The 71,786-nt window shown below is 39.2% G+C and overlaps 2 protein-coding genes across 5 annotated transcripts; one reads left to right on the forward strand and one right to left on the reverse strand.

Annotated features, from left to right (window-relative positions):
• Nucleotides 1-4,659: 4,659 nt before the first annotated feature.
• CCDC149 (coiled-coil domain containing 149) lies at nt 4,660-55,997 on the forward strand. Of its 4 annotated transcripts, none has more exons than XM_085059236.1 (14): nt 4,660-4,821; nt 12,814-12,975; nt 13,495-13,533; nt 24,390-24,497; nt 29,968-30,084; nt 31,461-31,633; nt 33,127-33,199; nt 34,514-34,598; nt 35,845-35,989; nt 42,168-42,244; nt 43,607-43,639; nt 47,306-47,413; nt 51,916-52,497; nt 53,114-55,997. In XM_085059236.1, exons 1-13 carry the CDS (start codon nt 4,774-4,776, stop codon nt 52,494-52,496), a joined length of 1,749 nt encoding a protein of 582 aa, XP_084915362.1. In that variant the 5' UTR covers nt 4,660-4,773; the 3' UTR covers nt 52,497; nt 53,114-55,997. The 4 variants fall into 4 exon arrangements, with proteins under 4 accessions (XP_084915362.1, XP_084915358.1, XP_084915359.1 ...); XM_085059232.1 differs by having other exon boundaries at nt 4,661-4,821; nt 51,919-52,497; XM_085059233.1 differs by lacking the exon at nt 43,607-43,639 and having other exon boundaries at nt 4,661-4,821.
• Nucleotides 55,998-56,679: 682 nt separating this feature from the next.
• SOD3 (superoxide dismutase 3) lies at nt 56,680-58,213 on the reverse strand. Its single transcript, XM_085059237.1, has 2 exons — nt 58,060-58,213; nt 56,680-57,603 (listed from the first exon to the last, which is right to left on the reverse strand). The coding sequence occupies exon 2, from the start codon at nt 57,585-57,587 to the stop codon at nt 56,862-56,864; it is 726 nt and encodes a 241-aa protein (XP_084915363.1). The 5' UTR covers nt 57,588-57,603; nt 58,060-58,213; the 3' UTR covers nt 56,680-56,861.
• Nucleotides 58,214-71,786: the final 13,573 nt, after the last annotated feature.

Raw genomic sequence — 71,786 nt, forward strand, 5'->3', positions numbered from 1 at the left:
AATTTTACGGATTCTTTTAGAGAACTTAGAGCCTTCTTGCCCAAGTTGGATTTGAACTGCCACCAGCATCTTGCAGAGCCCCATCTTCAGCCTGGTGTTTCTGGGGGACTTCACTGAAGACCATACTTGGTGTCAGGCTAAGTATGTCCACAAAAGAGAGTGTTTGAACTGAACAGTTCTGTATAATGGGTATTTGTAGCAATATCTAGGGGCTGGTTACCTGCTCTAACACCTGCACCCACCATCCAACCCATTTTTTTAGCATTTCAGCCCTAAGCAAGCTAGGAAGAAGGCAATCAGCTGTTTTGGTACTGCCTGAGGCCAGAGGTTTCTCTAGAAGTGTACCTAAGAGTTAGATGCTGCAACATCACAGGGCTTTGGAGAAACCAGGCTTTAAAATAAAATTACTCAAAGCACTTGCATATGAACTTATACATAATATATTACTCCTAGAAAATATATACAACAGAACAATTGACTTTGGATTTTCAATCACTCAAAAGATCTCAGAGTTAGGACAGTTCTCTTGGTTATATATGTGTTCATTCATTTCCGAAATTATTTTATTTTCAAACTTGCAGTCTCTCCTCTGCCCCACCATCTTACAGCTTTCCTCTTAATTCTTTCTATGAGCATCCCACCCACTACCTGCACTCACTGCTCTTAACTGCTGCTTTCCCATGGTTTTCCCCCCCTTGGTTTCCCCCCCTTCTCTGGTCAGACCTCACCACCAAGCTTCCTCCGAGAGTTGGTTTGTGCAGATCATAGTCTGTTCCTGTCTCTTCCCCAAAATTTTCTTTTTTCCACTCCCTCTCTAGAAGAGAGATGTACTCCACTCTGAACTCCAGTATCCAGTTGCGCCAACTAACCACCATAAGATAGTTTTAAACAAGGCAAAAAATAAGAAGAAATTCCAGATTTAATGTTACAGGAAGCATCTAATACAGAAAGGAAAGCAATATATTGAAGATCTGAAACCATTGAAGGGACAAGAGAAACACCATCACTTTAGTTATCTTTGTTGTTTGCCTATGATGTGTCCTTCACGGACTTGACTGGCCACAAAAGGATTCAACACAAATTAATAACTTCTAAACTGCTTCTGATCTGCAGATCATATTGTCCTGCTGACAGATCATGCATGTGAAGTAGAAGAGCTGATACAGGACAGTGAAACCAGCAATGAACCTGAGAAAATTGAGAAGGTGCAGCTGGAATATAAATGGACAAAAACCAGCCTTTAAAAAAAAAAGCAAGGCAAAAGCAAAGGAAAGAAAAGAAATAGAGGAACAGATAAAATCTAAAAGTAATGGTAACCCAAACGAACATAGTGTACTTCCTCCAAAATGTGTGCATGAGGTTTCGAGCATATGGGTATCATCAGATTAGCAAGAACATGAAATAGAATCATGCCAAGAGAAATTACCAAGAGTACTAAAATGACTGTTTTATCTTTGATAGGTTATATCCTCATTCAGAAGTATTTAAACCCTGATTAAATGGAACGCTGAAACATCCATGGAGACTCATATTGAATCATCCTTCAGGAGACAAGCACTACATGTTTTCATTACATTTCAGTTATGTAGCCTGTCCAGATCTTAAGGATTTACACTGGGTTTTTATTCATATATTTCCTTAGAATTGGACATAGATATAATGATGATGTTAGTGCAGCAGACAAATGTTAACAAAAAGAGGCAACAAAGTTTGAAGCATTCCATTCCTTGGCTTCCCTCTGGGTACAAACCCAGGCTATTTTCTGTCTTACTTTAAGACAAAGACACAGATTTCTGAAAGCTGTGGTTTAGAACTGTTGATTAAATCTACAAATGAAAACTATCATTTAAATCTCCTACATATGTTTACCTGAGTACTTGCATCAATGAGCCACAGTAGCTTACATCTGATTCTGAATGTGTAATTTGCCCAGGCAAAAAAAAAAAGTTTTTTAGAAAGTTTGGAGCCTTCTTAATGAAATGTGGAAAATGCTTAGAGAAGTAGAGGGTAATCTGGTGAAAAGACAGATGAAATCAAGATACTAAGGGAAAGATTGATCACAAAGCAGAATTGCAGAGAAGGAAGATGAAACACTAGAAGCAGATAAGTTTATCTAGTGAATGTATAGAGGAAGAAAGCAGAGAAGATAACAGATCTAGAGACAAAGACAACGGGATGGTAGCTGAAGAGTAAGGTTGAGAGATGACTTTTTGTCTCAGGCATCCACAGTGTTCTTCTGATACAGGCAAGGCGATGGTGCAGAAGTAGTTACTGCAGCAGGTAGGAAAAGAACCAAGACACTCTGTTAGTTCTGCAATTAAAATAGCAGACTAGTGTCCCTGAAACCTGTAACTTTGCTTTCTGGTTAAGTTTGAAACTTCGGTTTTCTTGGGCAAGGCAATCACTACTCTCTTCCGTTTCTTACTTATAAACTAAGGCGATAGTATTTATTTTCTGCCCTCTTCTTTTAACTTGGTTGTCTGAGTTACAACAGGCCCCCTATCTCAATATGTTCCTGCCTAGAGGCTGGCAAAGCAGTCTGGTTCTGACTGGGACGGTTCCATAGGGGTTTTGCAGTAACCACAGGTAAGTAAGGCAGAGGGGAACAGGAAAGCTGAAGAAACTGCCAGAAGTCTTGATATCAGGCACTAAAAGTGATTACTTAAAAATAGATATTTGGGTTCTTTTATTTTCTTCCTGATCCTATCAAATGTACTCAAGGCACATTTCAGCTTATTTTTTATTTATTCCCTTGAATCTTACTTTTACTTCAAAAGAAAGTGGCTATTCTCATACAAGAGCTTGGGCTTTATGAAAACCAGCTCTCAGCAGCCCTTTGATAAAATCAGAAGAACTGGAAACAATGAGAGTTCCTTTTGTTTTAATAACCCCTCATTCATTAATATTTACTTCTTATTTGAATACTTATCATCAATAAAAATTAAAACCTTACATTTGTGAGGAGTGGAGAATCTTTGGGATTAAAATGAGTGACATCCCTCAAAAATGAGGGTTTTTGAAGGGTTATCTTTCTCAAAGCAGAGCTCCTTCTGCAAGAGTATTCTGAGTCCAGCATGCTACACGAGCAAGAAAACAAAGGAGAGGAATTCTGCAAATGGGAGCAGAACTGGGAAAAAGATTCTGTTTGGTTCACCTGCACTAGCAGTTGTATAAATTTAACTAATAACAACACTAAGAAAATTATTGAGTTTCTAATATAATTAACAATTCTTTCAATCAGTGGTTTAAATTATAGTTCTTGTAAATTTAATTTTCATTATTTGCTATTTGCCTGTGCAAATAAGGTGCTGTTTTCAGAAACAGCTTGCTGAGAAGCCTGTGAGGAGATGCAGGATTGTGATATATCACACACATGGCAACATAAACCACAGAAAAATATTAACAAAGGGGAACGATAAATGTACCCTCTATAGCATTAAAGTTACACAGTGCCTAGAGATGAGGGACAGTTAATATAGGAGAAAATGGTATATAATTTGGAGAAAATGTCTACGTTTCATTTATAATTTGCAGGTGAAAGGAGGAACTTCATAATTATCCAGCTAAAGTTCCATACTAAAGTTGCTGCTGTCCTGGACTTTTTTTACTATGGAGATAACCACAGGTATTTATTAAAATTGATAATTTTCCATTCAAAGAGAGTTCCTGCTGAGTGTAGATATGGCCTATATTTCTTTCCATATCAGACATTAATTAAGCACCTGGAACAGAAATGTTGTCAGTGGCAAGGCCAAGGCATCACCTGTTCAATGGGATGTGAAGTTGTCAAAGGGGGCTCTCTAAGCCATTTTAGAGAACAGAAGGACATTGTGCCTAGACACCAAACCACAAACAAATCTTAACAACGGGCAAATTGTGATAAGGAACGAGGCATGCATATTTTATCATGTTGTCTTGTGCTGTTTGTGGCGTTATTTAAAACAAAGAGTACTTGTGGGTTAAACTGCTCAAATACTCCACAGAATTACGCTTGGACTCAGCCTGGAAAACACAAGTGGTGGGGGTGCTGTCCGTGTCAGGAGTACAATGAAGTATCAGATGGTGTGCCCCAGGGCGGCCCTGGTCCATGGGCTGTGTGCCTTGGGCGCTGCGGAGGGCATGGCTGGAGCAGAGCTGCTAGCAAGGGCGAGGAGCTGTGTGGGGGCCGTGCTTGGGTTTCAGGGCTCGTGGAGGAGTGTCTGTGCTGACACGGAAATAAAGAAGCCAGATCAAGTCCTGGGGCTTTACGTTATTTACATCTCCGTGAGCCGAGTGACACCGGAGATCCGTGCCCAAAGTGGGCAGTGTTCCCCTATGATGTTTTCTGAAAATGGTCGCCGACCTCCTCGTCCACCCGCTGTGTCTTACATTACACACACATCACGAGCGGGTACCTCATTTTATTACACAAATACAATCCTAAAGCTTTTCCGACGCCGGTGCGCTCAGTGACCAGTCCTGACGGAAGCCTGGCTGTCCAGAGCCTGGGATGGCAGCAGTGCCAAGCTGTTATGCAGGAGGCGCACGCAGGGAGAGGAGAAGAGCACGCTTCCCTGGGACAGCACCCCACACACTCCCGCACAGCCCTCGGCAGGTGCCGCTGGGCCTCACCGCTCTGCCCGCCGCCCTGCCGGCAGCTCGGCCGGTCCCGGCGGCGCTCGGGGCGCAGGGCGGGCCGGCAGAGGTGGCCGCAGTCCCCGCCTCTCCCGCGGGCTGCTCGGCGGAGGCCGGGCCCGGAGGAGCCGCTCACCGGCGCCGCGGCCCGCCGGAGCCATGACCTCCCACCGCAGCGAGAGCGACTGGCAGGGGCTGCTGAGCGAGGTGAGGCGGCGGGGGGGCAGCGGGGCAGAGCGGCGGGCGGGCCCGGCTGCTCCCCGTGCCTCGGGGAAACGCCGGGTAGAGGGGCAGAGCCGCCGGCAGGACACCCGGCCCGTGGCCGAGCGGGCGGTAGCGGCTGCAGCGGCGGGCGGGGGGCGCCGAGCCGTGCCGGTCACGGCTGAGCTGTGCGGCCACGTCTGCCGATGGCCCTGCCCTGCCCTGCCCGGGCTGCCGCCCCGGCCCTGCGCGCTGCGGAGCGCCGGCAGCGAGGGCCTGCGAGCCTCTCCGTGTATTAGCCGCCCTGGCGCTGCAGAGAGCAGCTTGTCGGCGCTGATGCTGCAGCTGCTTTGAAGCCGCCGAGGATTCCCTGAGCTGCGGGGACGGCCGAGGCCTCGGGCCCGCGCTGCTGGCAGCCCGGAGGAGCGCAGGCCGGCTGCGGCACCGGCCTGGCTGACCGGGCTGCCCCTGTGCCGTGTGCCTGGTGCTCTTGCTTCCCTGGAATCACATGTGAAAGGATTTTGAGACCCATGGGGACGTTTATACAGTGGGAGAAAAGAATGTAATAGCACGGTGCCCATGAGCCTCAACAGGTGGAGGATTTTCCCGTTCCAAGAATAGAAACTTCATTGTCCACCACGTCCCCGTTAAAAGATCCACAGTTTTTACAGGTAAACATTTTCATGTAGGGTGAATTACCAAACTCAAACCATGCCTTGAGGCCAGTATAATTTCGAGGCGTATTATTGAAGTCAAATCTCTTTGTGAGCCAAACTCATGAAGTAGGCTGGCATGCTGATTTTCACATTGCATTACTATAAAAATAGTATTTTTATGCTTACAGCTAGCAGACAAAAGTTCTGGACAGACAGCATGGGCCTGGATAAACCTGACTGAGTCTGGTGTCCTGCAGTATGATGCACACAGGTGAATTGCCCTGTTTTCAGGAAGGCTTTGCCTCCATTATGTTAACTGAAGGCTTGAGGCCCTGACCTGTCAAAAAGATGTTTGAGTTTAGGGTGTTGAACCTGTCGACCCTCCTGGTTATTTCCGTGGGAGTTCGCAGGGGCCCAGATCTGTGCTAGTACAGTACATCCAGAATTGGAGTCTGTCTATGCACACAGTACTTGCAAAGATACAGCATGATCCAGGAGAAAGTGAAAAGTGCACTTTTAGTAGTATCCTGTTTTGTGCGTGGAGTTTTATTTGGGGTGGGGGTGGTTTCACATGGGAGGGAAGGGTAAGAGATGAGAGACAAGTCACGAGGTGTGTTCAGAAGAAGTGTTGCTATTCTTTGCTTTAAAAAGTAATTTAGAATTGCTTTGGAACATTTTTAATTTCTATATAGTTTAACTTAAAAACTCAGTCCTGAAATCAAACTCTTACTTCAGTTTAGGGGCTTCTTCATTGTAGTAAAGCTTAATGACTGTGCTAAGCCACAGTCTTGTAGATACTTAAGCATACATGTAATTTCTTTTGTTCAGAAAAAATTAGAGGCCTAGTGACTTGCATTCCACCTTTGCTTCCTTTCTCAATGCTTCCACAGCAGGCTTACAGCCTGTTTTTCTGGGTGTAATCTGTAGTATGTGCTGTCGAGGTACAGGTTTTCCTCTTTTGTCTTCCTTTTCCTTTGGATGTTGTGATTTACTCCATGTGATTTACCCATTAACTCCAACATCCTAACGGGTCTGTGAGAAAGTGGCTCAAACTTCTGAAGTAACTTCTAATAAGGTTTTTGAATTTACCATATCCCTCAGTGGTACAGAGTTTCTCAAGCCCTCCTATCTTCAGTGTCTGCTAGGTAATGTTTTCCCCCTGTGCATTTCATAAACATTTTGAAATGCTTTCAAAATACAAGGTAACACAGATGAGAAAAGACATGGTAGCTCTAAACAAACACTCTCTCATTGCTGATGGTAGGCGGTTTAAAGATGGGGTTAAAAATCTTGGTGTAAAAGATCAGAAGCTGGTGTGTTCAGATCCGTGGTCACATTCCTTCTCGTTTGCATAAGCCCAACACTCCAAGTTTGAAAGGTAGGAGTAATTAAAATACTTGTCAAAGCAACTGTAATTTTTAAAACTCTGGTAACTGTAAGTGTTAAGAAGAGTGGTAGGATGTCTGGTCCTTATGCACAAACACTTGTACACACAGCATATATTTTTGTAGGTTGTCTTTTCATTGTTCATTAGATAAAAATAATATTTTTTGTCTGTTTCAGTCTTTTTCTATATTTACTCTTCTTCTTTCTTACTTTTGTTCTATTTCAGTGCCTTTTGCTCTTTACCCTTCCACATATCTTTCTCTGCTTTTATTATGCTCACCACTAACTTTTTGCTTTTTCTTTTGCCTCCATGTTTGTGTATTGTTCCACTTATTCTACAGCCACACATTGGCTGTAGAATTTCAGGCCTAGTGTGCACCTGGTACTGTGAACAATCCTTGCACCACATGTACCTTGAGCATTCTTTAAACTAACTGAATAGGATGACGTAGGTAGGAAAACTGGGACAACGCCAACTTAGCAAATACTGAAGGAGCATAAAGGAGTCATTATTTCCATTGATAATCTCACAAACTGGGTTTAAAAGAACTCACTTTGGTAGCAAAAATCCACATAAATTTTTCCTGTTATTTAGCCAAATTCATGTACTGGTGATGGATGGATGGATATAGATATCTATATGTAGCAAATTACTCTTTTGGGTTACCATGTAATTTTTCTGCTTGAACTCTTGGTTTTCTTCTAACATTTATGTCAATGACCCATGTTTAGGGTGTTTAAAAGCTGGTGTAAAGTTGTAGGGTGAAGACCTGATCAATAACTGCTTGTTTGACACAAGAGACTGAGCTGTAGCAAGAACTTTCTTGCTGGTGGCCCAAGTCCTCTGTAAACAAGTGATCTTCATAAATCTCAAAATACTATCCCGAGAGTACATTCCATTCTTGGAGTTGATCAAGGCCAGGTTGGATGGGAGTCTGAGCAACCTGGTCTAGTTGAAGGTGTCCCTGCCCATGGCAGTGGGGTTGGAACTGGATGATCTTCAAGGTCCCTCAAATTTGCCAACATCTAGATTTAAATCCAATGTCAAAATGCGTTTCTTTTGCTTGTCACCTCCCACATGTTAGAGTGTTTAGTGTATGCTATTTACAGCTACTCATATGTGACTGCACCTCCTAAAGTTAGTTTGAAGAGGTGTAGTTTCCATTTAATTTGTCATTCATAACAGGCCATTTCTTGGTTATTGACTGTATATGGTCTTCAGCAGCACAGAGGGAGGTGATATGTTTGTCTCCTGAGCTCCCTTGCCTAGTAATTTTCAACTTACCAAACTGTTGAGCAGTAGTTCTAGTTGAAATAGCTAAATGTTATAGTGAGTTCTGTAGAGTGAGACACCTAGCCTGCTTATAATTGGCAGAGCATACCTTTCCCACTGGTTGCACAATTTTTTATGTGGACGAGAGAGAAGAAGGAAAACTGGTGAGATTTGCATGTTCATAATATCTCTATGAAATTGTCATGTTTCCTCTTCAAACAAAGTGTAATGTAATTCACCAAACCTCTATGAGGGGGCCCAACAGGCCTTGGAGGCACTTGTTTCAGAGCTTTTTTTAATGTGGACAGATGCAGTGGCTGTAGGGGAGGACAAAGTGGAGCAGATACTCTAAGGTCCCTGGTTGGTTGGGTTGGCATTGTAATGACTCTGACATTTGGAAAAGGAAAGAGAAATGCTAAAAGAGCTGGCACTGTACTCAAAAATTCTCAGGAGCTATGGAAGAGTGCTATGAAGACCTGCATGCTGACTTTGGGCAGCAAAACAAGTGTTTGCTTTTCATAGTTTCCATGTGTCAGGGTGGACTAAGACACCTACCAGGGATGTTGTGAAACAGAGAGAAATTAATAATGTAATCTGATGCAGAGCATACAAAACTTCGAAGGACTGGGCCACATTGCACAGTAGTGTTAACTACTAAATTGTGGTAATTCCTAAATGGCCAGTGAACATGATGTGGTGTAGTATTGTCATCAAGACATAGTGTTCTGAGGAGCTGCTTATATCACTTCTGTCATCAGTGAATGATACCAGCCTGCTTTGTGTTTCAGCGGCCAGGAGGCAGCCAGGGAAGCAAGAGCTGGCCAGCAGGAAAAGCAGAGTTGATATGGTGGGATAAAACCAAGGTCACTGCATTGTTTCAGGTTTTATCAGAGATGAGGAAGTGAGATGGCAAGCAAATGGCCAGTAATTGTGTATTTCTCTGAGTCTGAGTGCTTGACTGCTTGACTTTTTCAGATAAGTTAACAGTTTAATCTGAAGTCAAGGGGAACAAAATTATTGAAACACAGCAGCAAACATCCCAGACAGGGAGATTGCAATGTGCTTTGGGACCTTTCTGTTTCTACAACAAAACTGTCTCCAAGAGTACAGTCAGGAGAAATTTGATAAAACTAAAGGCAGTTTAGTAGCAGTTGAATCTCTTGTTAAAAGATGGTACCTAGAGTTCATGGTTTCCCAGAGAGCATGGTGGATGATGGGTCTCGAGGCCCAATGTAAAGTAGTAACCCTTCGGCATTTGAGGACACAAGGCCCTGGAGTGTCAGGAGGACACAGAATATGATCAATAATGGTTCCAAAGCACAGTTTGGAGTTAGTATCTCTACTTCTAGTCTCAGAAAATTAGATGTTTTCCTTGACATTAATTGCCATTAAGTACCAAAATATAGGCCAGTAATTTGTACAAATTTAAAAAAAAAATTCTGTTAGGAATTCGGTGTGTTCATTGGTTTAAAAAAAGAAGTCTAAAACCTTGACCATGTCCCAGCTTCATCAGATTATTAGACCATGTCTACAGCGTCATTAATGAGATCTACCCAGATTTGTCACTAAAAATAGCAATGGACAAATAGTAAGTGTTCGATGTAGAGGGTCACCTTGGAGCAGTTACACTCTCCTGTAATGTCAGTCTCTTTTTACTCAATTTCACTAAAGTAGTCATCTGGCTGTAAAGCAGTTCAGACAGTAATGTAAGATGTCATATATATTCCTTTAATTATTATGATCTTCCTTGTAGCAATTATAATTTACTTTATTGCAGGTAACAGCACATTGGTAGATAAAAGTCACTAGACAGATATGAAATGTTGTACGTTGTAGCTTTTAGGTTGAATGTATAGCAGCTGGTTCTTGTTTAACCTTGTTTTTTAAATTCATAGATTATTTTGTACCAATAATTAAAAAGAAACAAAAGACAATAAGAATATTTCATAGTAACTGTAGTGCATAACAGGATTCACTTTTTTGTCTCACTGATAGACAGTACCTGAGATGTAGGCTTTCCTTCAGTTGCAGGGGAAGAAATCTCCACATGAGTGAATGCCAGAAGCATCTATTGAATACTTTTTCCGGACTGTTTGAGAAAATTTGCCTTATTGCTTTCATTGCTCCAAAAAGACTTGTCACACTTCTGTGTTCTTTTTGACAGCATACCAATTTTATTGCACTTATTTCTCCATATAAGGGAAATTGCTGATGGGACTCAGTTATTTCCCTGAGTAGAAGCCATTTCTGGTGTGCAGTTGTTAGGTCTGTTTATGGCCATTATTACTACGTTGTTTTTTAACATTCAGAAACACATATATTGAATGACCTCTTTGAGGTCTGTCTTTGTAAAATTTGGTTTTCCTTCAGTAATGATAATGGGAATTGCAAACATAACTCTGTTGAATAATCAGATTCCACAGAAATGCTCTGGCTTTATTGTTTCTTGTGCCATAAGCCTATGGAAAGAAATTATTGTGTTATTACCAGTTTTATTCTATTTCTTTGGGAAAGTCAATATGTGTAAAATGCAAAAATTACTTCAAAAAGTCTTTTATGTGGTCATTTTTATAGTAAAATCCAAACAATACATTGAGGAGAGATGCCAACATCATCAATATATAGTTCATCTAGTTAAAACAGGTTTTAAACAAGGAGGCTGTCCTTATTCCTTTTCATTTAGACCCTGAACATTACTGTCCCCACAATCTGTTTATGGTTCCTTATCCTCAGCCTAATAGGTAGTGGAGAATTCCCCAGTCCCTGTCAGTGCTGCTGTAAAAGGCGAAGCCTCCTTGTATGCTCTGAGTGTGTCTTTTGTTGAGAGCTGTGACTCATGGTAGAAGCAAGATTTGTTTGGTGCTGGGTCTGTATTTCCTGCTGGGTAACTACTGGGTTTTACAGTCTTTTCCACATGCTCTGGTTCACTTCTGATACACTCTCTCATCCAGCAGCACTTGAGACAAGGCTTGTAGGCACCTACAGGTGCTGTGGGTATCTAAGGCAAGATGTTTGGCTTCTTTGCACTCCCCTTGTGTGCATGGTGTAGCCTGCTCTGCTCCACATAGGTGTTGAATGGATGGGCCAGCTTCATTCTTCCTGGGGTTCTTCCTGTTAAAGGAACAGGACAGGCTACTGGGTTAAGGGCTTGAGGCTGTTGGAGGTTTTTTTTAAGTGATTGCAAGGTTTGCTTTTATTAATTTTTATTTGTAATTATCAGATTGTTAATATTTAAAAACAATTCAGCGAAGGCATATTTTAGAATTACTAAGACAGGGGATGAAACAGGGGAAAAAAGAGGAGAGACTGACAAATATTTCACTGTAAGGGAAAGAATTATTTTATCAAGTTTGAGGCAGTTTGCCATGTCACTATAATCACTTGCTGACAATATTAAAGTTTAGCTTCTCGAACCTTTCAGTCCTTTATCAGGGGATTTGACATTTGTGTAAGGTATCAGTAAGGACATAAGTACATAGGTACATTTACCTTTGTTGATGCCAAGGCATCATAATCCAGAAAATTTATGGCAGGATTTCAACTACAGTATTGCCAGAAATAAAATTAATCCAAGGTGGAAGTGTCCTTTTTGAGAGTTCAAATCCTTCTTGGAACTGCTTTTCTCATTCCCACTTTTTTTGCAACTAAGCATTTACCATGTTTGGAAAAGGTTGGCTGTACTAATATACCAAATTCACTTTTCCCTTTCTCATTGACATGAATGAGGTTAACAAAGTTAATTCCAAGCAAGTAGTACATACAAAGAATGATCTTTGTCCCAGAGAACAGCACTGAACAGTATGGAAGTGCTGATGTTCTTGCTTTGTGCAAGAGCCCATAATGACAAAGTATTCTTGTCAGAGGATATAATGGAACTATAAATTGTTTTCATGACTGCTGTGGTATTTGGTCTCTTGCAGAGCACATTCAGAAAGTATTTAGAGCCGCATCTTATGTCAGTAACATCAGAAGTAGAAATATATACTTTAGCATGAGTAGTGTCAAGTATTGGATAATAAGAATCTGCTGATCAAACATCATATTAAGTAAAAAAAGTTACTTGAAAGTTCTGATAGGTAACATTGAGGATGACATACATGTTACTCTTCCTTTCAATAGGTAAAGGCAATGAAGCAGATCAGACTAATGCAGAACAGCTAAGATCTGCAAGTTCTGCTTTGCTTAGTGCACGAGCCCTACACATGAAAGGTGGTGGCTGCAGGGGAAGGCATATCTCTGCCTTGCCTCCCCTTTTAGGTGTTTGCAGCATTCCTGCATTATTTCCCATTCTTTTGCCTCAAACAAGCATGTGCCTGTAGCATCACAGCATAATAAAGTTTGTTTTACCTGTGCCATTAGGGCATCACACTGTAATTGTTTCAGACTCAAGATGAATTTTTGTTACAATCATACTACCCCTTCTGCCCATTTCCCATGGTCCCATTTCCGTGTCCAGTTGGAAGGCTGAGCCCAGAGGCCATTGCTGGTAGAGGGGCGAGGGATGGCAGTGGGAAGTGAAGCAGGAACAACTGGTTGCCGCCTGGGAGCTAAGATGACTTGTCGCAGACTTTGACTTGTGCAGTCTTCCTCCAGCTTTTCAGAGAAGAACTTGAGCCTCTTTTATCCAGTACTGGCTTGAGCAGAAATGGCTTGTTACATGTATGTTTTTTTTCTCCTCTGCAGTATCTGGTGTGCAAAAGGAAGCTGGAAAGTAAAAAGGAGGCATTGCTAATCCTCTCCAAAGAGCTGGACACCTGTCAGCAAGAAAGAGACCAGTATCAACTTATGGCCAACCAGCTGCGGGAACGACACCAGTCTCTGAAAAAGAAGTATCGGGAGCTGATTGTAGGTTGTTCTTTATGAACACTGTATAACTGGGGGACAAGGGTGAACCTCAAAAAAAAAAAAAAAGCAAGAAAGAAAAAAAAGGAAAGAAATCCAAAATGGCTGCTGTAATACAGCCTTGATCATATTATTACTCATTTGTTCTGCATTGATGAGGCAGTGCTTGTTATATAGGACACAGAAAGACAGTGCATGCTCTGAGGAAATCAGTTTCAGTGATAATTCCATTTAAAAACTGACTGTGGAATTGTTATTCCACAACAACTTAATGTAGCAGTACGAAAATTAATGCAACACAAATTTGTAATGACCTGCTGTTCTAGAGAGGTAAACAAATCTTCAACTTCGGGTGTTTTTTTAAGTTGAAGTTAGTGTTACTGGTATTAATCAGTAGTATTAAAAAAAAAAAATTATAGCATTTTAGTTAAAATATGTGTTCCAAAATTAGGTTCATGGAATTAATATAGTTTCTGTTTTCAGAAATAATCTGCCAATAAAAATATATCTTTTTATTTGTAGGATGGGGATCCATCGCTTCCACCTGAAAAGAGGAAACAGGTAGGATTTATTTTTCAGTTGATGTTATTTATCTGCTACAAAAGTACTTTTTAAAAGAATAAAAGTATTAATTAAGAAATCTGGCAAAAAAGCAAGCATTTCTGAGTATTAAAAAGCTCAGTCTTTAAGCTGTGATTTCTGCTTTTGTCTACACATTTCACTCTGAAATATCTGAACTATCATTAATTAGAATATATGGCTATTGCTTTCATGTTCACCTGAGACTGAAATTGGTCAGTGTACAGAGACTTGAGATGGTTCTCCTTGTTTATCCTTCCATATTGAGTCCTAAAATGGATTTGTGACAGGACTTCTCATACTTAAAAGTAAGCTGGGAATGCATTGTCTGCATTCCATAATTGTTAATTTATTGTTGTGAGTGCTGTTTTCCATTAAGTGTTCTCCCAGGCCACTTGGACTCTATGAGTTATAAATGGTAAAACAATGATAATTGCATTTTATGGTTCCCATGAAAAACTTTTTGCCTGCTCACATGCATTTTTTGTTCCTGGATTTCCACATAGTGTGTCCCAGTTGTGGAATGTTGGTTGTCACATCTTAAAATTATCTTAATTTTCAGAGAAAAATGGCACCCAAAATGCAATGTGTGGAGCAGGGAAATGAAGACAATGTAAAAGAACAAAAATAGTTGCTGTAATTGCTAGTTTTGGAAGTCTTTTAACTATGTTTAAAACATGGTTATTACATTCTCTTAATGGATCAGAAGTTTTACTCATCACCCTTTCCCTGAGAGTTTGCATGCAGTTCTTGCTATTTGCTTAAAATTTTATGGCTTAGGGTTTTGGTTGCTTTAAACTAAGCTTCCAGAGGCAATATAATTACTCCTTCAGGCACTTAAACAAATAGCTGCCAAGAAGTCAGTGGCTCAGTGTAGAATCATTTAACTTCCTCATTATTTAGCATAATTTATTTGCAATTCTGTTATTTCAACAGAATTCTAATAAAAGTTTATGACCAGATACAAGTTTGTGCATTCTGAGTGCTGCTGAGGAATATCCAATTGAAAGAAAAAACCCCCGTGGCAGTATATGGATCATTACAGAGATAAGTAGGAAGGGAGATTTGCCATCCCATAGCTATTCCAATTCATCTTTCAAAACAAATAAAACTGCCACTTGTTTCTAAAATACTAGCCAAATTCAGTCTAAATTCAGAAGCTGTGATTATGTTAAGTTTTGGCAATTTGTCTTACCAGTGTGAGTGCCTGGAAAACCTTTAATAATTTACCTAGGAATCATCTTTTTTTTTTTTCTGAGGAAGTTATGTATTCATGATAGGTAGCAGTGAAAGAAAGAAAATCTTGTCTTCAAGTGAGGTCATTGATAGGTTCCCCCCAAGAACAGTATATACATTGGGTTGTACAGTAATAGACTGTTAGTGTACTTGAGTTTTCATTTCCTGAGAAATGTGTCCGTAGCATACAAGGTGGATAACCTAGAGTAGTTAGTGCAACCTTTCTGAAGAAGAGTATAGTTTTGCTTTGAGAAATGCATCAGAGAATAATAAAAGAAAGTTATGAATATTTTTCCATTATTACCATACATACATTTCTTAGCATTTTCTCACCTAAGAAGGAGTGAAGTTTTCTCTCCCTTTTGTACTTCTTCCATTCCCTTTTTTCCTGGAACCCTATCTGCCTGCTGGGAGAAGTTTGTGACCTCAGTCACTTTATGAAAAGAGACTCTGGTCCTCCAATGAATTCTACATGACACAAAAGTGCATGTTGTTTTCATGGTCAGAAATGAGATGAAAACATGATATGCTTAGCAATTTGCTATCTGTTGTGTTGATTTTCCACAACTAAGAAATTATTGCTTATTACTGAAATTTCAATCTAGAACCGTAAATGTAATAGGCTGGTTGGAATTGCTGCTGTTTTCTCCTTCTTGTCTTTGTTTTTCCCCTGTTTTATCAATTATATTTCGTGACTGCTTAAAATATCTTCTACCATGCCTTCTCATCCTCTTTTGCTGCAAGGAATTTTCATGTTTTTTATGGAAATATCATGTAACCAGGCATTTTCTGTCACCAAGTCGCTAACTCAAAATTTGTTTTTGTAAAATTGTTACTTAAAGGTATCTTAACATGCAGTGCTCTGTACTGTTTTCCCTCTCAAAGCTGTTTGCATTTCAGATCTTTTCCAAATTATACAATTCTATGATACTATGATGTTTCTATCCAAAGATTGCTCTGTGTGTATTGCCTTCTGCCAACCAGCAAAGGCAGGAAATTAGATACTCTGCTACTGAAATTTCTTTTTCTACTGTAGATTTTTCACCATTAGTGTTGTTATCATAGCTTGTGAGCTGTCAGTTCTTTCCTGGCCTCTTGTGCCTAACACTCTCAGATGGTGTGTTTGAACATAGTTTTATAATGTCTTATGGTGTCAGGTATAGAGTAATTTTTGGGTAAGTAATGGAGGGGCAAAATATTTCAGGACAATAGGAATTAGGACGAGTGTGTTTTATGTTAAAATTAATTCAGACATGGTTGTAGTGGTTTAGTCCCAGCCAGCAGCCAAGGCCCCCACAGCCACTTGCTCACTGCTTACCAGCGTGATCAGAGAGAGAACTGGAGGGTAAACACTAGGGAACTTGTGGGTTGAGATAAAAGACAGTTTAATAGGAAAAGCAAAAGCTGCTCACACAAGCAAAGCAAAACAAGGAATTCACTCACCACTTCCATGGGCAGGCAGGGGTTCAGCCCTCCCCAGGAGACCAGGGCCCCTTCACATGTAACAGTGACTTGGAATGATGAACACCATCTCTCCAAATGCCCCACCATTCCTCCTTCTTCCCCCACTTTATATACCAAGCATGATGTCACATGGTCTGGAATATCCATTTGGTCAGTTTGGGTCATCTGTCCTGGCTGCCTCTCCTCCCAAACTCCCATGACCACCCAACTTCCTTGCCAGCGTGGCAGTAAAAAAAGCAGAAAAAGCCTTAGCTCTGTGTAAGCACTTCTGAGCAATAACAGAAACATCTCTATATTATCAACCCTGTGTTTAGCTCAAATCCGAAGTGTAGCTTCATATCTGTGAAGAAAATTAACTCTACCCCAGCTGAAACCAGCACAATGGTAAACAGTAGACACTCCCCATTTTGAGACATGTTAAAATATTTCTCTGTCTACATAGCCTCTGCTGAGCATCCTATATGCATAGAAATTCTACCATTCTACAGTTCTGCAATGATACATATTTATATGGATTAACAGTGATACAGGACATTTTAATGGAAGTTTACTAGGTATCTGTTCACCAGTGTTGCTGCACTGGGAAACTTAAAACCATAGGATTTCTAACTCGATGTATACTGCCTATTAGTTTCATCTGCATTGCCTAAATTTTCAGTATAGCTTCAATTTGGGAGAGGCTTTGCCATTAAAATAACAAATCAGTCAATCCTTTGACCTTCTATATTAAATGGAAGTTCTTTCAGTGCAGATGAGATCCTTTGAATAAACAAAGATGAAGTAAAACGCGTGGTTCGGAAAACAGCTGTGCTGGGCCATAGACCTAAATATGCTTTGCTTAATTTGATCTCAGTGAGACCACTCAGTTGGAGATAATGGGTTTGTACTGGGGCTGTGTGTCAAGAATAAAGCTGCAATGCATATGTCACTGGTGAGGCCTTAGATTTGTATTTTAAATGTATAAGGAATCAAATGGAACTGAATGTCAGAAGACCACAGAACAGTTGAGGTGGGAAGACAGCTCTTGAGGTCAACTAGTCCAATCTTCTTGCTCAAACAGGGGCAGCAAGAGCAGGTTTCCCAGGACCATTTTCAGTACGGTCTTGATTATCTGCACCTCCACAGCCTCTCTGGGCAACTTGTTCCAGTGTTTGAGCACTCTCACAGAAAAAAAGGTGAGGGGGCTAGACCCTTCCTCACCTTCTTGCTGTCCTTTCTAAGGAGCCTGTATCTCTTCATCACAGCACTCCTGTTGTGTGATATATCCCACAATTTCTCTATGATCCCAAAGAAATTGTAACCCTGTAACTTCACAGTCTTCAAACTTCTCCTGTTTATTCCCCCTGCTGGGTGTGTAAGAGACCTCAGAGGGTAATCCAAGTGTGCTGGTTCTGTGGTACAGGCTTGAGAGCTTTCCTGCAAGGCTGTTCTATGGGGACCTCCTTCTGTACATACCTATGGTCAAAGGAATTTCACTTTAGCTCAGTTGCTTCATGAATTGCTATGTCCTTTCTCTTACCATCATCCCAGCCTCTTGGCTTGCCTACCTTGTCCTAAGCTTCCTTATTCCCTCCCACATAATTTTCAGGGTAAAGCTCTCCTTTTGAAGTTCTCCAGCCTAGTGGCAAAGATGCTTTTGCCTCATGTAGTCAAGTGGATCCTGTGTCTTCCAAGCAGCTGTTGAGCTTAGAGAAGATCCCATGGTCATAGAATCATCTTTGAGGCTCCCAATACTGGGTCCCATAATGTAATGATGACATAGTCCTAGTGCAGAGCACAGCTTGATGGTTAATCTTCCTACCAGCCAAAAAGTCTCACCAGAGAACCTGAAGGTCACGGCCCTTGAAGCTGTTTCATTTATCTGTAGGTGTCCCAAGGTGATTCATTCAAACCAAGATTCTGACTGCTTCAAGGGTCATTGGTATCACAGCAGCATGGTACCTGCTCACTGAGATGTTGGTCAGACGGCTTGTCTCCTGCTAATGAATATGTCCATGAGCATGACTTTTTGGGGCAAGCATAACATCACAAGAACCAGAGATTGCAGACAGGAGTATGCTATGACATACCACAAATGGACCCATTTTGATCTCTTCTCCTTCCAGCTTCTAGTTCAATGTACTCAGCCATCACAATTCACTTCTGAAACAAACTTCAGGGATTACCTTATGACTGTTCTTGACATCATCATAAAAATTACTAATGTGACTATTTCTTGTTAATTAATGAATTCATGAAGTTTTGCTAGCCTTGTGCTAAGGCGCAAAAGCTGCTTTCAGAGTCATATGAGATAAAATCTGCGGATAAAATACAGTACAGGGTAGGCAATAATTTTGTATTTATCTCACAGTGGTGCTGTGAAGATTAATGTGATTTTCTCTTTTCTTCAGAGGGTTTGAAGATGAAAAACATTACACATGTGCCAAACATAGACCGGTGTGCTTTGCTTTGGCTTGTAGGTGCATGTGTTTGACTCCTGTAGTGTGAGGTAGCAGTTGGAAAACAGTGACATTGTTTGCCCTTGCAACATGTCAAAAGCAATATTGCCATGGATTTCAACATGTGCCTGCTCCAAGAGCATAGCCATTAGAGAGATTTTTGTTTCTGGTCACTGAAATCTTCTATTCCATTGGTCAGAGCAGGTAGTAGTATGTAAAACCACGAACTTGTTAGCCACACTAGGAGTCATGCTTTGTGAAATGACACTGTTGTTTCTTCAACAAATAGGGTTTGTGCTAACAGAATCAGAATCATTTAGATTGCAAAAGATCTCTAAGAACATTGAGTCCAACCATTAACCTAATGCTGCCAAGTCCACCACTGAAGTCTAGGAGGGAAGAAATGCTCATTCTAATAGATGTGATAGTCCTTCAGGCCTGATGTGTACAACAGCTTCTTTGGTTGCTGTGTCTTACCTTAACGGAATAGAGAGACACTTGTGCACACCACTGCACCTGAGAACTCTCGATAAATATTCTGTCAATTAATCACAACACTCAAAATTTTTAAGGGATTTTGATTCTTTTTATGCATTATCTCAAAGTTTAACATGTCTTTAGGAACTCAAAATAGTTAGGAGAGGATTTTTTTCTTCTCTTGTTTTGTATCAAGGGACTTCTTGGCAAGGCTTTGATTTTTGGTGTTGTTTTTCTGCGTGAAAATGCAACACATATTAAGTGTATTTTGTTTTGTATACCCAGAATCTGTAATTTTAAAAGTCTTCTCTAGTTTTTCAACTTAAAGAGAAAAATACAATAATTTTTGGATTTTCTTTCAAGGAAGCTAGTTCTAAGGGAGGTCACCAGTTCCTCTGTCTTGGAGTGAACAGTGGTAGCTGGTAAGTAAAACAGGGTTTTCTGTATTGATTCAGCCATTGCAGTCATATGAATGTATTGGAGGAGAAACTGCACTTAGAATGTGATCAGTCACACCCATCGAGTGTGCGTAATGTTTCGTCAAACTTTTTCTGTCAACTCTATAATTCAGTGTTCCTCTTTGTTTGAAGGTGTGGCTGGAACAAACATAAAAGACTGTAAATTGCAATATAGGAATGTTTGTATTTAAAAATACTTTTAAACTGTAAAGGTATGTTGGAAGTTTCCCCCTCCTCCCCCTTCCCAAATTACTTTTTCAGGTAGTACCCTAAAGGCAAAAAGTTCTTTTAATTTTTTTTTTACATGTCAGATAAGATTTATGTGCAAGAGAATTGAGAGCTATATTAAAGACTGTTACTATCCATCATTTTTAAAGTGGGGTGAAGAAAAATAACTCTGTGTGTATGTGTAGCTAGATTTGCAAAATTGTTAAAGGAGCCAAATTCAAGCGTAGTGTATAATGCCAGGAATGACTATTCAGAGTTAAATTTTTTTCTTTTCTCATCAGGTCATTGGTCACTAGTGAGCAAAGATCTGTTGCTGCCTTACAAGTATCTACAGGCTCATATTAATAAGTATTTATAGATATTTTTGTCAGTATTTTTTGATGTTCATCTGTAGCTAAAAGTGAACTCCTTTTTCACCTTCTCTCCCAAAAAATGTTCTTGCAAATTTTAACAAAGCCTAGCTGGAAAAGAAGGAGGTCTGTGATCCCATCCTGTTGAATCTTTCACTCTCTGGTCTGTTCTGATCTATCATGTTTTTTTCCTTAATGTAGTAAAGGTAGGCACTTCCCACTTGGCACTCTCTGATCTGTCATTTTCTCCTTTCTTCTTAGTTTCTGATGGGATTGTTGGCTGTGGTTGCACTTGCTTTTAGTCAGTGGAAAAAGGAGTATGTGGACAGTGTCTTATGTTTATCACTGCGATGGGGGTTTAGACTGTGCTCAAATCATGCTCCTCTGAGAAGGTGCTTGGGCACTGGCACAGGCTGCCCAGGGAAGTAGCCACAGCACCCAGCCTGCCAGAGTTCAGGCAGCATCTGGTCAACGTTTTTAGTCATGTGGCTTTATGTTAGGGTAGTCCTGTGGGGCAGAGGGAGTTGGACTTGATGAGTTTTATGAGCCCCTTCCAGCTATTCTATGAGTCTGTGATGCATGCAAGCTTCCCATGACAGATGGATATAAAACAAATAGCTTGTCGTGCTGCAGAGGCTCCAGAAGTGGAATGTGGATAGAGCTCCGGAAGCTTGTCTGATACTGGACAGTTAACCAGGGGCGGGGCTGAAGCAGTGTTAAAACAGTTGCACCGAGAGAGTGTAGGAGAAACAGTTTCCACTGCTGCCGGTTTTGGCAGAGGGAAGACAAGATGAGGTAGCAGAAAGGTGTAGACCTCTGCATCTTTCCCTTCTTTATCCATGGCTCAGAAACTTCTCTTCATCAGTACTTTAGAGTTAGTTTTGCATAGTGTGAGTGAAAGAAGTAAAGTCCTTCACAGTTTCAGGAATATTCCTAAGGCTTCATGTAAAATCAAAAGAAACTGTCAAAGAAATTGAGTCTAGAGAAGCTGAATTTGGCTAATTTACAGGGACTTATTCTCTGTTTCATGGGTAAATGATATGAGCTTTATTGTCTGCTGAAGTAGCTAGTCTTGGATTTCTAAGTGAATTCAGGGTTTGTTCTATGAATATTGAAAAGAAGTTGCCAAATGGAATAATGAATTGCCTTTGCCCTTGCATAGATTTCTCCCCTTTCCTGAAAAAATATATGCTTGCAGGTTCACGAAGGCAGTGCTCCATTGTTAGTTTTATCATCTTTCAACCATATGGTGGTGTGTTTTCTTATATATGCCAAAGAAATGGTACCAAGTCAAGCTATCATTTAACATAGCCTCTTGGGTGGCTCCCTTTAAGTCCAGTAGAACACTTTTGAAAATCAAATATTTCTCCTTCTCTCCACATTTAACCAAGAGCTTTAGTAAGGTCTTGCCAAAACCTTTGAAATTCAGAACAGTCTAAATTATACGTTGTATGGAACCTCTAAGCCAGGAAAATGAGTAATTGCTGGAGACTACTTCTGTGACATAGCTTGGTTGTTTCAGTTTAACAGAAGTATAATACAAGGCTTGCAGTAAGAAGCAAATCTATACTTAGCTCATTGTAATGCTCTTGGCATGGTCAAACAAGGCTGGTTTATTTTGGTGTCTACAATTCTTCATTTCAAGTTTCTTCCAAAATCTCTGTTGTGAGTATAAAGGTTTTTATCACATTAAGTCATTTATATGACTGACATATAAAATTCAGCATAGAATTGCAATTCCAGAGAAATGGTTTTAAAGGAAATAAATCTGAGCAGGAAGATTTAGTATAGGCATGGTAATGCCTTTCCTGCCATTACTGGGAGCCAGGTTTTAACTACAGACTGCTGAAATCCTGGTGTTGTGGTTGTAAACACTGATTAGTGAGATTGAGTTCTTTCCAGGTGTTGAAATTACATGTGCTATTGCAGTGTTAGGAGTTGTTCCAATTCATCATAAAAAGGAACTTTATAAATAGGAATGTTTCAGAGAGGTTTGTGCAAATCACGTTCCTTTTAACTAATGCAGGACTTATTGAAAGTCAGCATTCTTTTAAAAAAAATGCATCTAAGCAGTAGCCACAGATACTTCAGTTTAAATACAATTTCCTGCAAACATGGGTTCTTTGTTTTCTTTCTTTGAAATGGCCATTAAGAAGTACTTCTCAAAACCATTGACTGAATGCATTCTGAAGCTCCTTGATTCATTCATCATGTGAATGACTGTTACACTATTTGTTTAAGATGTAAGGGAAAAAACCAGTCTACCAAAGCATACTTGAGGAATCTTTTGCATTGCTTGAATGGCTGTTATCTTGAAAGTAAAATTAGAAGCATCTTAATTTTAGTCCTATAATTGGCTATTTATGGGGGATCTTTTGCTATTACACTCTTCCCCCAAATTATTTATTTGCAGTCTTCAGGTTTGACAGTAGTTTAAAAAATGCTTTAATCTCTTCCAAAACTGTGGGAAAATTACCTTGCTTTCTTCTGAACTTTTGGTCTCAAAGCATCAGAAGTACAGAAGCTGTAGTAGTGACTTAGACTTCTTGTTCATCAAGTAGGATGTTGACAGTTTCTTGAGTTTTCCTGTTTAAAAGTTTGAAGGTATTGGTAATTTAGACCAGTTGGAATTTAGAGTTATCTTCCTCAATAGTAATGCACAAAAGTTCTAGCTGATGATAGCTTAATAGTCTAATCTTGCAAATAGTCAGATGCTTGCAAAGCTGTGTTCATGTTATGATTCACATTAATACATTCCTCTTAATAGTTCTCTTTAGTGTAAAGCAGGACGTGTAGAAATAGCAGCAGTTAGTGAACAAGGAGCAAGAGTGCAGTAATGTTTTTCAGATACCTTGTTGTTTTGATAGTGTATGAGTTGTAAAGATAAAATTCATGAAAATATCCTATGAGATTCAAGTGGTAGTAGAATCACTGGCTGAAAGAGTCAGATTGAAAGAGATATGTCAGAATAGAGAAATGGTGGGGTTGAAAAAGAAGCATAGCAAGCAGGGAATCTAAAACTAAACCTGAAATACCAGGAAAGAACTAGGAACAGCCTCTTGGTGAATTACAGTCAATTGATGCATTGGCCTCAAATCCAGGGAGCATGTATAAGGGTGGCTCAGAGATACTGACTCATGAGGCTTTACCAAGCCATTCTTAGAAGATCTAAAAATTCTTTTTTTAATTTCTTTTCATACACTTGAGATTTGTGGCAATGGATGACACACTGAGCTGTCCATAGGCAATGTCTTGAAAGGCTGCATCTTAGCCAGTGTGATTCTAACTCCTGTAGAAGAGCTGTCATCAGTAGGCTTTTCTTGTGTTGAGTCAATGTTTATGTATTTGTGAGACATTTTTAGGGTAAAAATGGAATAAATTTATCTGTAGTATTTGCACATTTTCAGATAGCATATATAGGAAAAGAGGACATTGCATTTATTTTTTGGTTAGTGATCAAGCTGATGGAATTTAACTGTAAGATTAATTTAACTGTAAGACCAGACTGCTTGCCCTGCTAACTTGGTAGGTTAATGTGAATGATTGCTTTTGACCTGGCTTATTGCGTGGGGAGGGGAGTGGTTTGGTTTTAAACTCTAGCTTTCAGCTCTATTTTTCCAGAATCTAGGTGATACCTAACAACACAGATCAGGTCATGTTTGAAGTTTTGTACTAGTAGATATCCACGGTATAGCTCCATACAGAGGCAGGGACTTAGGCTGACAACCTCTTTACTGGCTAGAAATCTGCTCTAAACACTATTAAGGACTTTATTTGTATCATAATTATTTCTCAGCTGTGCCTTTTGTCTAATTATATGCAAGTTTAAAACTATTATTTTGGCAGCTTTGTATAAATATTGGCAAAGTACTCTGAATATATTTTTTTCCCACCAGCCATGATACTGGAACTAGCATAGATATTTTCGCTTTGTCTTGTTTGGGACTTGTGTGCTGTTCTGGGAGTCTGTATGCACACATCCTCTATGTATTTTCTACTATAAAGATAAAGAAACTCAAGTGACTTTTCTTGTTATCTTTTTAATGAAGCATGAAGTCTGGGTACCACCAACAATAAAAGTAAAGATTGTTGGCAGATAAGAAGTAATTCAAGGGTTTCTTTTCAATCACTATTTACACTTCTCTCCACAGACACTGACTTCTGACTGATATTTACTCCTTTTCTAGGCAAATCTTGCTCAACTACTGAGTGAGGCTCAAGATCGAAATAGACATCTTGGAGAAGAGATTGGAGAGCTTCAACAGAGACTGGGAGAAGTACAAGGGGACAATAAGGTATTACAAACTGCCACTAAGTGGCATGGAATGTGTAAACTGGGCTAGAGTTTTGCATTTACTTCTTAGAAAAACAAATAAAATAGTGGGTTACAGAACTTCTAGAATACTTTAATTACAATAAATGCTTAGAACAGTAGAACAAAAAAAGCTTGTAAAGGATACCAGTAAGTGCAGCTTATAATATATTTTTGTATGCTGCTTTTGCTCTGTTATCCTTAATTATGTCTTTTCCACCTAGCCTTGCTTTAATGTTCTCAGACTTTCTATGTTCCTTTCTTTTTTAAAAAAAACCCATATTTTATTTGTGGTATTTCCTCTTACAAATAAATACAGATAAGCACGTCTTCTTCATGTGATAATTTTCAGGTTTTTGCACTGAAGTACGAAATTTCAGTAGATGCTGGAGGAGCATAATTTTTCCCTTAAAAATATGGAGTAGTTGATCAGAATCATATATGGTGAGCTTTGAATTAAGCCCTCATCTCATTACCCTTACATAACCAATTTATTTCATTGCTAAATTTAGCAAGTTATATAGAGCATTGCTCAAAATCTGCCATTTGGTATTAATCAAACTCCTGTTGTCTCCATTAATTGAAATATTTAAACTCAAGCCAAATGTGTGTTACATTCACAGCTGGAGCTTTATGCAAAAGTACATTCAGAGATCAAACTAGTGAGAGGTTGAATTGGAGAGTTGAGGTGGTTAACAAAGTAAAAAATTGAAACAAGTAATGATAACTTCCCTCCCTCTACTACAGTTTTTAAATTATGGGATTTTAAAATGTGAATAAAAATGACATAGCTTTTAATTATTCAGATGGGGTTTGTTTCTTTCCATTTAAGTTTATTTTACTTATTTTCTTTTAAACATAAGTATATAGTGATAATGCAGGTTTTTTCGCTGTTTGTCACAAAGGCCTTGCTTGAAGGTGTTCAGAGAACTGGGAAAGGGTCAAGTGAAATCTGAATTTGTAGCATGCATAGCATTCAGCATAACTTGCTCGAGTCTTCAAAGACCAGGTTTTCTACTGTTTATTTGCATTTGCAGGTTACTATTTGAATTATATTACAGTGTAGAAGTCAGTGCCTTGCAGTTCTCCAGTACCAATATTATGCCATACAGCCAGTCCTGAACAGATAGCAAGGGTTTGTAAATACCAACAGAAAAGAAAGGTAGTAAAACTACAACACATTTAAATATCAAGGTTATGTACCTATTCTAGTTCCTTATGACAATATATGATATTGGTAACACAGAGCCTACTTCTTTGTGCTGGAACTGGCGCTGTTTAGGTTCACCTTTGTGGGTGATAATACTTGGTATTAGCTGGTCATCTTTGTGACATCTGTATTCTGAGCATGAATTTAAATTCATGATGCTCAAAATGAATGGAAAAGTACAAAAGAGTTATTCTGCCCAGCATCCCTCTCTCCAAAAGGTGCAAAATAGTGCATCACTAAATAAAGAGTGGGAGGAAAGAGCTGCATCAGACACGGATTAATATAGACTAGGATTTTCATTTTTGGAACACATTCTTCACTTTCCTAGTAAATGAGAAATAGAGCTTATTTTAGAGTCAGGTTGCTGGTTTTCAAAGTGCCTAAAAAAGCATTGCCATCTCTCTGAGGGATTTAACACTCTCCTCCTGTGTCAGATTTCTCTCCCTACAAGCTTTGGTGATAAAATTCTAGGCTTGTTCACAAAGCCATTCTGTTCTGCTCATCAGTTCTCCTGTACTGGCAGCTGGGCTACCTCAGGCACTGGAGTCCAGATAATGCATGGTATATACAAAACCAAAAAACTATAATAATTTGCTTCTTCTTACATTTTTCCCCTGCATTCTTCTCACTGCTTTTTCCAAAGTGAGGGAGGGCATCCTGCCCAGCTGGTCTACGTCAGCCTTACTTCTGGCAAGAGATGAACAAACAGCTGCTTTTGCAGCAAGTGAAGCTGCTTATGGATGAACAATTCTGCCTGTGTCTGAGCAGGGGTGACTCATGCAGGCTTTGTCACTGAGTGGCAAGAGCTTTGCAGTACTAAAAAAGAAAAAAAAAACCTCTTTAAATATCACACATTAGCTCTATTGATAAAGAAATGTTTTGATAGCTTGAGTTGTTTTTCACCACTTTAATGTTTGCTACAAGTAGGATACAGTCACTTGGATTAGCAAGAAGACCTTAAACCGGAGATATTTTACTTGTTTAAATCATGTTAAACACGTCATTAGTTAGACAATAACAAATTACTTGCATTTGGTTTAACTGAAATAATTTTTTCCTCTCATTTCAAGTAGAATTTTTGTTGGCACAAATAATAAAACTTCTTCATACAGGCTGTGGAAGGATTTGTTGCTGCAGTTTGAAAAATACAGCAACAGTTAGACTGCAGCATTCTAGCAACAGATAGCTAAGACTATTTATTTTTATGATTGATCACAATCTTACAAGTTCCAACACATGAAAAGTCTTCTATGTTTATGGTAGTTATTTGTAAATCCTTTTCATTCCTAGTGTTTTGGCAGCAAAGCTTGGAAGCAATTACTAAAACATAGGAGATAGTTAAAAAATCTAATTCTCTCTTGTAAAACAGTAAAAATGTAAAAAAGTAAAAGCTTAAGAGAAACTGGAGATTTCTGCAAGGCAAGATGACTCAGTTGCCTTCACCTGAGCTCCTACCCACGCAAAGAATGGCTTTTGTAAGCTGCCAAGAGCAGTGCTGAGCGAGAGGAAGGTGCATGGGAAACAATGGCTGCAGTGTTACTGTCAGTTCCTTATTGCCAGGCAGACAATCATTCATGCAGCAACAGGGAGAAGTGTTAAATGTGGTGTGTGTGTTTTGGCAAAACTGGGACTTCAGGTAGCATATTTGCATAGTTCTAGTCCACATTTTAAGATTTTGTAGATAACGTGGTGAAGACGATTGCTGTGACTGTGGCTAAACATGATGGTTTCTGCCTTCCATGAAGAATTGGTTGTGCTTGTTTCCCTTTTCCTTCTGCATGTTTAATTGATGATCAGGAGTGTCCAACTTTGGTGCAGGCATTGTCTGTGGACACCTAGCCTGCACAGCCGCCATCCCAGTGAAGCTTTTTTTATGCATTATGGGGCTGATACAGTGTTGCTACTTTGTAAATAATTATCTTAGCTGAAAGTGATGTAAGAAAAAGCTGTGATAGTAAAATAAAAATACAGTGCTTGCAGCACTGGATTGTTTTGGTTAACAATTTATGGGTTCTTGACAAACCCGAGTTTTCTTTGGTAAGGTGCCATTAATTTAAATCCATTCAGCTGTGAATGCTGTTCACAGAATCCTGAGGGGTACTGTTAACCTACTCTCTAGCTGCAAAATGAAGCTGAGTGGTCTTTTCCTCACTGATTTCTGAATGGCAGAAATAAAAATACAGCAGCTAGAGGGCAAGAGTATAAAGTTTATAACAAAGCACTAATATATAAAATAAACCCTTAAACCTCTGGCATAAGAGTGTCTCTTTGGGTCACAGCATTTTCAGGGAGGAATTTTATAGCAGGTGGTGCTGCCTCATGAGACATTCGCAATGCAGAATTAAACGACTTGGCCTGTTCTGCCCTGTCAACTCTCTGATTGGCCAACTGTCTGGAAGAAGCACTCTGTTGTTTTATGGATTGGTATTTTACTGTATTTTGTGTATGTTAATAATTCTGGTTTTACTGGATGAATTTGGATTTCTGAAGCATTCTTTTCATAAGGCTTCATGGTTTGGGGTTTTTTTGCCTCAAAATTAGTAGTAAATAAAGAGTTCTCCTTTTATTGACAGACTACTTGACCTTGCAAGTTTTAATTGCTTGCAGTTATTTCTTATGCCTCACCCCCTCCTGGGCTGGAGGAGAGTTGGTCATAGTGCATCAGTGACAGCTCTGGTCCAGTTCCCAGCCTGGTGCCAAGTGTTATGCAGAAGTTTTGCTCTGCTGCAAGCACTGGAGGCATTAGCAAAGTGTGATTCCTCTTTCCATTTCCAGTTCTTTTTGAACAAAATTGAAACCTCAAAATGTTATTACACTTGTTTCATGTGCTCTTTGTCACTAGAGAGAGATTCTAGAAATTAAATTAATCTATCTCAATTAAATGACATGACCACACCTTTTGTTCATCAGCACTTCAGCATTTAAAAAAAAGTCCAATAGCTATGAAGCCATTCTAGGATTTGCTTTTTGGCTTACTTGCTTTGATAAAGAAATTAATAAGAGTTATATCTCTTAGTATCCACTCAGCCTTACTAACTGTGCAGTGGTTTGCACTTTCCCTGTGGGGATAGGGAAATGTAGTTTGCCAAAACCAGTTACTTTTGCAGCCACAGCTTCCCCTGAACAAGTGAACTGCTTATCAGAACACATTGTACCAGCTTCACTGATTTGCACTGAACTGGAGCTGAAATAAGTGGGAAGGATGATTTTGGTAGTCTGTCTTGCATCAGCAGGATTTTAATTGGCACATTGTAGCTATGGTGACTGGCATCCCATAAATACCAAAGATAGATTTTAATGTACAATCTTCTACTTCAGAAGATTGATTTTTTTCCCTAACCCTGCAATGTAATGATGTGCATTAATTCCTTGGTGCAGTCAAAGATACAGGGAAAGTCGGGCTGGTTATTGTGGTGGGTTTCCCTGGTCTCTGTGGAGCTCCTAAAGACAAGGAGGACGTTGTACTGAGTATAGACAACTATAACTGCTGAATACCTTATAGATTGGTATTTAATACTCCATGGTTCTTGAAAGGTCGTTGCTTTTGGCTTTGGATATTGAATGTAAATCTGTATTAATTCAAGTCAGACTGTTTTCAGCAGTCATAAACTCAGGAGTTTTTTAGCTGCTTGAATGTTTTGGGCAAGTCCTTTTGTTGTTGGCCCATTTTTTTGTTTTTGACATGAATTAGCTTTTGTGAGTAGACTAAAAAAATAATGCATAAGCAAATGTATTAGCAGCTGTCAGTACAAATTCTGCACTGATGTAGCACAGGGAAGTTTTTAAGTAGTAAAGCAAAATGAAGCTGGACAAGCCAGTTAGTTCCTTTTGATTAACTAGGAAGAGTTCTCTGCTGCAGAGAATTTTAATATTTACATTTTTATGAAAAAGCTTTCTGATAATTTTCTAGTTTTAGTCTGAGTGGAATTAGTTCCTGTCAGTCCTAAAAAACATTGATCACATATCTATGTTTTCCTGGTCTTTCCTAATTTGTATACTCTGGTGACTGTTGTTGTGGGGTCTGATTCAATTAGTGTGGATGCTTTGACTGTTCAACTGAATTTTTTCACTGAGAATAGGATTGAGCCCTCAATTCAGAAGACTCCCTCTGGTTTAAATAATACCAGCTGTTTGGCCTGGAAGAGCTGAAATCTATGAGAGCTTTACTCTTTCTAATACAGATGTACTCTGCTGCTACAGCCTATGTTCTCTTGCTTACCAAATTCTGTTTTTGTCATGGCAGCTCCTTCGAATGACCATAGCAAAGCAAAGGCTGGGAGATGATGAAGCTGGGGCTCGCCACTTTGCAGCACATGAACGGGAGGACCTCGTTCAACAGTTGGAGAAGGCTCGAGAACAAGTAATAATTAAATGGGCATATAATGTCATGTTTTACAGAGCTATTGTAGTAGCAAGTAAATGACTTCTGTTGTGTTTGAAGAGCTGGCAGCTGATTGATGTTGGAAGTAGTGGTTAGAGTGAATTCCTAATCTCAGGAATTTCTTCTCTAGATTATTGATTCTCCTTTTCTTTTTCATGTCCAGCAACAACTTGTGACAATTAAATATTGTCAATGAATGTCAGTGAAAGGTACCGTTTAGAGAAGGCTGTTACAAGTATTCAACAAGGTGTACAGTGGCTGATGCATCTCCTAAAGATACCCTCTGAATCAGATTTTCTGTCGAATTGTTGTTAGTATCCTCTTCCTCCTGCCTCCAAGCTATTGCTTCTCTTCTGAAAAATTATCACACTGGATCTCTTTCCCCTTTCTCAAGGCTGTATGAATGCTCTTTACCATGCAGCATCACGCTTTTTCCCTAATACTGATACATAAATTTCTGGACAGTTTTGTGGGTCTGTGTTCTCAGTTTTTCCCACACTCATTCCTAACAATGTCAGTTCCAACCTGAATGAGTCATTCAGTGATCCAGGAGAGGTGCGTATTTCTGGTTTTTCAGTCTTCACTCAATTGCAGCACCACTGTACCTTACTAGAAAGGCTGTTGGTCTTCTTCCAGTGTGATCCTCTCTGCTAACTCTGTTCCCAAGGTTGTGTTCTTTCTGTTCATGACCCTCCTTCTGTTCATGTCCAGCCTCTTTTAAATGGTGGTCTGTTGTCCTTCCTGGCTTATCCATGTTTTCTGGGGTGTGGGTGGAGATTTCTGTCATTGCCAACTTTTCTCACACTCACAGTTTCATCTCCTTGGAAGTTTGAAACTCTTTGTCCTTGAGTATCTTTCACACTGGACTTCTTCACTCTTTTGCTTAATAGCAAAGCTTACCCTGTTGCCTCTGTGTTGTCTTATTTTGTACTTTCTCAGTTTTTAATCTGTAGAACTTTATTGCTTGAGTCCCATAATTAGTATAAATTCCACTTACAGACTTTTTGACAAGTTCTTATTCAGTTGACTTAATTCTTGGAGTCCTAGAAATTATATGATAAAACCTTAATATGTTTGTAGCAGAATGACAGCAGGGATTGAGGTTTCTTTTGCTGTTGCATTTTAGTTATTTCTAGAAATTTTGTAAAATAAATCTAACTGGCGAAGTTACTTAGCTCCAAATTAATGAAATATTACTGAAATTGAGTAAAAATACCTGGGGTTATAAGCTTTGAAGAGACTTATGATTGTCCAAAATCAGTAATGTTCAAACACGTGCTTGTTGCTGTTTTCAGGCTGGGTGCCATGTTAGCTGTTGTTTAACTTATATTGATACAGTGTTCTTTTCTTCTCAGATTGAAACTCTGAGATATGATCTTCAGGCTGCACTGGATGAGTTACAGGATGTGAAAGAGGAACGCTCTGTTTACCAAGATAAGTCTGACAGACTAAACCAAGAGCTGAATCATGTCTTAGGAGGGCATGAAAACCGCATCATTGACATAGATGCTCTGTGTATGGAGAACAGGTGAGTGCATTACTGTTTCTCTACAAAAAAACAGTGTGGTGTTGTAATAGGAGTATCAGGAAGTCAGTCACAACAAAACTTTAAAGAAAATATATCCAAGAGTAAAAGCTAAGAGATTCTGGTAATGTGTTTTGTCTGTTTTGTTTATACTGTAACTAAGCATTAAATAATATTGAGAAAGTTAGGCTGCAGGAAATTACCAATGTTGTGTTTGGCTACTGAGATGTCAGTGATGTTCCCAAATAAAGCTAAACAGGGAAAAGGAAGAGGAGTGAAGACCTTTTTATTCCCAATACTGTATGGCACCAAAAGCAAAACTATTAAAGATGTGTGTATTCAGAAGCTCCCAGTGAGCTGTAATGGGCTAATCTTGAATTGGAAACAGGGACTTTGAGTACCCTGAGTTAATAGTTTCAGATATAATTTTCTCCACAGGGAGAGGTTGTCAGCGTGAAGTGATTTGCCAACAAAAGTTGCTGGTGAAATCACCCATGTAGATTTTCTTGCTGGATTCTTGGGAAAAGAATGTGTTTTATGGACTCCACTAAGGATGACAGAGAGGAGTCTCTGGTAAAACCATAGCAGGTATCTCCCTTAGTATCAACAATTACCTTAAAGTGAAATAGAACTTGTAAGACACTTTCCATTTACAAAAACTTACGCTTCAGGCAAGAAAGTGTAATACCAGAAGCATTGCTTCTTCCCAGCAACTTCAGGGGTTTTTTTCTGTTTTGTGTGGCCTACAGAGTTCTGTATCAATTTAAGCCCCTTCCTCCCCTGACAGTGGTGTGAAATTTTTTCTCTGAAATAATTAAATTGTCGCAAACCCTAATACGGCTGCAATTGTACTACATGAAAGATGATATTTTATAAACCCTTTATACATGAAAAAGATATATTCCTATTTGGAAATAACTGTCTCATCCAAATGCATAAACTCTATTAGGAAGAACTGTACTGTTTCATTTAACTGTGTACCATTTTTCAACTTTACTGAATTTACTTTCTTATGCTTTAAATTTTCTACTTTGTGATTGCTAATGAGAAGTGCCAAGTAAGTGATGGATATTGCAATGCAAAAGTTCTGCATAGCTGAGTCTTGTGTTGACATATATACAAATCTTCATGTGTCCATCTCGCAGACCTTCAAGTACAGAGGACACACGTAAATGCTTCCTGACTATTTCCTCTAGACATAAATATATTGTTTTAGCTTTCTTCCCCAGAAACCTGACGACCAATACAAAATAGTTGTGCAGCATGCTTGACAAATCTAACAGGAGGGCAGCCTCCTGTTCTGATGCAATTTGTTTCCCTACTTAAAGTTTTATGGGGTCAAGAGCAGTAAGATTTTGTTATTTCATCCCTCACAGAACTGCAGAGGGAAAAAAACTCTCAGTAGTTCAAAGAGAGGACATGCCAAATAGTTAAGAAGACCACTTGAGGCAGTACTTGAAGGTAACGTGAAGTAAAGGATTACATTTCTTTTTCAGGTATCTTCAAGAGCGATTAAAACAACTTCAAGAGGAAGTCAACCTTCTGAAATCTAGTATTACTAAATATAAGGTAAGATCCTCTCAGTATATCATGTAAACTGTGCTTCATTGTTCATGGAAGTTACTGTTCACTTTCATGTTAACTGTGTTTAAAGAACAAATTTGTGTCTTGCAAGAAAAATCCACTATTGACATTCTGACAATATTATTATGCATACATATTACATTCTCATTCTTCCTTGTAGGCTTCTTAGCTGAGGGTAGTGCAAAGGGATACCTATTAAGAGTACTTTGAAAAATTAATTAAATACCTTTTTTAAGTTCAGTGGAGGAATCATCCTCCTGCTGGGGGGCAGGTGATCAGCCTTTCCAGCCAGCTGGCAGGTGAAAAGTAGCAGATCACGCAGTGGTGAATGACTGCAGCTGTGTTGCCATCACAAAAAGATCTTGTCTCCCTGTTCTCTGGTGGCTGTGCTGTTTCTTCATGTACCTTAATAATCACTAAGCCTTCATTGTTCTTCCATTCCTGAGTTAAGGGACATGCTGTTTTACATGAAACCTTCAGGACTTATTTTTGCTCTTCCCAGAAGCTATGCACTCTTATTTCCTTCTGCGAGTAATTTTGGGGAGTGAGAGGGGAGGGCTGCTTGTCAGACCATGAGAAGGATATTCTTAGGATTGTCAATAGGACTTCTTCATGTAGCTCACTATAAAGTAGCCACAGCACTGATTGGTTGGAGGTTTTTTTGTGCATGAGCAAAGCTCCACAAAGTACCAACTTCATTTCAGTGTCTGTTCATGCTTGCAACTTGGGTCTCTTGGAGTGTGAGTTAGTTTATTGGTGAGAACTGAGCATCTTGGTGGTCTGGTGGGTTTCACAGAACTGCATTTGAAAGAGCTGGGTTTCTGTAGGAGGATCATTCTGCTTCTAATCCCTGAAAGTCAGTATTTGCTATTAAAAGGGCTTCTAGAAATTCTGATAGAGAAGTTGGAACTTTCCCTTTGAAACATATCCAAAGAAATGCTGAGAAAAGCCTGATTTTGTTTCCAACTGATGTTCGCTACAGGATACTGCAGTATCTTCACTGGCAGTCAGCAGATTATTAAAAAATAGGCAAATCTTAAATATGCATTGGGGGGAGTGGGTGGGAGAGACTGCAGTAAAGTGATTGCAATGAGACAGGTGAGTCTTTGTAACATTGCAAAGACTTTAGGCTGGAGAATAATAATCCAGGAGGGAGAGTCACTAGTTTACTATGGATGTAAGCTCCAGGCCCTGCAGAATTGCTTTGAGACCAAAATCCAGAGTTCCAGATTCTTTGCTCCTAATGACAGGATTTGTTGGCTATTGTTTTTCTAAATAAGATATCTGTTGTTTCCCTAGAATGCACTAGAGAGACGAAAAAATTCAAAGACTCATAGTAGATCCAGTAGCAGTGCTCTGACTGGAGTCCTTTCTGCAAAGCAAGGTATTGCATAAATGCAGCATGGTGTTGCATATCTCATTGAATTCCTTTCATCTAACCTCTTAATTTCAGTAACCCTTTCCTTACCAAACAAACCAATTGTTATTATGTGCTAATTCTGTCCTCTTCTCAGTAGACATGACAATACAAAATTTGCCTCTGGATTACTGCTTCTTCTTTTGTTAATTCTTTTGCCATTCATTCTCTCCCCCATTAGTTTTATCAAATATTTCTTTACTCTATAGACCCTGACAAATCACTTCTTTATTCATCTCTTTGCTCTGCTAACAATGGCAGTCACAATTCACATTCCAATGAAAAATAGACTGGGTGGTGGAGGAGGGGCCCTAAGTCAGGTTTTTTGCTACTGTTCTTGGAAGCTTTTACGGTCAGATGTTTTACAAGAAATCTTTGTCTCCCATGCTTCTTCATAAGCAGCAAAATGGAATAATCTCTTTTCCCCGTTTCAAAGAAAATATCAAGGTTAGGAAAGAAAGGGGATGAGAAAATTCTTTGAAACAAACAGTATACCTTGCCACCATATTGTTTAAATGTAGGTATATTGATATACACACACATGAGATCAATAGTAAGTGTCATGGTAAGTTGAAACTAATTTTTCTGGGTTTGACTTCTCTTTTGTCCTCTTCTCCATGTACTTACATACATGTACATGTGTGTGTATTTTTATATATATATATATATATATATATGTAAAAAGAAGCAGAGCCAGATTGTAGTTACAGATTATAATGGTACTAGTGAACTTCTTGATTTGGCTGAAAGGTACAGACTCTAAGTTGCAGAGGAAGAGTTTGTGGGTGACTGTACTTTCACATCAGTGTTAAATAACCTGAAGGCTATAATGGTTCTAAAAATGAATATAAAATATTCCTTGGAGGCTTCAGTTTTAATGATGAGTTTTTACCAGTCTGTAGGCCCATAGAAGAATGATTGTGTATCCTTCTGAACACAAAGAATTTTCCAAAAGCAGAATCTAGTTACTGTAAGATGTGTCTGTCTATACTTGTTCTGGCTATTGTTGTGGAATAGCAATCAGCTTGGAAAGGCACCATCTTTATGCCAACTAGAAATTACAGTTCTGGTCTTTTGGCTTTGTTTGTTAATTGAAGGAAAAGTACGTGTATTCATTGAAGTAATTGGAATAGTTCCTTAATGCTAAGTAAATGTTTGTGTTGCATCTCTGTGCATGAGAAGCCAAAACTCATTTGTGTTTTTAACATTATAGTCCAAGAGTTGTTGTCGGAGGATCATGGATGTAGCCTACCAGCCACACCACAATCCATTTCAGATCTCAAATCACTGGCCACTGCATTACTGGAAACCATCCATGAAAAAAACATGGTCATACAACACCAAAGGCAAACCAACAAGTAGGTGGCATGACTTTTAAGTAAAATACCAAGCTATGGAAAAGTTAGTTTGGGGAAAATGTGAGGGAAATGGGAAGGAAGATTGATTTTCACAGAAAATTCATCATCATGATTAAGTGGTATATTCTTTAGTTTTTCAGACCAGATATGTGATTTGAGAAAAACTACATTTTCATCTTCTGTCCCCAAATTCTGGGTCTCTGCCTCTGCTAGGCAAGGATTAGTTTGCTGCTCAGGTTTAAGACAAATTATAATAACGTAGACTTCTAGCAGGAAGTCTGTAGGAACAGCTAAAGAAAAGCTGCTGGAAGGACAGCCTTGAACTGAAGAGAAGACATGTGGTAATTGGTTGACTGTGCAGGAATTTTCTAATTCCTACACTGTTGGGGTCAGTAAGTGTTGCTCCTAGGAAAGAGTCTGAAAGGGTTAATGTAACATTTGACACACTTAGCTAAGTTGCCTTAGTGTCATACAGGTGATACCTGTTGTTCCTACAATTACTTTGCTAAAAGTTGAAAGAGATAAACACAGTTGGATTGCTACTATATAGGTTTTTTTAAAAAATATTAACTTTACAGAAGAATTTGTTTACTCTTAGCTTTTCTGCTCATCAGTAAAATTCTTTGTGGCTTGTACAGTTCCTATCATGGCAGGATATAATAATTTTTGACACATTTTCTTACATTCTGATATTATTGTCCTTATACAGTGTTTAAAAATCAGAGCTAGGAAGTGTTCCTTGATTGCTCAGTTTCACCCCCTCTCTTTTTTGGTTGGTTTGGGGTTTTTTGGTGGGTTTTTTTTGTTGTTTTTTTAACCCTGAGTCACAACTGGTAATCAGAGGTTATTCAGGCTTCTCAAAAGCACTTCAGGACCAAGTGTCAGCAACAGACAGACATCTTTCGTGAAAAGAACTAATACTGAAGTAAACTGTATTACACTAGAATGGATGATTAATTTTGAAAATTGATAACTTAGATACTAGACAGATTCCATTGCATAATTTTTAGTGATGTGGCAATAGACGTGGAAAAGCAGTTTATAGCCACTCTTAATACTTTTGAGACAACAAATGCCTAATCAGCTGAAGGGAGACTAAAGTGGTGAAAATGCAGCCCAGATCTAACTGATGTCAGCTCAGTCAGTTCTTGTCCTGTGATGCAAGAGGAGTTGCTGCACAGAGCAGTGCTAAGGAAGGGCTAACACCTGCTTACTCCCTTTTACTGCTAATGTAACATCAGAAGGAAGACATCCAGAGAACAACTTTTGTTGTTCCAGGCATAACCAATCTTTGCTATTTACATCCTGATACTGTATCACTACCCAGTGTTTTATTTTGCATAATCTTTCTTTTTTTGCAAAGTTCTTTCTTAATTTTGTATTTCTCTTTGATGATATGCAGTCTCTTGCAGCTCTCAAATATCATTGTGATGATGGCTTTGTTTTCTCATACTTCTGCTTTCAGCTACTGAGTATGAGTTGTCTTGAGATAACCCACACAAGGAGATACAATTCTTATGTCTGCATGCCCAACTGGTCATGTAGCCATCAGAGCAGAGACTGGATATATGCAAAAATTACTATTCTATGGCCAACAGCAGATCAGGTCTTACAGACTGGTATGACAGTCCATATCAATCCAAACTCAGGACTGTTCTCAGAACTGTGGTGTCATGTTCAGTTCAGGATGCTTGGGGGTGAAAAAAAGAAAGATAAATCCTGATCAAGTTGATTGCAGAGCCGCAAAAATATTGCTATATAGTATTCTCATTCTTTTTGTCACTTTTGGCTTTAGTTGGATTAAAGAAGCCTTTAAGGAGCTAGGAGGAATGGGAACCACTACAAGTGGAAACACCTAAGACAAAAATTTAAAGTGAAAAACGGAAATGTAGGTAGGACATCAATGAAAAACATCCTTTATTTGAGATGCAAATAAATGGGAACACTTAATTGCCACATAAAAAGTTAAAAGACTGCTGACTTGTGAAAATGAGGAAGAAACTGCCCACCTCTTGGAAAAGGTTAGATATGAGTGCAGTCAGTGCACAAGTTAAATGGACAGGTTCATAAACTGGTACTAGTAGAAGATGCATTCTTTTTTTGAAGACATTTCTCCATTTAAAATAGGAAGCTGAGAAGAATGTGAGGCTAGAGAGAAATGTAGTGACAAAAAGTTTTACATAACCACAAGGTAGATGTCTTTCCCTGTGCAAAGAGCATGTTTGGAGGATACATTTACTCTTTCAGATTGTTGTTTGAAGAAAGTGAGATTTATTCAGTAAAGAACATGAGATTTTGGGTTGGTTGTTTCATTCACGGAGGAAATTCTGCATTTGATATTTGACAGGTGAATGACCTAGAAGTGATTCTCTCACTACCAGTAAATCAGACTTTTCAGACCACATGAACTTACATTCCACCATACAGTTAACCTACTCTAGGTTCTAGACCTCTATGTTGCTTGCAGATTGGGAGTTGACTGTGTAAGTTTACAATAGCAGAATAGTGCATTTGCTTTCTGAGTAACTGAAGCAATACCAAGACAATGGATTTTTTAATGTAGATTAGAATTTGGATGTTGTGTTGAAGTTGACTTTTTGTTGTTACAGTGTTGTTAAAAGCATCCACAGCCACTTGTTCTTGGAAAAGACACACTACTATTATTGCCTTTCTTCTAAAGATGTGGCATGATAGAAGGAACTGTGGGAGTATGTGCCTAGGAACAAGTAGGCTAAATCCAGCCTTTATGTTTTTAGCCCCAGTTTTCAGAAAAAAAGAAGTTGTTAGGGAAGAAAACAGATAATTTTTCCACGGTGGTTGGTAGCTACTAGTGTTAAGTTTAATATCCTGTGTTTTTCCTCAGAAGCCCATTAGCTTAATTTGAAAAGGCAGTTGTAAATTAATTCTGTATGCAATAGTGTATTGCAAGATTAAACAGTTACATAAATGCAAAACCAAACAGTCCTAACTCTGCTTAGCAAATGGATAAACATCCTTTTTTATTCTACCAGCAATAAACCATTTATTAGGTGTTCTTTTCAGTGCAATTTGTTCCCGAAATTGCCGGCACCTGTGCAAGCTGTATCAGCATAAAGGCTGTTCTGGTGGTTAGAAATGTTGCACTAATTTTAACATTTCTAACTTGGGCAAGCTCAGTCATGTCCAGAATTACAAAAAGGATTGTGTCAGTCTGTAACTTGAGCACATTTTTCCGTGTGACGTGTAGAGCTAGATACAGGACCCTGACAGACCTATTTACAGGCATTTAGGTGATGGTATCTGTATGAGGATGTATATCTTCCAGAGCAAGATCTAAATTAAGGTGAGGTGAAAGGAGCTCAGGTGCTGTAAATCACCACAGACCCATTCAGATTATGGCCATATATGTTGGAAAGCATGAGAGAGCCAGAAAGAAGCTTCTGAAGTCAGGTGGGAGCATTGCTGCTGTTACATGAACAATAGATTTCTGTAAAACTTCGTCCTGGAGGGAGGTTTATACTAACTCCCTTGTTGCATTAGACACAGGACCAGAGAACAATGGAAATAGCTATCAGCACCTGTGTCTGTGACGTGATCTTTCTGTTTTAGTTGAAGGATCTGTTCCACTGGGTCTAGAGATAAAAAGAAAGATTAAGGAATTGGATGCTACCAACCCATGCAGCCCTTCTAAAAATACCTACCCAGGTAGGCCTACCCAGGCCACCACAGCTCAGTCTTCCCATAGCATGTATGAAGATGGCAAATTATCTGGAGGTCTCAGGGGAAAGGAAGAAATGTGATAAACCACATTGTGTTCAGAATAGCTTATGCATTTATCTTTCAAAAATTATTTCCATAAGAACTTGCAGCTTTATTTAGGGTTTATTTCCCCCATACCTGTCTTGAGATAATGGGTTTTTTAAAGCAAACTGGAATCATGCTCATCACTGAATGTATTTTGCTCTCTTTCTGAATGAAAGGAGTGGGGTTCAATATTGTCCTCTGCTTTTGCCAACCATTGTTCCGAGACGCAGAATGATCCTTCTATTAAAGAACCTGCAATGGAGGTTAAAAAATAACTCAGTGCCTCTTCTGAGGATTCAGTTGGTATTATCAGGATATATTCTCTCCAAAACCTGTAGAAATAGTGTGGTACAGCTGATAAATAAATTACAGAATTTAAGAGAAGCAAGAGAAAAGTGACTTTGCTGTTACCTGAATAACAGGAGCATGAGCAATAACTTGATAGAGAAAGTTGAGTTTCCTTCTGTGATATGGCTGGCTGGCAGGGTGGGCAGCATTCTTCCCCTGTTTTCTGCCCTGGAACTATTGCTGAGCTACTTACAAAAATAACAAGGATTAGAAGTGCTAAACTTCTGACTCCTTTGTGGTGACAATCATTAGCCAAATCAACATTGTTCTGTCAGCGCCCTGCCTGAACTAACATGATGTGGTGTTAGTGGAGTCGGGCATCATTTCTCTCTGTTCTCTGCCCGTCTAAGCCTGGGGAACTCCACATAATTCAGCTAACCCTTGGTGAGGCCTTAGGCAGGAAGGTGGGAATTGCTCCCTGTGTGCAAGGTGCAGTTTCCTGGAAGTTGTTCCGTGCCTTTTGCTGTCAGCTGTTGTGCTGTACTGCAGAGCGCAGCTGCTGGATGTCAGGGTTATGAAAACAGAGTTATTATGGCTGAGTGTCTCATACCAGATGGAAGCATTCTGAAAGTGAAATCTAGATTTGAATAATTTTGCTCTTAATTGGAGAAGACAGTAATAGATCCATCATAACCTTTTTAACCTAGTGGATTACTGAGTTTCAATGGGGAAATAAAGATAACTGCTTTAAAATGTATTTTCTCCTCTGCTTTTGAATGTGATGAACTGTTCCTTCTAGTTGATACACACCCCTGTACCTCTCAGTGCTTTCTTTGATATTTTTTATAAGCTTTCTCTTTCTGTTTTACATTCTGTCTCTCATCTTGATATTTTTGTAATCTTTAAAATACTTACAGGCTTTTATTGTGTCATTGCAAAGCCCTCACAGTAGAGATTTCAAAAATACTTAGTCCTTGTTAATCAATTTTTCTAGCCCCTTTGATATTTGCTGGATATGCTATCCTTCATGTCCTTCCCAGAATCTGCCATCTTGTCAGTAATGACATTCCCAGTGTGCTCAAATGTCTGCACATAAAGCCCTTGCTGCAGAGCTCACAGTGCAGTATTACACAGCTCTGGTGTGCCTGGGAAGATACTATTGCCTTGCTGGGGTGGGATATGCTGCTTCTCAGCATTCAGTTCAAATTTAACTGACTTATCCTGTTGCTGTAATTTGATGAGTAAAACTTGCTGTCCATAATCTCTGCTGTCATGCTTAGAATTGCTGTCTTGTCTAGGTTTGTCACTCTATGGAGTATTGTTTGGGATTTATTTAAAGACTTTTGACTCTAGCAGACTTGCTGTGCCTATGAAACACTTGCAAAAACTCATTGGATAAAAGAGCTTTCTTTGCAAGATAGAAATCTCTCATTTGATCTGGGGAGAGAATTAAGACTAAAAGTTAAATCCTGCAGGAGAGCTAACTGCAAATAGTATTTGTGTTTGAAATCAGATACAAAAGAAGAGATGACCCAAGAAATGCAGTGAAAATTAAGAGTGGGTGATAAAGGCACTAAAGAGCTTGAAGCTTTTTAGTAAAGTAGGAAGCAGTTCAACACTGAAAAAAAAAGGTGTAGTAGAAAAACTAGTCCTTGCCATTTTAAGCAATCTTAGTGACAGAGAAAAATCCCTGAATAGAGGACTAGCAAAAATACTGTCTTGGAACTTCATAATCAATCTAGATGCTGTCTTGTGTTTTCCATATTTTGTCAATAAAGCTTTTACCTTCTGGTTTTAGCTATAAAGAAAATAAAGTGATATTTGCAGGCAAGAAAGTAGAAATATTGTGAGTTGATTGTCTTTACTGCAAAGGTTGAATGTCCAGTACATCCTAAGCCTTTCACTTTTTTAAAATCATGGATAGATTAGACAAATATATTTAATTTTCTTTTAACTCTGGGAGAGGTTGTCCATTGCCGTTAGTGAAAAGAGATGACTGTATACAGGTTTACTGCACTAGTCGAGTAGCAATTTAAAAATTCAACTGTAGTCATATAAATAATGGGGCTTTGGTTACCTTGGTATAACAACTATTCTTTTTCCAAAGAATTCTAGGCAATCGAGTGGCAGAACTAGAAAAGAAATTAAGAACTTTGGAAATTGCTGGCTTGTGGAGTCTTCCAGGTTAGTAAGAATTCAAGAGAATAGCTTGCATTATTTAGTTTTCAAGGGTATGTTTGCATTTAAGAGAAGTTTGGCTGTAATTTTTTTAATGACAGTTATTCTGTGAATGTTCTATTCAGCACATTTGTGAAATTAGAAATGTCTAATAAATGTTGATTGGAAAGCAAAAATCAGTAGACTTTGTAAACTCTTAAGTCAAATATGTATTGAAAATAACATGAAAAGTGCTGAAAAAAAAGGTTTAAATATTGAAGTAATCAAATTATTTCCCTAGTCAGCAGGCAAAAAAATAGTGAGCTATTTTATTTAAACATTGCATAAAATGATACACAGGTTATTAGGCATTTTGTTTTTCAACCAATTTTATTTATTAATTTTGTACTTCTTGTAACTTCCATGGATTTTTTTACTGTTTTTTAAATCCTCTTCGGTAGAATCATAAACTCCTAGAAATTGGAAATGTAAATGGTCCTAAATTTTCTAGTCCATCTCTCCAGAACAGGCTTATTCCCTGTAGTGTCTTAAGTCTTGTATTTGGTTTTGAATTACTCAAGTAATGGGAGATTAATCTGCTTCATAATAGATGTTATTAGGAAAATGTGCAATATTTAATTTACTTTTTTTTTTTTTTGCTTATTTTCTTCCCATTGCACCTAATTATGTCTTCTTTAACCACTGTAAATTATGGTACTTCGTTGTTGGTGTTTGCATCATTAGGCTTTGTTTTTTACAGATTCCTATTGGTGCTAGTAACAGTGGCAGAGAGTGGTTTAGGCTCCTAGTTTTTTGGCTCTGTTTTTTCCACCTAACCTTTACATCTAGAAGAAAACATTTGACAGAGCTGAAGAGCCCTTGTAACAAACCTATGCTGTTCATCTTTTTGGGCTGATGTGGTGTGTTTCCACTTCAGCTTGCCTGTTTGGGCATTCTCAATCCTGCTTGACTCTTTCCACAACTAGAGGTCCAAATCTGTTTCCATGGATTACTCCACAGCTAGTCACCTAATACATGTAGTGTACTTAGTGCATTTGTCTCTCCCCACATTATCCAACAGATTGAGGTCAAATGTTTATCTGACACCTTGCTAAGGCAGTTTAGTGCATTATTACAAACATGTCTCATAAACTCACTGGTTCAAGGTGCTGTAGGGGTTGGTTTGTTTTCTTTGTTTTGTTTTTCAAAACTAGTATTCCATTAAATTTTTAAACTTATAAATGCAGCATTTCTCATGTTTGCAAAATGTATTTTAAAAAGTGGAAGTGGGGACTTCTTGCACCATATTGATCTATTTAGGTAAGACATCAAATTAATGTTTATACAATAACAACTGTCTCTTTCCTTCCTTTCTTTTGCTGCCTGAAGGCCTGAGCTACAATGTCTCAGTGGGATTTGGGAGTAGGTTCTGCTTAACGTATATTTTTAGTAACTGATCTTAGCAGTACATCAAATATTGTCATTGCATGTAAATAAATGGTAATGTTATCTGGACATGTTTATATCCAGCAGATTAAGATGTTCAGTCAAATGAGTTAGATGACCACAGGAGAAATAGAAGCTGCTCTACATGAAAATTAATTTGCATTAAAGAAAATAGTAAGAGAGGATGATCTTAAATAGTTCTAAAGGAATTTTGTGCTTGTGAGTTGTTCTTGTGAGTTCTGTTGAGCCCTGAGGTTTGTTGATTTTTTGCTTGCCTTTTAAATCAGGAATGCACTTTTGTTTCCAAGTGCACTCTAATCCTGAGGTGGTCAAAAAGAGCATTGCAACACCTGGTGGGTCACCAGTTTTCTTTTCAGAGCGTGTAAAGCTTCTGCTCCATAAAACAGCAGTGTGTAACAAATAGTGTGGGAATACTACAAATGGATGAATGTTGGTTCAGGTGAGGAGCAGAACACGAAGAGTATCTCATCTAGTCAGTTTTAGATCCAGAGTGAAAAAATATTATTTGGTTGTGAGTGGAATTTTTTGTCATTGGAAAAAAATGCAGATAAAAGCTGATGTTCATTCTAGCACTGAAAGAAATGCACATTATAAATTGCAGGGTTTTAATCTGAAGTTAATGTTCTTACTTAGTCATCATTGTTTATATAACATTTATAACATCCACTGTCACCATGATAATAATATCTTCCAAATGCTGTTAATATACTTGATCCTATTGAAGAAAGATCTTGAATGCCTCTGGTTTTTTGTTAGGTGACATATTTGTCATTTGCTTTTTGAGAAAGCCATGAATAAGCTATGGGGAAGCTAATCAAGAAGAAGTGCATATTTAATTTTTGAAAAGGTGAAATCAGTAGCATAGTTCATTTTCTGTGGAAGTTCTGCCTACCAGACTTTATATTGCCCTGCTTAGAAAATGGGCTTTAGTTAAATGAATCTCTTGTGAAGTTTGTTTTCATTGCTGAAAAGAAAGCCAGTTTAGGCATAGATTTGGCTTTGTTTTTCTTTTCATGATCCTGCTCCCCTTGAGAAGGGAGCAGAGAATGTGATGTTCACAGAAGCATTTAATTATTTGCTTTGTCTTGGCTACATTGTGGTTGAAATATGCACACAAATAAGTTAAACTTATTCAATAATAGTACATAATAAACACCATCTTATTCTTTTTGCAATTTGATGTCCCTAGACATTCAGATGAGCAATCCTGGTGGCTTTTTTTTAATCTATCATTTCCTGAAAATTCCAGATTTCCTCTGAAAAAAAAAGTCTAAGAAGGAGACAACCATGACTCATCTTTTTTCTGTGTGGGATGATAAGAGAGTTTTGGTGCTGCCTCTTGCCCTGCAGTAATCAGCGTGGAGCAGAGGCAAGGTAGAGTTAATGGGCTCTGCAGCTGCTGTGGCTGTAGCCAGTTACGGTGGCATGGGGTGCAGCAGAGCTTAGAGAATACCCAACCCTGGAGAAGAAAATGAAAAATTGACTACTACTGAAAACCTATATGTATTTTGAGATCTGTGTACTTTTCACTATAGTCCTTGAAAAATTCATTAGAGGAACATGAAGCTATATATGTTATGAAATTGAGCTTACACAGCAGCGAGTTGAAATCCTTGTGTGTAATCCAACTTCAGATCATGATTCACAGAATGTAGTGCAGCAGTACCGCTGTGTCCCTCCTTCATGAATGGATGTGAGTCGCTGTTAATAAATAAATATGCATCAGACTCTTAGGGCCACATCTGTTGTTAAGATGTGTGGATACTGAGCTTAGCTTTATTTTCTGTAACCAGGTTGGTTTTCAGAGAAAAATGTGAAAGTAAATGTGTTCACTGTGTAAATGCTGGCTGAAAGTCAAGAAGTATCTTTTTTGAAGCTTGTCTTGCAATCTTCAGGGACGTCAGCTCAGGCTTTACTTTTTTTATTAAATAAATAAAAAAGCTTCAGCTTTCTACTTTCCTGTTAAAACCTCTACCCAATTTTTTTATACAGCATCTTTTTGCTTCCTCTGTTGGATTCTTTTGTATCTTTTTGGATATGTGGCTGCTTCTGACTGTGTATGAATATCTGTTGGATGCTTTTATACCACAAGTTCCCTGTAAAATTTAGTTCTTCCAACACAAAATTCCTTCACTATTACAGGAAAGTACATTCATCTAGGGGCTTTTGCATTTTGAAATATTGGTTGGATTTGTTTTGCCTTTTTTTATGTTTTTAATAAATTTTGTCTTACAGTGAAGATGGTTGTCCTCTTTGCTGTTAGTACTGGTTTTTATTACCCTGGTGAAGGCAGAGTTCTGATGCAAAGTTGACAGGGGGATCAAAGTTTCACAAGATGCATGCTTCAAAAGCATTAATTGCATTCATATTGCTGCAGTGTATTGCCTGACATGGTAAGGGTATAAAGACATCATTACTACTTGCAGGATCAAGGTATTTGCAGTCAGTGCCTTTAAAAGGACTTAGGGATTGGAGTAGTCCAGTTAGACTCCATGGGAACAGCTTGACTTTCATTATTCCTTAGTATGCACCAGAACTTTCTCAGAGCTGGATTTATTCTGGGTATCTCCTGACCTGGTGCTCTTCTGAAAGTCTTTGTCTTGGATGGGTGATTAGATTTAGGATGTTGCCTTAAGGTGAAACGTACAAACAGATTTAGAGGGGCGAAGTGGTTGTTACATAAATGTCGGTTCTCATGGAGATAAATAGAGCAGTATCTTGCTGCCTCCCCAGCCATTACTTATCAGTTGGCACTTGTTCTGGAGGCCACACAAACACCACGCTTAGCTGATCTTGCACATTTCCTGCCGTTTCCCCTCTAGGTTTAAGGTAGTGTCAGTCACTAAAAACATGAACATCCTGAATAGTGGAGGACTTCCTAAAGGATCTGCAGGTGTTGCTTTCTGTATTGCTAAAATATGTAAAGACTAAGCATCTACAGCAGAGTCCTCAGATGAAGAGTTTCTTGCACTATGTTGTCTGCAAAAGAGCTGGAAAATTGCCTTTTTTCATTTGGTTTAAAATGAAAACGCTCAGAAATGTTTTGGGAATTTTCAGATTAAAATCCCTCCTGTTCCCCAGCGATGTATACTTGTTTGCTCCCTCAGTTCTTAGTTTTGCTAAGCTTTTAGGGTTTTTTTTAAGGAAGCATTGCAGGATAATACGCAAGTCTGAAGTGTAAAGCTACATAATGATGAACCTGCTTTTATCACATGAGACACAATAATAGACAGTAAAGAGTCAGTGCTGAGCACTTGCTGGAAAGAGCATGCCAAGTGATCATTACTCTGTAAAACTTTTGGTATGATCTGATTATTAATGTTTTTAATTGAACGCTAATTTCTAATACAATTTGCTGCATACAGCACCTGGTCTTTCAAAATCCGGCCTTTACTCGATACTGCAGATAAAAACATACACCTTTTCTCCATTTGTCTTGCATATTTTGGCTTCAGTACAGAGTAGTTTCTTTCCATGCCATGAAAGGATCATTTGAGATGCTTTTCCTGTTCTGTACTTTTCAATAAGATTGTTAAAAACATGTAGGGAATGTTTGAATATCATTAGCGCACAGTGGATGTAATTGGTGAACTAGCAGTTCTAACAGTGTGATTGTTCCAGGTGGGAAGGATACAATAACATTCAGTGACCCAACCCTGCCCGTGATACAGCGCTCCAGGTCTCCGCTGTTAGCGTTTACTGATAAGCCACACAGAGCCGAAGGACAAGGTGAGCACCTGGAATGTAAGGAACACGATGAGAGCTGAGCACTCATTTCTTTCCAAATAAAATGTAATACATTTTCATGCTGGGATAGCAGAAGGCAAAGTTTCAGTGGTCACAGAGATTGAATAAATCAACCACAAGTAAAACAGATAGATGGTCCCAGTACAAATAGCAAAGAATGACTGCAGAGTTACTATTGAATAGATTGCACAGGGCTAGGGATCAGGTCTTACACCTCAAAGAATTTTCCTGCCAGATAACTTGGTACTGTGAGAAGTTATTCATGCCATCTGTGTTACAGTTAACTGATTCCTGCACTTTTTCCCTCAGTTAAAATGCACAGTAGGAAGCAGTCTGTGGAACTGGTTTAGCACTTTCCTGCATTATAGGTGATATCTAGATGAATGGCTTCCTGATTGCACATGGTAAATTGAAATACCCAACTCATTTTCCCAGAGAAATTGACTGCTTTTTTTATAGTGTAACACGTGTTTTGTTAAAAATCCTTCTTCAATAGCAAGCTTTAACATCTCTTCAAAGTCAAGCTTGGCTTTATTTGACAATTGCTGATAACCTTCAAATTTTTTTTCCTTATTTTTTGATAATGGATGGGAGATGGATTATTATACTTACTTATTGGCATTTGGATAAGGTCTTTAATGGGCACAACATTATGATGTGCCCAGATCTTTCTCAGCTAACCATGAAGCATCATAAGCAATTTATTTATTAGTCCTGAAACTAAATAGATTGTGGGTTAATTTTGACTTTATAGTCCATGTCATTATCTGATAAAACTTGACAGCCAGACTGATCTTTTTTAAAATCTTGATCAGATGATGTTTTTGCTAAAAATAAGAAGTGAAACTGTAATGAATAGCTCTCTGGTGAGTAATAATAACTCATATATATTCATTCTTTTGCTTACTTAATTGTTGATTTTTAATTAAATCTGCAGTTACTGAAAGTATTTACTTGGTGGCATTATGCTCTTTTCTTTCCATATTTGTCCTAGGTGAGGCTGGTGTTACTGTTGTGATTACAGGCTGATAAGACAGGCAGTCTGATCTGCCTGTCACATCTCATCAGACCCTGTTGCTGTTGCTTTGTAACACTGCCAAACCTTAGCTCTGTGCTGAAGCTTTCCATGCTGTGTTTTCTACTTCAGCTGATTTTTTTTTTTTTAAGACAGCCAAATAACTTCTTTTTTGTGTTAAATACTGATGACCATGTGGGGGTTTTGGTGGGCTTTTTTTGGCTTTTGTATGTTTGGTTGGTTTTAGTTTGTTTTTTCGTTTTTTTTTTCAAATATGCGAGCATTTCCTTTATCTATAATTATAGGAATTTGAAATCTAGGGAAAAGGTTTCCAGCCTGAGAAAACAGTCTGGAGTTTCCACCCCGTTCTATGTGATGCACTTACAAATCTCATCTGCTAAAAACAAACCAGTGATTCTGTTGAGCTCGCTTTGTGCCACCAGTGCTGGTCATTCCTTTGAGATAAAGTAAACTTAGAGGGAACAAAACCTGGAGCAGAGAGGGAAGAAAGGCCAAAAGTAGGACTCTCAAGTGGTGGGAAGACTAGAGTAGATGGGGATTGACAGAGTCAAAGGAAGTTTGAGTGAGAACGGACCTGCATGTGGCTAAGTAGAGGTCAGAGCACAGGAGTGAGGAATCAGAACACTGGCAGTGAAAGCAAGATGTGATAAAAAATATTGAAAGATGGATGAGAAATGGGCAAAGTGAATGTAGGGACTGGAAAAACAAAGAGATATAGAGCAGGAACAGAGATAGGCAGGGGAGAAGAGCAGAAGGAACAGGAACAGAGCCTTGTACAGGAACAGATAGACAAGGACTAGACCTGTAGCAGCCATAGGAAGAATTAGCTCCCAGTAGGTCATCTCCTTTTTTCCGCCTCTCCGTCCCATGACCATAGTGAGAACCAAGGTCAGTCACAGAAATTCTGTCATTAAACTGGAGTAAATTAAGAAATTACTGCTCTGCCTGCATAAGCTTGGGTTTTCCAATGCCTGTGTCCCAGTATATCTGATAACCTGCAGTAAGAAGTGAAACAAAACTTAGCTCTGTGAAAATTAAACTGGGCCAACTTTTTGGTGGCATAGATGAGCAGATATATACGACCAGCTGTGATGGGGCACCATAGTTTCTAGCAGTAGGTGAAGCAACAATACCCTGTTCTGCTGCTCCAGATGCCTTTTCTGAAGGATATTTGAGGCTGCCATCTTTCCTTCATAGCCTGGAAAGGAAGCAGTGTGTTTTCAGCTGTAGGGGATATCCCTGTGCTTGGAGTCACACAACTCCTCTGCAGTCAGCATCTATATGGGAATGATACACTGATACCTTTGGTACCTCTCTGCACAGAGAATGACTGCTGTTGAGCTTTAAAACTTGGTGCATATTGCAATTTTTCATCTTTACTATCTACCTGCAAAATCTGGGGGACCTTGGCAACTAGGAAGAGCATTGGAATGTGTTCATCTGCTTTGATTAACCAAGCAAGTATGCTCTTGGTTTAAAGTATTACTGAAATTAAAACAAAACCACTCTTACTTTCCTATAAATTGAATAATCAGTTGAGTGGAAACAATTGATAATCAGAATAGCAATGAAATTCTTACTTATCGTTAAGTATTAAGCCTCATGTCACATTGGTCAGTTATGGTCTTTTAAAGAGGACTACTGATATTTGGTGCCTGTTCAACCCAAGAAATCTTTTTAACTTTTGAACTTACATTTATTCTTCATCAGAACTTTTTATAATGCATCAAGTGTTGCTCTTGCTAGATCTGCAGATAATCAGAGGGCTTTTTCAGGCTTTTTTTATCCAGTCTATCTGCTTACCCTGGTCTCATTAAAGCCTCCTTTAATCTGTACTTGTTATCATTGTTTCACTTAAGCTGGATGGTGGATGAGTGTAGGATCTACTGTGCGGTTCCTGTGTGAAAATGCATAATGACAGAGTACAATCATATGAATTAAAGCCTGTCTTGTGCCACCAAATCTCACTTTATCCAATGCACAGGATAGATAGTTTCATGGAATGGATTGTACTTGAGCATCACAGGTGCTAATGAACAGCTATTCGGCTTTTTTTCCACTCCATTGTTGAATGCCTTGTCACTGCTGTATTGCCTGGGCACTGTTTCAGACATTCCCTGAAGACAACAGTGCTGTTCTTCTATGAACTTTCCTCTGGTGATTTAGTGCTTTGAAACAATTTATCTTCAGAAAATTGCAGCAACATGATAGGTTGGTGTTATCCTACTGTAAGAGGGAGGAAACTGAGGCATGCAAAGAGTAAGGTAGAGTCCCTGCTAATTATGAGTGCTAATTCAAGGTACATATACTTCAGCTCTATTTGGAGCACTCTGATGTACAGCACAAGCAGAGCAGTACTGCACATCAAGCTCCTAGTTTTCCAGCTGACTGCTCAGATAATGAGGCTTAGATCCAGTGGGTGATCACCTTTTGAAAGTTAATTTATCCCTGCCTTTTCCACAGACTTAAACTCCAGCTTTTCAGAGTTGCATTCCCAACTTCATTAATAGCAGTAAGAGTGTCTGTTCCCTTCATGCCAATCCTGGTCTCATTCACTCAGTAGCTCCCAAATTCTAAATGAGGCAGGTCTGACAGGGACAGTAGGCTGGTCCTCTGCAGCCAGGCAATCCCATCCTTGTGTGAGGCAGGATTCCTGTGAGAGAAAAGGAATAAATTCTTATATTCTAAAAGGTAATGCATCTGCAGAACAAGAGTAATTTTAAGCTCTCAATGCAGACTTAATTTTGGCATTTCCTAATTTTTTCTAACTTTACTTCACAGGCCTGTTTTCAATGAGGCTTATAGTCCTTTATTGGACATGTTAAAGATACTTTCACAAAGGTGTTTGTTTGCACATTGCTGTTTTCTCTGTCCTGACACGCTTTTCAGTGTTTGCCTTTTAGTATAATGTTATATTTAAAATTCTTCTACTGCTGCTTTGTTTTATGCTGTTAGCCTAATCAAAATAATCTTTTATGTCTTGAGAAATATTGCAGGACCAATAACAAAACTTCATTATTGGATGAAAGCCTGTGAAAAGCTCCAAATAAATGGAGCTTATGTTAATCCCTGAAACTGGTAGTGATGGGGTGATTAATTGTAAGATGTGCCAAAAATTTTCAAAGCTAAGTGCCTTGCTTGAAGTTGATATTCCTCTGAAACCATTTGCCTGACCTTGCTGTTCTACAGTATAGTACTGTCTGACTTAGAGTTGTTGGTATTAGAGAAAGACAGGATCCAAAACAGGGCCAGATCCAGCAAGAAACTTAGTGTTGATTGTTTATTATCTAAGGAATAGGCCTGGGAGGGATAGGGAAGCACTCTTAAAAATTTCTTACTGAGGTAAACATCTCTGTGATCCAGCACTGGTAGTGGTGGGCTTCAGATCAGATATATAACAAATGCCTCCAACTGACTCAAGCATCTTGCTGTTCCCTTTCTCTTTCAGCAGAACAGAAGGGAGAACGTGATGAAAGCTGTGCTGTTGCAACTGAGTCCCTAGCTCCAGAGGGAACAAACTTAAATAACAGAAACCAAAATAAACATTTTTACCCTTCATTACCCCAGCTACCTTCTGAGGAGGAAGACATAAACAAGCTTGGAAGTCAGATAATTAAACTGACAGTTGCAGAACTGGAAGGGAAAGGAGGCGCTTGTGTGGGGGAGCAGAACATGGGAGTTGGAGCAGAGCTTAATGATTCATCAGAAGCAGAGTTCCCACTTTCCAGCCCTGATCCATCTGACCCCACAGATCCCTCAAACTCTGAGAATGAGCGAACAGGTGAAACTGAGGCCCTGAAAGACAATGACAAAACCTCAGAGAGAGATTCTGAAATTCCAAATGAAAGAGGGGATCAAGATAACAGCACCATGGATGTGGTGCATGATAAAGATGCTGGAAGGCATGGAGGGCTCAGTGTTACAACTGCAGACACAAATAACAGCTTTGAGGAGCTCTCTGAATCTGAAAACAAGAAACCATCTGATGCTACTGAAAACCGTGAATATTTGGATAACAGTTTGGCTTGAGGTATGAAATCCAGGCCCTCGAGCATCTCACTGAAATCCTTTTGCAGTTTCTGTGCTGTTGCAGATATGATCAGTGAAATAGTGTGCTGTAGGGTTGATTATTTTACAGCGAACTGTTAATAATTCCTTTAAAAAGATGTTTTTCTGTTAGTTCTGGCTGTAGTATACCAAAACTGTAAATTACCTAAGGGAAAGAATTAGTGATGAGGTTTAGTCATGTTGTTTTTTTTGTTACGATTTGAAGTTTCTACATGGATTGATGTAATTTACATTGGCATAGTAAAGAGGCCAGTGATAATGATTTATCTTGTTATCACTAGGCTCCTGTAACATGTATGGTCCTAGTGCTGGACTGTATTTTAATGGTGAGAAGTGTCTCTGAAGGATGAAAAATTTGGAGTGATAAATTGAGAAGCATCTTCAGGCTGCAAGGTTTTGCTTCTTTCTCAGACTGTGCTCTGTTTCTCTTTACATATGACTGTAAATACATCCTTAGAATAAGATCACTGTTCCCTTACAGGAAGTTTCAGAAAACCATCCCTGCATGTATATAAGTCTCTCGTTACAAACCTTTATACTTTTGTCAACTGTACAAAATTCTTCCTTTCCTCTCCCAGCTCATCTCATGAAAATGACGGGAGTTACTTCACCAGATACTGAGAACCCAGTTTAATGAAGCTCTGAAGGAAACATCATCAGAGAAGCCAGAAGTCTTACTGTGAGAAACAGCATGCTGTTCCAAAGCAAGGAAAACAGCAAGAGGAGAACCGGTGATGCCCTGTCCACCTACTTTGCTCTGTCAGTTTCTGAAATTGCAGTCCTCTACTTGCAGGAGCTGGAACAGCCCTTGGGCTTAGTTAATGGGTGGTAGATTTCAGCCTACTCCATCTGTGCTCTCCTTTTAAAGGAATTTTGTCTTTTTTATTTTCTTCTTATTTGGAATTAAGGACAACTCTTCCTTTCCTCCGTATTTCACCAGTCTGTGGTATGATAGAAGGATTATTTGCATTGTTGCCACTTTCTTAAACTTCTTCCCTTGAAGAGGTTTAGTCATAGAAAAACACTCCTGTAATAACTGGGGAAAAATGGAGCTGCTGTGTCATTCCCTAGCTCAGTCCTGATGCTGGAGCTGTGCCACTCTGCTTCTAGGAAGGCAGCAACGAGGGAATACTTAACGTTGAAGTTAGCAGCTGTTGGAGAAGGGGAGGCAGGTCTTTCCTCTCCTGTTTGTAGCATAAGGAATAGTCTCTGCAGCTGTGGGCCTTCTATGGGCCAGCAGCCATCAAGGCAATTTTTCTGCTGGCTTGGGACCTAATTGTCTGTAAATGTTCATTTCTCACTCCTAGAACTTGAAACCAATCAGAGAGAATTAAAGCAAATTTAATAAAATACTACTAATAAAAAGGAAAATCCCTCCCAGATTGAGTACTTCTTTGACAAATAACTGCCAGCTGCAAGTTTTTACAGCCCACTTGTCAGCTACTGAATAAAGAGAATTTATATTAGCTGTACTGACAAACTCTTCTGTTCGTGTAAGATGAGCTAGCAGGTGCTGCCATAATCAAGGTGTCAGAGCCCATGGACGGTTTGTATTCAGCAGAACAAAGGCTGTATGTAAATTATTACATATAAGGAGTGATAGTTGGAAGGTGAAAAATGTGGCTTGTCTCTGTTCTCATGTGTTTTCCCTAGCACAGGTGCATTTGTGTAACCCTTTCAGTGTCTATCTGCAGGATATAAAGCCATACTTACAGTGTTTGTCAAATATGTTTACTTTGTCTTTAAGGGTAATTGCACATTGCAGCATTCCACTGATGTTAAAAATCAGTCCTTAGGAACAAAAGTTATATAAATATTTAACCATATTAGGGACATGAAGCAGTAAAATGTTTTTATTTTGTTATCCCGATTACCATTAAAACTCCTCATTACCTGAAAAAAAAACACAAGAAGAGTTTAAGTGTTTGAAAGACTGTTAAGCTGTTCCCAGTAATTGTAACTGACTGCATTATTGACTCATTTTTGTGACAGTCAGAAGAGAAATAGCTGTAGAAACTAAAATCTCCAGGAGAATGTGCAGGATTTTTTCCTCTAAAGCCTGAATGTCACATGAAGTAGCATTTCATTTGAGATATATTTTTTCCATCATTCACAGTCTGATCCTGCACAGAGCTAAATTTCAATGCAGTCAGAACTGAGGCAAGCAAATAAGAAGGTCAAGATTTCTTGAGGTTGAGCTGAGAAATGTTGAGGGTCGTTTACTATTTCCCTGTCCTGTGTCTTTCCTGACCCAGAAATGTGCGAATGAGCATTTTGCTCACGGTCCCTTAACACCCAGTTAATGCTATTAGTTAATGAAGAGCTTGGTGTAAGGTTGGAGCAGTGCTGGATCAACAGCTTTTTAGTGCCTCATTTGCTGATTCTTTTCAGTATGTCTTTGCTGTAAGAAAAGATGTACAACCCAACAATTAGGGCATCTTGGTAATTGTCTTCACACCATTCTCCCTCTTAGATGCCATTTTTAAATGTTTGCAAACACTAAATTCCAGTAAGATACATAGATCTCTGAAAACCTCATATTCAGTGTGATGCTGCTGCTGCAATACTGCCCCTCTACTTTCTGCTCTAGCAAATGTGTATTCTACCTACATTTTTAGCTTTCTCCCAGAAACACAAGACTTCAAAGCAAGGAGACTTGTAAAAGTGAGACATTGTTGCTGCACTAGGTGATAAGTAATTAAATATTCTTGTCAGTGTCTTCCTTGGATATTGCTTTAATTGGATATTGTTGTGCTATTAGAACGATTTTTTTCCCAGTAAATTTAACTGGGGTTTTTTGTGGACTCAACACCACCTTAGATTTGGGGGTGGTGGTGTTGTTTTGTTTTTTAAGACCTGTGTTCCCTTTTTTTACTACATTAGATGTGCAGAAATCACAACCAGACATATAAGCCTTTTTGGTCTTGGGCTTTGGGGAAGCAAACTGGGAAGGGAATTTTGTGGCAGGAGTATGGAGAAGCTGCATCTCACAAAGTGATTTAAAGGAAGTTGTCTTACTAAAAGTGAAATTATGCATTATCTGTGAGAATGATTTCATTCGAAAGTATTATGTGGTTATTGGAAAAATTATGTTCACTGAATTTGTAAAATAAATGTGTGAAAAGGACAGATTAAGAAGCATCTTTTAGAATGCTGCTTCTTTTCTAAGGGAGACTATTTTTAAGCATATGGGAATTTGTATAATGAAGACAGTGGCATTTCTTTAATCCCTATGAGCTCAGGAATGTATTTCAAAATCTTAACTGAGATTAAGTTGAAAATCGGATACATTTCTAAAAGATAGCGTTTTGTTTACCAGCTTCTGTTTTGTAGTTTGCTCTCTAAATTTTGCAGTTTAATTTATTTGCAAACCACTCTTCTGCTGCTGCTTGGATTAACAGCACAACGTGGTTAAACCATATTAATAAATTTTGTCATCTTTAATAAAAACATTTCCTGATACACTTGTTCTACCTGTTTCCTTTTCTCTTCTCAGTATCAGATGAATTATAGCCATGGGGCAGTGTTTTAATATTCTCACTGTGTTGTATTACATTTAAAAAGTAGAGCCTTATTGAGTGAGAGTTTTAAGTCTGAAAATTATTTTACTTAAATCTTTTCACTGTCATTTCTCCCAGCCTAAACTGATTTACTTCCTACAGTTTTGTATGAAGTAACACTCAGTATTATTTTGCTTTGAAAATAGTATTTCTCTCTGATCTGCTAACTTCATCATCATTGTCTTAGCAGCATTGTAACTTTTGTATACAACTTTGCTGACAGGCACAAACTGGAGAGTTATACAAGTAGAGTAACATAATAGATCTGAAGTTCAACTCAGAAATTCCTGTACTTTCCCTTATTTGTAGGGAAAGTCCATTATCAAGGTCTTGCAGCACAACACCCAACACTGTTAACAGCAGAGGCCTTTTTGCTTTTCAAGTTTGCACCTAACTACAGAATGGTGTCTAATGAGAGGCAAATTCTTTCTTTTTTCCTTTAGTAGCTAACGATCCCTTAAGAGACCCTTAGAGTGCACAGATTCTTTCACCCATGCACCCTGTCCATCTGCACGCTTACTCACATGCATTCAACTCCCAAACTGCATAAAATGGAATCTTTCTTCAAGAAAACACTCACAGTGTTGAGTTGATGCTGGTTTTATTGTTGGGCTTACAGAAAGGTAGCTCTATAAAAGTGATATGCATTTCATACAGGAGCAAGCAAATGGAAACAGGACTTCTTTAGCCACACATCTTAGTGGCCAGTGGCACAGCCTAAGTTATTTTGTGCTGCCCAGGCTGTAGCTGGTGTTTTGGACTTCACCTAAGCCTGGCTGTACATTCTTTTGTATAGCCCTCTCTTCTTCTTGTCCATAACCTCAGGCAGTTTCTCTTCCCACAAGTTCTTGTTGCTTATCCCAATCACACAGCAAGCCAGACGTTTCCCAGCATTTCCATTTTCCAAACTCGCCTTATTATTGCCCTTGCCCATGTCATCTTCCTGCTCGTGGATCACAACAGATCTGCCCATGACGGAATATGGACCAAAGATTGTGGCAAAGAGATTTGTTTTGTATTTTCTGATTTTGCCTTCTTTAGGAAGAAAGTTGCCAAAATCTCCTGGGTGCCGGGGGTGATTCACCCTGAAAGGGTTATAGTGTCCCCCTGTAGAATCACAGCCATTGCTGAGATCTCCAAGCTTGTGGATGTGTATAGCTCTACTCGATTGATTGTTATCCAATGGAAACCCATCCAAGTAAAAAATGGCTTCCAATCTTCCATTTGAGTAACACTGCCTGAATAAGACTTGTCCAGTCACTTGTGGCTTGTCAGCCTCTATTTTGGAGCTGGGCTTCATTTCACAAGTGGCATAAATCATCCCATCACTGTCGTTACCACGTGCTACTGGGTAGAGCAAATTCTGCCAGAGGTCGTTCACTTGTTTCTGTATTTCATGCAGTGACTCTTGGCGTGGATCAGTTTCCTTATCTGTCATGACACCAGAGGCAAACAGGGCAAGCCCAGTGACCAGAGAAAGAATCAGAAGCATCTTGGCAATTTAGAGCCTGCAAAAGGAACAGGAAGGTACAAAGAATTCAGGGCATTTTGCAGCAGTGTGGCTGGAGAGAAAGACATGCAGCCAGTGGGGAGCTGAGTGAAGCAGCTGGAACATGGTCCTGGTGGACTGCTGCTTGCTAAATCTGCCTAATGTGATGAACTGAAACTAAATCAGAATGCATATCGTGTGTTTAAACACATATAACTGGCACCCATGACTAAAAGAAATTCTACTGATTTTATATTTTACATTAGACCTTGATCTGAAAAACTACGTCTGTTTCCCTGCAGGAAGCAAGCAAGCCAAAATGTTTTTAAATCTATTTCTGAGTTTGTATTGAGGCTTTTCTACTTCAACAAATTCCAGCAAGACAGTTTGCCAGGAGTTTTTTCTTGGTCCGTCTACTTAACCACTACTTAAGCATTACAAACAAAAAGTAAAAATCCAGCAACAAGTTGATTACCTTGCAGAACCCCTCAGCAGCTCTTCGCCTCTGCTCCCCTAAACAAGATGTGACCGGACAGAAAGCCAGAGTTGCTTGAAGGTGATGCTTATAGGAACTGCGTCTTTGTGTAGAAATTAGGTAACGCTGGTTCAGGGGAGGAGGGAGAACTGTGGGAGGGGAGGGAGGCGGGGACGGAGGGAAGAAGGAAGGGAGGGGAGAAAGTTCTAGGCATTTTTGTTTTGGGCAGGGTGAACGTTTTATCCTTTCCTGGTGAGTTTGTTAGTCTGGCTCTTGGTCCTCACCGGCATTTCCTCCCCCCCCCAACCCCCCCCAAAAAAAAAAGGAAAAAGGCCATGAAGCTTTGAAATTAATCTGCCTTTTGGTGACTTCATGCTCTCATCTGAAAGAAGTGAACTTCAGCACAAAGGGAGGGGAGAGGAAGGAGCTTTTTTAAGGCACAGCTCAGTAGTTTGCTCACTTGTGTGCTGGTTGTCTGAAGCTGGTTTGCATTTTTATTTCTTAGTCAAAGTAGAAACTGGTACCTGAGCAACATAAACTGATCTACATGGATATATGCAAAAGTTTTTGTGGATTTAGAAACTGAGTTTAAACTGTAGATGTTGAGGTACATGTCAGTGATGCCTCTGAAGTTTTTGGGTTAGCATCTGCTGAGTTACTCACCAAGATACCACCTGCTCCACTGCAGCCCTTCTGCTGCTCTTTTTTTTTTTTTCCTTTTTTTTTTGACACTAGCAGTGATTTCTTTCCTAAGAGAGAAGTACACAGTACTGAGGCAGTGCAACATCAGACTGAAGTGCAGAGAAATTGCTCAGAAGCTGGCTGGAGCACGGAGAGTTCACATGTGTTTCACCATCCCATGAACTAAGAAATGCTCTCCTCTCAGGGGCATTGCCCTGCCTATAGCACTTCCCACTGTTGTAGCTGAAATGTGGATTTGTCTGTCACAAGATCAATTTAACAGGGTGAGATTTCTGTAGAGAGAAAAAAAGTTGCTCTTATTACTCTGGAACAATTCTAAACGCAAGAAAATGGCAAAGAAAATCCTTTTCCCAGTTCACATCTTTTGCCAGCTGGGTAAGGAATGGGACTGTCAGCTTCTGCAATGGTAAAATTGTGTGTGTTAATCTTACCAGTACCATATACTACATCAGATCCAAGATACTCAGTTATCTGAGAAAAACAATTTTTTTTCTTTATGTATGAGGGAGAGTAGAGCTAAAGGAATGTCAACTACTTGGATCATTAGCCTGGGAGAGGAAATAGAGTTAACTAACTTTAGTTTTGAATATTGTGATATTGAATGTGTTGCTTTAGCTCTGGGCTTCAGTTCATAATCTGTGAGACTGGTATTTCTTCAGGGTATTTACAAGATTTTCAGATCACTGTGCTCTTGGGCACTGTGCAATGTTCAGTGGGAGCTGAATTGTCACAGAGGCTGAGTGCCAGGATTGCCCATCACCCCAAGCCTAACACCACCTCCTTTGCAGCTCTTCCCGAGCTCATTCACTGGCAGTCTCTGAGCTGGGAAAAATCCACACTTGCAGTGTGGCAATATTATGAAATTGCTTCGGTTTAAAGTATTTGAGAGTTTTATAATCAAGTTTTATAAATACACACAAGAAATGTTCAGCTAAAACTAGCGAAATGCAAAGGGGACTGGCTTAAGTTTGTAAAATTATTATTAATGTGTTTGACAGCAAACATCCAGTCTAGATACTGTTAGAAAAATTATTTCTTAGCAGCATAAACCATTTTTTGAGGGGTCATGACAAATGGAAGTAAGAAAGGACCATCATTCATTGTTTATTGTCTGAGTCACAAAGTAGTGAACTGCAATTGAGTTTAACACTTTTACAAGGAAATTTCTGAGCCAGCAGTCAGTACTCCGAGAATTGTAGAGCTTTAATTGAATTATAAAGCATTTTGAAATGAAAACTAGGGATAGAATTGTAGCTGGCTTAGATACAGCAGTGTTTCTGACTTCAGTGGCATTTGTGCTGTCTACACTAGGTGGGATTTTGTCCCTGGAAAAACCTACTTGCTGCTCTTTTTTGATGTACTGCACATGAGGGAGTGAAGCAGAGATGCAGAAGGTGTAAAGGAGATGATCAAAGGGACAGAAAGGACTGCAGCAAAGTGAAATGATGTATTTGTAGTGCTCTGCACTTCAGAGAATGAAAAGGAAATAGTGGCTGTGGGCCGCTGTCAGAAAGATGTATTTTTAAAAGGAGAAGGGCTGATAACTACAAGGAATGCGATTGCCAGGGTGATTTGGCATTCATTTTGAGTCTGAAAGATGGTCACTAAGTACTAACCAGGTGTATCATTAAAGTCTGTCGTTACCCACTGCCGGTGTTTTAATTTTCTGGTTACAAAGAGGTGTGAATAATGGGCTTAACAGCCTTTAAAGCAGACAGTTACTGGGAAGAAAGCCCACAGTGACCTGACCATGCACTTGTGTTAGAATCACTGCTCTAAAAAAATAGACCTCTGCTTTTGTCCCAGTTCTCCAAGATCTTTTATATCCTGAGTTTCAAGCAATATCCTAAAGTTTCCTGGACTATACAAGACAGATTAGTCAAAACAACTTCTGCAAGGCTCTCTAGACCACGTAGGAAAAATTCTATTTTATGGGGAGCTTGATACCAGGCTCTGCTCACAAGTTCCCCGTCCATGCTGTGACCTTCAGGGCTTTTTGGTTGGTGGTCTTGTTTTGCAGTGACATCATTCCTATTACCCTGCTGTGAGACTTAATGTTTGATTTGTCCACCACAGAGTTAAACACAATGAGGAAAACACTGCATAGGAGAGCATCCTTTTATAGCAAACTGTAGCCTTTTTCATGTCTCCAGCACATGGATCTGCTCTCAGTGATTTTTTGATAGAATGATTCTCCATAAAAATGACCGGGAGAAGGAAGCTTTTATGTCTTTGAGAGTGAGTGATGACACTGAATGCTTTTCTCCACGTATGGCACAGGCTGGATGGAGCAGCTGAAAGAAAGGGGACATTTGTAGTCTGAGGGAAACAGAGTCAAGATCCTTGAGCACCTGATCTGCTCCTTTGGTTTTGAGCTGGCCCCGGGCTCTGGGTAGCACTTCACCCCGCAGGAATCATGATGGAGCAACTGGTTTGCAATTCCTATGTGGAGAAAGAAAGAAAAGAAAATTAAACATTTTGCTGTAGCAAATGGAAAATCTGTTGCTGCTCATGACTTATTCTTCCTGTTTAATCCTGTTCCTTGACTTGGTATTTCTATTTAAAGAAATAAAAATATTTGTTGCCTAAGATAAGCATTCATTTATAATATTCTTGCAAAAGAGCTAGAAGCATTTCCAACTTTTCAGGGCATTACCCATACAAAATCGAGTTAAAATAATAAACAAAAGGAAAAAAGCACTGTTCTCTCTGGGGAATAATTTTTCTTGAAAATAGAAGCTCATGCAAGTGTCAAACTGCTCTGCGTCAGCCAATTTGAAAAATTCTTGAAATTCTTCCTCTTTAATAGCTTGTGAAGAAATCATTTTATGAAAGTGAGGAAGAGATGATCTGTAAGTAAGCTTTTAGAAAAAGCTGCATTCAGAAACTCATTCTAAGTCTGTCAACCTAATTTAACAGAATTTCATCTTCACATATGAATATAAAATATAAATAAGTAATGTAAAAAGTCGGGATGGAGCCCAGCCAATAATTCAGGTTATTATTTGTGTTTTCATTTATTCTCTGATTTTTATAAAATAGATAAAATGTTTATCCTTTCCTCTGTGTAGCATTAATCTGATGAGGGGTTTGCTGTTTGAGAGGAGACAAGAAATAAACACGAGACTTTTTTCAATCTCAGAGCCCGATGGTCATAAATGGAAATACTTTGGGTTTGGTTTTTTTTATTTCCAAGTGCACGTTGCACACATTGTGCAGAATTGCTCAACTTCAGCTCTGTGCATAGCTTCAAGTTGCAGCTCAGGAGCTGCAGGAAGGCTGGACCAATTGGGTCAGATGTATGAGCAGGGGTTACCTATTAATGACTAAATACAGTTGAATTTCTCTTTCTATGACACTTAACAGCGGCTGTCTCAGAAGTCTAATGATCATCACTGATGAACTGAGCATAATTTTCAGATATTTCTGTCCTTATTGTACTAAAAAGGTGTAATTATTGATAACAGGCCACACCCTACCTTCTGCTTATGTGTGTCCCCATTTTCATCACCCTTCGTTTTGTATCTGGGCTGTGGTCTGAAAGGGGTTTAGAGACACCAAACCTTACCAATGTAAATCAAGATTTAGGCTTCTCTATCCTGTTTTTAAAACTCGTCATTGCCGTAGGGTCTGCCACCACCTGTGGCTTGGCAATCCTTTCTCTCACAAGGTTTCCAGCTCTGTAGCCTGGTTCTCACTGCAGGTTGGAACCACTGTTTTGATTGTGCCCACTACAAACATTGGGGACAGATTATTCCCTTCTTTGCAACAGCCTCATTCAGACTTCAGAGTTTAACTCTGTACCAATGGCTCTTCTGTCTTTTAGTTAAATATTTCCAATTATTTTAAGCTTTCCTCCTCAATTTAGTAGGCTCCTGTGTTGGCTAGGCTGCCTTTTCCTATGGACTGTGCACCTCTTTCTGGAAGTCACAAACACTCCCATGTGCCAGACAAACAGCAAGAATTACCACTGTGCTTGTCATACAGACCATGTTATTCTCTACATCATCTTTTCCTGATCCTTTCCTGCAGAACTGCTGTCTATGCAATTATTTCCAGTTTGTAATTCAGTAGTAGCTATTTCTGCCATGTGTGGGAATTTACCATTGTCTTAATAGAGTTACCTCCTTTTCTTTTTATTTTCCCCACCCCTTATTGTTTCTCCAGCTTGTCATGAACATTTTGAATTCTAATCCTTCCCTACAGTGTATTTACAGCCCTTCCAGATTGGTGTCAGCTGTGAATTTAATCAGTTTACTTTTTGTTCCGACGTTCACGTCATTAACAGGGGGGCTGGGTAAAGCTGAGCAGACAAACTTCTGCACCTGAGGCAGGCTGCCCTCCCCATTGGGAGCTGACTGGTTTCCAAACTGGGTACAGATTTCCTGCCGTCCCCATACCTGCTTTATAAGAGTGTGATGAAGACTGGTTTTTTTCCCCCAGCTTGTGTGTAAGAATGTCATGTGAGATCGTAGTTAAGATATTTAGCAAAGTAAGTTCAGATAATCACCTACTTCTCCTCTATATGATTATTCTCCTGCAGAAAGGAAATAAAAAATTCCTGATGTCTTTTATCTATTGCCCTTCCTGGCATTCAGGTAAATGCAAGAAGTTTGCCTTTTTAGTGGTTTTTCTGTGGCTGTGACTCCTGGATTAAGCCACACCTGTCATTACAGAATTTTCAGACCTCATAGGAACCAAAATAATTTACTGACCTCGAAGTATCTACATTACTATAATTCCCCTGGGAGAATCAGTGTCTTTGAAGGGCTGCCTGGCACTAAGTGGTGTCTGAAACCTTAAGCATACAAAAACTAACAAAAAGCTACCATTTAAGTGCACATCACCACATTGCTGTCTCCCTTCTGCGAAAAGAGTCAATGGAACCCACTGGATTTTAATATTACATCAGCTGTGGAAGCAAGGATTAGGTTAATGCGTGCTAACTAGACTAAATAAATTTCCAGAGGTTCCCATTTCTGACCCTCTTATTTCTTGCAGGCAGCACCTTTTTGTGAAAGTCTCCCAGTTTGTCCATGTTCCCCACCACTTCATTACAATTGCCAGTACTGAAGGCACACTTTGCCAAAACCAGACAAGTTTTGCCAAAACCAGAAGTTTTGCCAAAACCAGGAAGGTTAAACCCATTCCTAGGTTTGCATTTTAATGTAGAATCATATGTGCTTGTCAAGTGGCTACATTAAGCTGAAAATCTTGATGCTTTATTTACAAATTCAGGAGTATCTTGGTGCTCCCATGCCGTGTATCAGAGGCTGTGTTAGTGCTCAAATGCTTGGTGGCACCTGCAGGCACTGAGGGCTCTCTCTGCACCAGAGCTCAGCAGAAGCTGAGGGCAGTGATGTTCCAGGAGGACAAAAGCCCACCTGGCTTTACCATCAGGAGCAGCTCCTGCTCTGCTGTGGAGGCAGGAGCTATCGGGAGGCAGCCCTGCATGGAGACAGCCCTGGGCTCCTGCTGGAGTCAGGACTCAGCAGCGTCTGGGAGGATCCTCATCCTTGAGCTCTGCAAGGTGCAGGAGAGCCCGTGAACTCCTGGAGGCTTTGTCAGAGCAAGTATTTCACCTCAGATGATGTTGTATGCTGCTATAGAATAAAATAATTTTTAAAAGGTATGGCTTATCTGTGTTGGGTACCCACCTCCTTTGAGAATAGTGTACTGCAATTCAGGACCTGAGCCTCTGAGTACTTTTCAAAGTTTGTTGTAAAACCTTTGAATTTGTGTCTTTCAACAGCAGAAATAATAAATTTTTTAAAATACAACATTTTACAGAGTAAAAATAGTTTTTATGGTAAAGTGGCTCCCCATCTTTTTAGCCATATTTATTCCAGTGGTTGACTTTTGTCAGAATAACTGAAACCCTGAGAGACTGATGAAGTTTAACAGTGTGTGTTCATTATATCCAATTTTGTTGTCTCAGGGAAAATGCAGACTCCTAAGTCCTATTTACACTCTGAAATTTCAGAGGTTCCAGCCCTCATCTGACCTTAACACCTCTTAGTTTTGTACAGCTTTTGTAAGCCTGTGCACATGTTTAAATTCTCCCATGGCAAATGGTTTTGGAGATCAGATGTTCAGGATTAAGAACACAACCAGGTTTTGCCTTGTATAAAATCATTTTGACATTTTAGTGGAAGTCATTAAGATTGTTTTCTTGTACTCTCAAATGGGCCCCAGTATGAGTGAGCCATTTTTAGGAAAATTACATAAAAAGATTTGAATTGCTAAATTACTCACCTTGAGAATGTTAACACAAATATTTTGAAAACTCTGAAGGTTCTACCTAAGGTAAATATTTTCCCTTGAACTCCTCCCCTGGGAAGATTAATTCCCAAATAAATAAATAATTAAAGTCAGGGGCCATTCTAAGTACAAGCAAGTAGAAATAGTCACTTCTAGCTGAAGATGCTCTTAGTATTGTTTTGATTTGCTCTTTTTTTTCTTTAACTGTGCAGTGGAACACAAACCTCTCCAAATGGTGCCAGGTTTAAGGAGCTCCACAGAGGTGCAGCGTGGTTCTGTGGGTTCTGATTTCCAGCCAGGTGAATCTCACAAGTTCCAGCCCAGCAGCACAAAGGATTCAAGTATCTCTGGAATTGGATGTTTGGCTCTAGAAAAACAGAGGATAGATAGGAGGCAAAGACAGGAAGGCACTATGTTTTTATCAGCTCCGATGTCTGCATTAATAGGCAAGACTGGGAATGCCACCTGCTTACAGAAAGGCTTTCAACTGATAGGGCATGGAGTTCTTAATAGTATTCCATTAGATATAATGAGGTATGCTGGTGCAGATTTCCCCCCTGAAGTTTGCATGCATTTGTACAAAATAAGGCTCCTGCTGGGGTGTTTTATGAATGTGGAGTTTTTCAGTTCCAGTTAAATAGGATAACCAGCTGTTTTCCAAGACACATGAAGAAATCCTTGGATTGGATGTTGTTTCTACTCTCGTCATTAGCATGCCTCCAAAAAAAGAATGAAAACACAGAAATATTTTACTGCAACCTTCTTGAAGGGAAGGCAATCCTTTGAATGCATCAGAAATTGTTCTCAGAGATGCTGGGGGGTGGGGGGAGGGAAGAGAAAAATCCATTTTCTTTGTCCCTTGATTTTACAAACCTTCTTTCCATCTTCTACCTCCTATGAGTTGTCATCTGTGTTGTCACTTGCAAGACTTTATTCCAAAAACCTGCAGATGTTATTAAATTTGAGGATTATAAGGTTACGTAGGACGTGGTAGAAGCCAGATACGGATTGGATGTTTTTATTAGAGGATTACCAAATTTTGTAAACAAGAATGTGCCTGAGTAATTTTACTGGAAGCTCTGCTGTGCTTGTTATGAAACATCTGAATCTGATGCGGATACAGAGCTGCACCTCAGCAAGGTCCAGGTCTCTTATCACACCAAGGACAGGTCACGTTCATGATGTGTAAAGCTGGATCATTGCAAATGATGTATAGTGGTTTCACTGGGAAAAGTGTAATTCATGGCAGACGTATCTCACCATAAAATGCCAAATATCCCAATGACTTGTTCACTTCAAAACCCTTTTCCAGTGCTGGTACATGTTATTGACAACAAAATAAAATCAACATACAAGGTGTGTACTTCAGTGTTAGTTTCATATACAGGGAAAATATCTAATGTTTTTAGTAGTTTTTTATAACTTGCATACTCCTAGTATATGACACCAGGATCTTAAGCAAACTTGTTGCTCCTAAGGCATGAGATTATGATGGCATGTAACTAACTCTGTAAATGTCAGTATACTGGTGTGTTTGTGAGTGAGGGGCTAACTCAAGAGAAAAGTGAAGAGTATTGAATAAGGAATTTGTGTTGTACTTCCAAGTGCACCTTTTCTTCTGCCACCGGGCTGAATTATTGCTGGGATAATAAAGTCCACTTGATTCATATGATCAGACTCCTAATCACTTAATAAACCACTCGACAAGTTATTTGGTAGAGTGGCAAATTATTAACTGGCTGAAGATCCAGCAAGCAGCAGCTGTTTCATAGTAGAAACTTCACTGGGAGAACTGGCCCGAAAATGCCCATGTTCAGTGCCAGAAAAAATTATTTTTTAGTTTCAAAGTTATTCCCCACTTGGATCTACAAGGAAAGGAAAAAGTCATGTCCGTGTATTTAATTTGAAATTGTAATTAGTGGCATAAATGAACGTTTGCTGTTTATACTATATTTATGTATTTCCTAGCTGTGAATTAGTCATACAGATCCTGTTCCACTCAGAACCCCATCATCAGTTTGAGCTTTTCATTGAATCATAGGAAACCCTGTGTTGGAAGGGACTCACAAGGATCATCAAGTCCAACTGCCATCCCTACACAGGACACTCCAAGAATCACCATGTGCCTGAGAGCATTGTCCAAATGCTTCTTGAACTCTGTCAGGCTTGGTGCTGCAACCATTTTCCTGGGGAGCTGTTCCAGTGCCCAACCACCCTCTGGATTATCTTTCTCTGATATCCAACCTAAACCTCATGTGAGACACCTATGAGGTCTCCCCTGAGTGTGGTTATTCAGTTTATTAAAATCCAGTTGTCTGTTTCTGCAGGAAGGATGAGTATCTTTTGCCTTGACTATGGATATTTAGTCATGTTTTTGACTGGATCTAAGATGGCACAGTAGGATTTTTAGTTTTTCTTTTGATTTAGTGGGTAATTTTTAACTTCAAGGTTGCTCTCACAATATCCAGCTGGGTCAGGATTTTAAAATCAGCTTTGTGAGAGTTCAGCTGGAATTCCACTATGAAATTTAGATTTTAAGAAACTTCACATCAAATGGTAAATCTCTCTACAAGGCAGAGCATGCATACTGTATGCAATCACATAGTTACACAGTTCCTCATTATAACCCTATAGTCTCATTTTTCAGACAGGAGAAGAGAATCTCTGAGTTCTGAACACTTCTGGCGTGGTGTGACTACATAGTTTGATAACTGCTCTGTGTAGCTTCATCAGAGAATATTGTCACATCACAAAAGAAAATATGGTCCTAGGATTAAAAGACAGATTTGGATTCTGGAAGCATTTTAGACATCCTCTTTCTCTTGACACGGAGTAAGGAATCTAGCCTCCTCTTACCTCCAATTTGCCCTTCTTCAAAATGTTGATAATGATGACTCACTTCCTCATGGGGGTACTTTGAAGCTTAGATGAAGTCTGAGTTTTTTCTGACACTGAGAAAATTGATGTCAGAAACTGCAATATTGGAATACTAATCTTTCAAGGCTAAGACAAATAATTGTCCCCAAATGAAAAGCTATTTTTTCTGCAAATTTTTGGCTCTCTCTATAATGTTCTTTGAATTAGTAGTGTCCAAACGTAATACAGACAACAGAAGAGACAGTGGACACTGCTTGCTTAAGTAAACAGCAGCCAGAGCCTAAATTATTAGTAAATACCAAGGCTTCATTTAGGTTGAATAACGCTGCAATCCAACAAATAAATGAGCCATCAAGTTTGAATTTATGTAGCATACAAAACACATTAAAGCCATCTGACCATGACAAAGGCCTTTTCTGCTGTGAATAATGAGGCCAACATATTAGAATATCCTTTAGATGAGACATTAAACCCAAGGTCCTTTCTCTTTGTCTCTGGTGGCTCTTCAGGTGCAAGTTAAAGACTCCATGGCATTTCACTAAAACCATAGAAAATCTCTGGCCCCCAATGGTATTACTTCCCTTGTAAAGAAATAAATTAAATTAAAAAATTAGAATAGCCAAGGCTGTGTATGAGTTGAATATCATCAAGGAAAATGCCAGTTTTCCTATCCATTAGGGCAATGAGGAAAGTTCTCTTGTTTCATTGAAGGGAAGGTCAGTGTGCCTGGTATAAATATAGGTCTTTAAAAGTCCTTTGGGATGTTGGGAGTGTAAGGCACAGAAAAATGGTTTGTACTCATCATTAACAAAAACTGTTGCAAAGGAGAACAAATTCAGGTCATATATGATATGTTTGTATGTGTCTATGCTTACACAACTACACATGCAATTTTACATCAGTTATTTCCAAGGAGTGCCTTGGAGACAAACAGAAAATATGTTAGGAAAAATTCTTTACCTCCACCTGTACATGTGTGATTCACTTTAAGAAGTCCATCTCAATTTTCAGCTTCTTTTGTGTAATACTAAGAATTTGGTATCACTTGAGATACTTTATCTATGCCTTTAGTCTGAGTCTCAGTGAATGTTTATCTACTGAGTGAAAACCAGGCTGTTGTGTAGTTTCACACCAGAGTGTCTTGGCATTAGAGACTCATAGGTAAGAGGCACAAGAGGTCATGTGAAAGGTAAATTTCAGACTCCTGTCATGGATGTAGATGTACTATTTTATTTTTATCAAGTTGACTGGACTCACCCATTTTAATTTAAAGGAATTACAGAGAGAACAACCTTCTTGAAAGAAACAGAAGAATTAGGTTAGAGCTGAACCCCCTTAGCAGCAGAGATAATAAAGCCTTTCATGAAGAACTGACTGATGAATCTGGGCATCATTCAATATTCTGAATAATGAGCCAGCTCTTCTGTCTTGCTGAGAAACATATGGGATGTGAGGAAACCAGCTATAAACTCAGCCATGTCTGCCTCATCCAGCATCCTCTCTGCTGGAGGCAGGGAAGTGCTGCCTTATGAGGAAAGATGGTTTAAGGGAAACCTTGGTATTCAGTTAAAGCAAGCTTAGTCTTTGTGAGTCTCGTGGCTTGAAGGCCCTGTTTTATCAACAGGAATGCCACAGAGAGTTGTGCTACTTGTCCAACAGGGATTAATGCTGGCTGGTTTAGGGAATCCATTGTTTCCCTTTTTCAGTGTGTACCTACTTGAAACTTCTGGCACAATGAAAATGTCCCACAGGTCACACTTTCAGGCCCTTGTATTTTAAAAAGGTGCTTTCCAAGGGAAGGGAGAGTGATGAGGAGAGCAAAGTTATTATCTAACAATGACACTTCTTCACATTGATTTCATTGACTTTCATCTCATTCATCCTGACATTAATGATAGGAAGTCTAGTAATGACTTAAAGCACATGCTGCCTTTTCTGACTAGGCTGACACATGGGGGCTACATGTACCCTGTGAATACATCAAATGGATTTTTAAGTCATGCTATTTCTTTCATGACAATAATTACAGATGCTGTTCTAATCTAAGGGGCCAGATCCAGCCTGTGCTTTGTGACAGCCACTCTGCATGAAGTAACTACAGATCTTGGAAGTAGCTTGTGTGGAGTTCAAAGCAACAAGTGGAGATTTTTTTTTGAGGATTTCTTTTAGATGTAGATGGACACAGGAAAGTACTTGTCTCTTCAAATTTAGCTCATTATCGTCTAAAAAATTATTTCAGCGAGCTGAAAATTTTGTTTAATCTTCCATTTTATCTGCTTCAGTATGATAGTGGAACCTTGCAGACATTACCTATAGAGCTTTACTGTATACCTTAAAATATTTTCAATATGTGGTATTCAACTTAATAGGTTTATTTTAAAAGTTACTGTTTCCTAACCTTCCTTTTCTTTGTCTCTTTAACTGCTGTCCAAAAAACTGGAGGCAGGGTGCTCCCAACATAGGGTCTGTGGTGTATGAGTGGATTGTTTGGACTCCATTCAGAGGAAGGTGGTGATAGACATCTGCCCAAAAAGCAATTAACTGCAATGTATTTAGAGAGACAAAATAATTCAGTGGTGATTTACCACCTCCAGAAAGGGTTTGTCTTAGAAACAGTGTCGTTATTTGTTGTGGATTTTTTTCAGATGTTTTACTCCCAATTTTCAAGAATTAAGAAAAAGAAAAGTTGCAAATTATTTTACCATATAACACAACAATATGTACAAGTAATTAACAGGGACATTTGAAGGGAAAACAGGGTCGCCCCATTAGCCCCTAATAAAATGCATCAGGGTTGATGAATTATTTTAATGGGACAGAATGACAAAAAAGGGACTGTTTCACCTAAGCAGGGACAGCTGGTCCCTCTGACAAGGATTCATTGCTGTCTTGTGGAGTCTGCCAGCCAGCAAGGCTGAAATAATAGCACTGAGAGAGGTGTGAATGCTCCTCGTTCACCTAAATTGAGAGGTAATATGAAGTCTAATTATGAACACTTGGTATTAACTGCTTCGTGTCTGAAGGCAGCCAGCAGATCAGCTGCCATCCCTCACGTCCAGGGAAGATGTGCTTTGATTTTACAGATGGTTGCACATCCTGATGCCACGATGCCAGCTGTGCCAAGCAGCATCCAACTAACAACTGTCCCTACCAGAGGATTTTGATCCTATTTCTGTTCCTGGGCAATGGGAGCTTGGGACAAAATTTCCATCTGGGGACCAAACTGTGTCTTTCTCAAAAGCAGAACTGCTCCCTTACCGCAGCCTGCAGTGCCAGGCAAAGCTGGGGGACACCTTTACAGGCTGAGCCTGCACAGAAGATTTCTGTGCCTGCACGGACATGCTGCCTGGCTGCAGAGCCCGTGGTACAGGGCAGCCCTGGCAGCCTGGAGAAGGGCTCATCCTGCTGCCCACAGCCACCCTCACTGGTGCTGCTCAGCGACAGCCACCCGTGGGGCTGGAGGTGCAGGCACAGACCGCGACGAGTGAACCATCTGCCAGGATGCAAAGCACGACAGGTGGGATTACAGGATTTAGGCGACTAATTGCAGAATTTACTTTCATACAACATGTTTGTGTGAGGGGGAGAGAGAGGTGGATTAACTTAACTGACAGAGATTTCTCCAATTATTTGAAAGGTGGTTGTAAAATGACTAGTTTATCTTGCATCTCGCCTGCTTCTGAGAACAAAAGTGTTTAGATTAAAAAATATTATCTAGATGGGGATGGGATTGCTCAGGGAACTGAGGCTAAGGCTGCTGAGCCTTCATTTGTAAGTCATACAACCAAGGCTAGTGAGGAATGCAAGGCAGTGACCCTTTGCTGGCTTTTGGGGACTGGAAACCAGAGTCCAATTCCAAAAGAATTAAGGACCTGATCCTACTTTCA

Source organism: Lichenostomus cassidix, chromosome 4 (genome assembly GCF_008360975.1).
Source record: "Lichenostomus cassidix isolate B80296 chromosome 4, HeHo_3.0, whole genome shotgun sequence".
NCBI classification, from domain to species: domain Eukaryota; kingdom Metazoa; phylum Chordata; class Aves; order Passeriformes; family Meliphagidae; genus Lichenostomus; species Lichenostomus cassidix.

Bases quoted from the DNA above. Each gene is read 5' to 3' on its own strand.
- CCDC149 (XM_085059236.1), top strand. From the start codon at position 4,774: ATGACCTCCCACCGCAGCGAGAGCGACTGGCAGGGGCTGCTGAGCGAG. The intron at 30,085-31,460 runs GTAATAATTAAA...TTTTCTTCTCAG, and splicing joins TGGAGAAGGCTCGAGAACAA to ATTGAAACTCTGAGATATGA. The intron at 35,990-42,167 runs GTAGGTGGCATG...CTTTTTCCAAAG, and splicing joins CACCAAAGGCAAACCAACAA to AATTCTAGGCAATCGAGTGG.
- SOD3 (XM_085059237.1), bottom strand. From the start codon at position 57,587: ATGCTTCTGATTCTTTCTCTGGTCACTGGGCTTGCCCTGTTTGCCTCT.